This window comes from Aplidium turbinatum, chromosome 15, assembly GCF_918807975.1.
Source record: "Aplidium turbinatum chromosome 15, kaAplTurb1.1, whole genome shotgun sequence".
Taxonomy (NCBI): domain Eukaryota; kingdom Metazoa; phylum Chordata; class Ascidiacea; order Aplousobranchia; family Polyclinidae; genus Aplidium; species Aplidium turbinatum.
Window position 1 is genome coordinate 16,043,370 of NC_137486.1, and position 72,089 is coordinate 16,115,458.

At 37.7% G+C, this 72,089-nt stretch overlaps 3 protein-coding genes and 1 non-coding gene across 5 annotated transcripts; 1 reads left to right on the forward strand and 3 right to left on the reverse strand.

Annotated features, from left to right (window-relative positions):
• The first annotated feature begins 7,573 nt into the window (after positions 1 to 7,573).
• Positions 7,574 to 13,231, forward strand: LOC145784447 (uncharacterized). Its single transcript, XM_082596263.1, has 8 exons — positions 7,574 to 7,783; positions 8,588 to 8,752; positions 9,063 to 9,227; positions 9,773 to 9,853; positions 10,309 to 10,478; positions 10,907 to 11,103; positions 11,377 to 11,414; positions 11,510 to 13,231. Exons 1-8 carry the CDS (start codon positions 7,723 to 7,725, stop codon positions 11,815 to 11,817), a joined length of 1,185 nt encoding a protein of 394 aa, XP_082452389.1. The 5' UTR covers positions 7,574 to 7,722; the 3' UTR covers positions 11,818 to 13,231.
• Positions 13,232 to 17,341: 4,110 nt separating this feature from the next.
• On the reverse strand, positions 17,342 to 44,993 carry LOC145784522 (WD repeat-containing protein 64-like). 2 transcript variants are annotated; one of them, XM_082596357.1, is made up of 27 exons: positions 44,881 to 44,993; positions 44,077 to 44,183; positions 43,773 to 43,802; positions 43,244 to 43,297; positions 42,212 to 42,374; positions 41,619 to 41,727; positions 40,770 to 40,910; positions 39,959 to 40,035; positions 39,163 to 39,347; positions 38,429 to 38,513; positions 37,491 to 37,639; positions 37,043 to 37,166; positions 36,558 to 36,670; positions 35,983 to 36,138; positions 35,555 to 35,641; positions 34,913 to 34,978; positions 34,181 to 34,317; positions 33,333 to 33,540; positions 32,841 to 32,927; positions 32,562 to 32,713; positions 31,856 to 31,974; positions 30,988 to 31,177; positions 30,059 to 30,265; positions 29,179 to 29,305; positions 28,996 to 29,067; positions 28,406 to 28,558; positions 17,342 to 17,787 (listed from the first exon to the last, which is right to left on the reverse strand). In XM_082596357.1, exons 4-27 carry the CDS (start codon positions 43,283 to 43,285, stop codon positions 17,710 to 17,712), a joined length of 3,027 nt encoding a protein of 1,008 aa, XP_082452483.1. In that variant the 5' UTR covers positions 43,286 to 43,297; positions 43,773 to 43,802; positions 44,077 to 44,183; positions 44,881 to 44,993; the 3' UTR covers positions 17,342 to 17,709. The 2 variants fall into 2 exon arrangements, with proteins under 2 accessions (XP_082452483.1, XP_082452484.1); XM_082596358.1 differs by having other exon boundaries at positions 33,306 to 33,540; positions 35,983 to 36,105; positions 36,552 to 36,670.
• Positions 42,682 to 42,792, reverse strand: LOC145784906 (U5 spliceosomal RNA). Its single transcript, XR_014291075.1, has one exon. It is a non-coding gene; the product is annotated as a U5 spliceosomal RNA (small nuclear RNA).
• Positions 44,994 to 58,760: 13,767 nt separating the features above from the next.
• On the reverse strand, positions 58,761 to 64,805 carry LOC145784805 (RNA-binding protein 4B-like). The gene is made up of 5 exons (XM_082596649.1): positions 64,643 to 64,805; positions 64,095 to 64,215; positions 60,276 to 60,456; positions 59,312 to 59,465; positions 58,761 to 59,008 (listed from the first exon to the last, which is right to left on the reverse strand). The coding sequence occupies exons 1-5, from the start codon at positions 64,798 to 64,800 to the stop codon at positions 58,948 to 58,950; spliced, it is 675 nt and encodes a 224-aa protein (XP_082452775.1). The 5' UTR covers positions 64,801 to 64,805; the 3' UTR covers positions 58,761 to 58,947.
• Between the last annotated feature and the right edge of the window lie 7,284 nt (positions 64,806 to 72,089).

Here is a 72,089-nt window from a genome sequence, read left to right on the forward strand (position 1 = left end):
CACAAGTAAATAGAATTAAACTTGAAACAATGCAAAAATGATCACTTAGCGTTGTTGAAGTCTGGGCCTGGGTGACGTCCTACAATAGAATCGTTGCACCACGCAATAACTGCTTTATCGGGATTGTAATCCAGTACTGAGGGACCATCTAACGACACTCGCACGAGTGTCTCCAATGTGGCTGATTTTAAAGAAGTTCGCCACTCTCCTAGAATTCTCTTTTGCAACGAAAACGTTCGACATGTGTTGACGGTGATGGCAAGGTAATAAAATAAGTATTTCAATGATGTGAAGGACATTACTAAAAAAGCATAATTTTTGCAAAATGTGATCAAAAAATGTTTTCCCCTCGGATGTCAACTAACCTAGTTTTCCTTCCTAACTAACCTAGTTCTCCTTTTTAATGTCTGACAACATCGAATCGACATAAAAACGACAATATTGCCAGCCGATGTAAATTAGCACTTCGGATTAAGACTTTGTTAAAATAAACGTCGGGAATCACAAACAAGACTTCCAGCGCTGGTGATCGCAGATGGATATATTCCATCAATAACAAATATTCCTGCACAATGCAACAGTGGCGATTATGACGCGCTGACTTAATTCTGCGTCACTCTTTGATACTACCGTACATATTTTCGACAGTTAATCCACGATCATTCTATTGCGAAATTAAATAATTGGCTAGAAGAGACCGGCGGCCAAACTTGGCCGATTGAGGAGGTAGCACCGGCGGTCATTCAAGCACTACTTAGCGGCCATGGCCGCAGGCTGCTTTAAGGCTTGACAGGAAGGTTACACTTTTCACTTTTCATTAGGCTGTCATTCATTACTACATGTGTGCTTCTCTCTGTTTTTGTTTTATTTTTTGCTATTTGTTATTTTTTGGGGTTTTATGGCCGTGCTAACTACTAATATATAGCCTACTACATAATTTTTCATTCAGGCACGTTTTAAACCTTTCAAGGTTTTGCCACCTTTTCCCGTTTGTTAACGTGCTGGTAGGTTTATATCGATTTTTGTAGTTAGTATCTTTTTCGTCCCGGACGCGTTAATGACGAAAAATAAAATGATTGATTGATCATTATACCATAGCATGATGCCCTTCTTTTTTATACCGGACACTTGTACGCTATCATTACTCAATACATAGTGAGCTGATAGATTAGCTTTGTCGCTATATCTTATTTTAAAACTTGAAAAAAAATTTGGCCTTTTAGTAAACAAAAGTGCCCTTTTTTCGTAATCTTGCCCCCCCCAGTCAAAAATCGTTCCGGCGCCCCTGCTCTTTGGTCGCTTTACATTCACCATCTTTCTTCATTGCATCACGAAGGCAGTACGAGACAATGTAGTATGATGCAATATCGCTAAATGCGATAAATGAGTATAAAGCAGAAAGTAAACGGTATGAATAGCGTGCAGCTTGACTAAATAATTGAAACTTTTGTAGATAAAAATCTTTTTCTTATTATGTCAAAAACCGCGGGTATCCTGATTTTTAAACCAGGGTTTCGGGTAGCGAAAAATAGCCAAAAAAACGGACTTTAAGTTCGGGTAAACCCGAGTTGAAAACACTAGTGCACACTACACACAACTTAGCCAAACAATGCAATTCTGCATTTTCTCAGTCAACCACGCACAAATTGCACTTGCCAATCAGAGTGGAGAAATGTGATTTCGGAAATTTCATAGACATTTAATATCAGAATGACGACTTTTCCCATAGTTTTGGATATTGGATGTCAAGGGGGTTTTTAATGGTAAATAACTTTAAAATAAATATAAACAAAAATGTTTCAGTTTGGATACTTCCTGTAACCTAGCAATGGTTATAAGTAGGCAACATTTTACCTTACTCTTCAAATTTAACGTGTCAGTTACATTTGAATCTACAGAGTATTGAAGAAATATTAATAGCTACTAATGCGGGTCACAAAGCTTTCGACCTTGACTACGGGAAGTTGTTTATAATTAACCAATAGTGAAATACAGTAAAACTGAAATAGCATAAAAAAATTTGCGGAAACCAAACTTGTAAAAATTAACAAAGAAGGTTACAAATTTGAACTTAATTTTGTAAATATTCCGTAAACTTGAGTAAAAAAACAATCGAGTTTTCAGACTTGATTCTGTTCAATCATCTCACGGGCTTTTATTTTTAGGTGTCCCTTTCTTATTTTGAATTAAATGTTTCAATCATACGACGCTTTGCAAAAGCACTGCAACATCAGTTAGCGACGAGACGAAATCTATAACCTACTTTGCCAAAATGGTGCTCGATAGGCCTACCACATACAGTTGCGCTAACAAGGGCTGTGTCTGTATGTGGGGTGGGGATGGGGTTATGGGTACTTTTGTAACCCACTCCAGAGTCTTTCTAGTAGCTTGAAAACAAAAAACACCGAGTTTCCTTTGAAAATTTTAGATGTTCTTTATGTTCTTGTTTTGGTGATCTAGATTTTTATATTGGTACGAGACCAAAATTATCCTACCTAACGTCCTGCCTAGATACTTTATAATTGAATAATTTTTGGAAATACAAAGATTCAACAATATATGTTTGAAGCCACAGCTTTCCTGTATTTATGCTAATAAACGGGGTAGTAAAAAATGGGTAGTAAACTATGTAGGAAAAAATGGCGCAAAGCAGGACAGTTTTGCAAATCGTATTATAACAGTCTTTGTACGGAAGCTGTGTTACATATAAAACAATAGGACGTATGAAACACTGCTATATTACGCCCTTAACAAAAAAATATTCTCAATTAATATTCTGATAAATCATTGGGAAAATAAAAGAACTCTCAATGAAGTCTGAATAGTGCTCCGTCTCTCTGGTGTTAACGATTTGTCAGTGTGAGAGAAATTCCAAAATTCCGTTTTTCCGCGTTACCTCATTTGTCCTCGCAGTCGCATTCATTACTAAATAAGTAAGTTTACATCTTTCGCTCGTGTGAAATGATTTACTTGGAAAGAATGTGGTTTTTAAATCAAATTTAAATTAAATTCTAAATCACAAACCAAATGAGGAAAAATTGTAAACTGGTTGGAGATCTAGTTCTAGACAGAGTAGCCTACCATAAATGAATAATTGTAATAACAATTTCAATACTAGTCTGTGTTGACTCTAAACAAATCTAACCTCTATACGGTGTTTTAAGCCAAGGTTTTATATGCTTGTAGTAGACAAAAGCACTTTTCACCAAACCTCTGTTGTAGGACATGTGACGTAGATTTTTCGATACTGTCATTTTTAAACAACATCTCATACTTTATCCAGAGTGTTATCACATGTTTATGCATTCACTTTTAACTAGAATAGGAACGGTAGGAACAGAGGAATGCAACAAAAATATTGCATTATAGTCTAGATAGGCTATATTTGTGGGAGGTTTACTCTTTTGAATGTTCACACAGAATTGAAATGACGACTACAACGTCATAAAGTTAGCTCAATAGGTTAGCGCGTCAGCTCAATTGGTTAGCGCATCACTTCTGGAACGAAGAAACTTCAAGATCAAGCGGCGCTGGTTCGACTCTCGGGGTGTGCGCTTGAGCAACGCACGTTAAGGACTGCTCTCCATTCAGCGGCATCTAATGGATGGAATAGTTCCCCGGCAACAAGACTTCAACAATCGGAAACTTCACTCTGTCAATCTCGGTGACCGGGCCTGCGTCAGTGATCCGAAGCCTCTACAAGTATGCGAAACTGCCAGGATTAAGCTCCGCAAGAAGCTTTCCCAGTCCGAAGATAAAGATTCAAGCAATCAAAACTTCATTTTTGTCATCTATCATCGTACTGTTCGTTTTCCTTTCACTGAGGAAATGGTAATAAATTTCGAAGAAGCACCAATTGCCCGAACGAATGTGGATCTGTTTAATTTAATTGCTACTCGACAAAGTCATATCTGCTCAGTCAACCCAGACGCACAAATCAAAGATTTAAGCAAAAAAAACAGGCTTAAAATATACAGAACGTCATTACGTATTTTAAATTTTACATTGTCGATTTCGCCTGAACGCGCGCGAAATTGAAAGCATTCCCTTTAAGAAAATGATCTCACGCAAAACGTAATAGTAAACGAGCAGAAACAACTTGAGCGCGTTTTAAATAGATCAAAAATGGTGTTAAACCAATTTTTGGTTGTTTGCTCTTGTGTTCATCACCACAGTTTGAAATGACGCAATGCGGTTGTTTACCACATCAGTGCACATTGGAAATGCTAAGCATAACTTGGCAAGAATTACGTTTCGCGCAGCGCCAACAGCGTAAACAATGAAACAAAATCTTCAAAACCAACGCAGAAAAACTTCTATTCAACGTACGGTAGTAGTTAACAGCTAGAAATACACTGGTCGACAAAAATACCCTGACTTGAGTGTGGTAGAGTGATTGAGGCCAATTCTATTTACGGTAGAATATTTTTGAATTTTTAACTTTATTCAAACATTTCAAAATAGGTTGCAACGAAAATAAAATACGTAAGAAAATATTTAATGAAAAGGAATTGAAGAATTTAAAAATACTTGCATTTCTAATTTTGAAAATGATGATATAACTCTAATATAGATCATCCATATGAAACAAGTTTGCAAACTTTTTAAAATGTCGAAACATTGTTGCGCTCTACAGTAGGCTACAATGCTGCGGCAAACCTTTTCTACCGTACTCATTTGGAGTAGCCATCGCATACGAAAAATACATTACATAACCTAGTCTTGAAAAGTTTGTAATGATTGCAATATACAGAAAAAGCATAGTTGGTTGGTTTTGAATTGAATCTTTATCCTCGGACTGACAAAGCATTAATTGGTTATTCCTGGTAGTTTCGCATACTTGTGGAGGCTCTTGACACAGGGCCGGTTACCGAGATTAGCAGAATGAAGTTTCCGATTATTGAAGTGTTGTTGCTGAGGAATTACTCCATTCACTAGGTGCCGCTGAGTGGAAAGCAGTCCTGAAAGTGCGTTGCTCAAGCGTAAGAGTCGAAGGTGCAGTCATTGACTGTTTCTAAACAAAAGCGTTACGGCTGCGAAAGTTTAAGCTTTTTCAAGTGTTAGAGTACGGTATAACTTTTTGAGACATCGAATCATACCAATGTGGTAAGATGAAAGTTTTGTGGTTTCCAAAATTATTTATTTTTTTGTGTGCAAAATCATAAAATGCCTCCAAAGCATTTCTTGTGCTTGCCTGCAAATGCAAAAATTTTCTAGTACATTAGCGCCACCAGGCGATTAGTTGTATCACCTCTCGAAAAATAGAAATGATTCGGCATGATAGTGAATGATTAAAGTTCTTTTCAGTATAACTTTTGCTAATATAATTTAAAGAAAACACTAAAAAAAATAAAATTCAATTTCCGATTCATGATTAGACTTATTGCAAAAGTCCAAAATCATCGCTCTGCTCAAAAAAATTGTTGGTTACATGCAAATAAAAGTGATCAAAAAACCGGATGTAGTGTGACAAAACATTATAAATTTCTTCAACCAGTTACAAATTCTTTGAACTACAGTAAAAACCACGGCATACATCACCGTTTTTCTCGCACTGTCATGCATTCTTGTTGCTGTGCCAAAACGATTAAACAACACAGCAGTGGCTGCATTGCCGAGTGGTGAGAGACCTGGAACGATGTTCGAAAGGGCGCCGGTTGGACACCGCTCAAGAGCATACGGCTGTGTCTTATTGGCTTCCTTGCCTTCCCGTCCACTTAATCTAAATCTTCAATCACCGGGCGTAAACTTGGATTCGACAAACAACAAAACACAGCAGTGGCTGCTGGCAAAAGGCAATGCAAAAACTTGCATCAAAGTTAAGGAATTATTAAATGGATGGAGATTAGGCCTAGGTTAAACTTATATTCGTGTAAACATCGTCTACTCGAGACTAGGTCTACCTAGTTCGCCACAAGGCGTAAGCTGGCTGTAGATAAACACGGCTCACCTCTACCAAGGGCGTAACAAATTAAGTAAGCGTAATTGCTGAGGGAAAAGCAGCAGCGAGAAAGAAACTGGTCACACTACTATCGTTAGAGGGGAAGGCTGAATGTGATGAGAAACTTATTTTCTCATTTCCCGCTCAGTAACTGAGGATGGCAACTGAGAATAGTCCGCCCCGTTAGCTCAGTGGTTACGCGCCCGGCTCAAAATCACGCGGCGCTGGTTCGACTCTCGGGGTGTGCGCTTGAGCAATGCATTTCAGGACTGCTCTCCATCCAGCGGCACCTAGTGAATGAAAAATTCCCCGGCAACAACACTCGGAAAAACTTCACTCTGCCAATCTTGGTAACCGGCCCTATGTCAAGAGCCTCTACAAGTATGCGAAATTACCAGGAATAACTAATTAAGGCTTTGTCAGTCTGAGGATAAAGATTCAAATCAAAACCAAACCATCTTTTCTTACTCTAGCTAGGGCTAGGTTACCAACTATCGCTCTTTTCTTTTGTGAAGTAATGGCTTGAATGCAAGTGTGAATTTGATGTGACCACCTGAAGTTACATTTAGGATCCATTTTAGTCATTGTAGACATCCTTTAAAATTATTTCCCGTCTGTCCTCACAGAAATTTGATGGCCGACTTATCTTGAGAGATTTACTGTCTCATTCGTCTTTGATTTTTGAACCGCGTGGCGGCGGTAAGAAGTCGCTTGATGACAACTTATTGTTCTTGCAGCGTGGTCTATGGGAATTTCCCAATTGTTTTACCCATCCAGTGCTCAACACCAGGGATTAATCCCTGGCTCAACACATCTACGAAATCCCCTAAAATCTACTCAAGGGTTATATTTTAAGCTTAGGGTATATATAAATCGATGATCGATGCGACTGACCATGGGCGGAGATTTTCAGCGACGGAGAAGGTTTTAATGAGGTGTTTGCAGAACGTCGTTCAGCTCTCAGTGTCATGGTGACTTGAGGAGTAGAAGAAAAAATAAGCGAACTATTGAAACGAATTATGTTTTGCTTTAGTTCGTTTGATAATACAGCACATAATCGTTTTCAAAACTCAAGTTACGTCTTAAATGTTAGCAAAAATAATGGTTTTGTGGTTTTTAAAGCTTTTTGGCTTCAAATTAATTTCAATTCCTCAGTTAAAAATGTTCATGCATCAAAATAAAATACCGTAAGCAATTTCAATGCAAAGGAAAGCGATTTAAGAGGTCATAGTGTGGTAGCTTACGTAGGTTGCGATTACGCAAACACGTGTTGCGTCTGGTTCCTCGTTTACATGAAGATTCGACTTGCGTTTTTCCCATGATGGAGATTTTGTGTGATTTTGCGACGTAAGCTTATTCGTTGTTTTATTAGTTTAAAGTTAAGTGTGATATTATGCGGATAGAAATACCTAATAATACAACCCATCAAACTAAAAGGAAAAAAAAGACTTTGCCCGTGAACAGAAACAGTTCCTTTTAAAGTCCATGAGTAACCATTTATGAGTTGTAAAGAGAAAAGACTTCGAGGTACCGCAAATTCGAAACGAAATATCCCTGGGGTTTCCCCCTTTCAAACGGAATAAAAGGAGAAAGCGGTCACGGAGAAAGCATTCAAACAGTTTGCATTCTACAGTAGAATTAACGGAAAGTGGAACAAGATCACTTCTTTTTCAACTCGCATTGTATCGCAGATTACCAAGTAACTCTGTAAACGTGATTGTAGAGAAAGTTTAGCGATACCGTATATTATATTTCAAATCAACATCGTCAACCAAAGGAACATGATAGCATATATATGCCAGATAGCTATCTTCGCCGTCTGCCTGGTTCGCTTTTCCTCAGGTAAGTAAAATTAAAAAAATTCTTCACTTGAAAAATATGTCTCACTTTTTTAATTTACAACCAACAAAGCATACAGTGACATGGATAGTTTTTCGCTGCAGATACGGCCAAAGTGAACAATAGGAAAACAAAACTTAAAATTTAAATCAGAAATTGTACAACAAAAAACTTGTACATTCTTGCTGGATAAATAGAAGATGACAGAGTTTACAATTTCGACCAATTAGCAAGTTACAGAAGCAAATAGGTTCGTGAGCTTAAATACAAAACGATTCGCAGATCAATAGATATACTACAACGTTTCAAACCAAGATGTTTAGATGTAAACTTTTACAGCAACCCTACGGTAGTGAATAGTTTCAACAGCTTAGACCAAGTCTAGTTTGGTATTCTCATCGGTTTAGAACATTTTTACAAAAAAAAAAAATCTAAAAAAAATATATCGCTTTCGGGGCTAAAACAAGACATACGTTTTTTTTCTGCATTTTCGCGCAGTGTGGAAACCCGACTCAATCGCACCACACTGAAATACAAACAAACAAACAGGCAATGGGGATTCACCTTTCGGTGAATCCATTTATTTTTGCAGCGTCACAAGACCTTTCCCTGTTTAATTTGACAACCCACAACAGTGAACTTGAAAGAATCGTTTTGAAAGCTTGTCATTAGCAAATCTACAGTAATAAAATTTAAAATCACAACTAAATGATATAGAAAAGCGACACCACTAACATGAATTTGGCAACACAGACACAATTGTCAATTGCTTTCAATAGCTACAAGCTTTTTATTATGTTATCACAGGAAATCCTGCATTGCAAGGAAAAATTACGTGTGATGGAAGCATGCCTCGTCCAAATGGAGGTGGCCCAAGATTAGATATCATAGATGAAACCATATTTTGCTGCTGGTCGAGTCCTCACGAATACTTCATAGGCAATTATTCAAAAAAAGAACTTTGTTGTCCAGGTATGTTAAATTATTATCGCTTGTTTTGAAAAAGATCAAAATTCTATTTAAAGTGCAGTAGAAACTCGAAATCGTGTTCTTTTCAAATCTGCTTTTTATACGCTGTCTTGGGCATAACCCATTGTAAAGTTACTAGAGCTAATTTCTGCCTCCATGCGGCATTGTATATTTCTGATTGACAAAATCAAATTGATAAAATTTCGTTATGACTATTTTATTTAAACGTTTACATTGGTGCAAGGTTTTGTAAAAGTTGCACAATTCACAAAAGGTGCAGAAGGGGCTTATGAGAAGATCTGTTCTCTTCCAGGGGCAGTCCAACCAATATACGATGAAGTGAAACAACTTTGTAACGGAACCGAAGTCATTAGCAAGACAGATAATTGGGAACAATGTGGTGTTAACCTCACATTCAACAGGCTTACCTCCAGGTGCTACAAGTCACCTACCAGGTCCCTAACGTGGACTGTAGTTGGTGAGCAAACGAGGTTCATTGAACCCTAGTCCACAATTGGCAAGGGCAAAATATTTTTTTTAACAAAATAACTACAAGGTACCGAATTTAATTTCGACTTACTGAAGCGGCTAAAACTAATTTCAAAACAGCCCGAAGCAAAATAGAACAGTCATTTCTTGTGTATTACTGAGATTTTACGATTGTGGTTTTTGACAATCAGCTAATGAAAACTTGCCTTTGACTATCACAAATCAATCATTATAATAAACAAACTTCAAGACAAAATCTCGACTACAGTTGGTTGATGTTTAGCTTGCGAATTAAGGCGTGGTCTATAACACATATTATGTGGTGGGCTAAGTAGGTTATCTGCAGTTTTTGCCTAACGGTATTTACACCACGTCTTGGTATGGACGACCACATTTTGTTATCAAGCCTTTTGCAAAGAAAATAAATCCAGATGGAAAATTACTCTAAACCAGTATAGATACAACGTTAAGCCTATATACTAGTTTCACCCAGCTTTGGGTTGTTGATATTGTACCTTGTATTTACACTAACAGATATTGAAGATTCTCCCATACATCCATCCATTATTCCTACAACAACAGCAACAACAACAAGAACAAGAACAACAACAACAGGTCTATATCTTATTTTATAGCAGTTGAGAAGAAGCCAATTTTTTGAAAGTGGCATGCTTCTAGTTGGCTATGTTGCAAAATAACAGAGTCAATATTAGTTACAAATTACGTTTAGAAACCATCAACATCTTCAAGCTTTTAGTTATCAAATTCAACACTGAAAGCAAAGCTGCCAAAATCAAAATGTGGCCAATAGTTTTTACTGCAGTTTTTAAAAGATAAAAAACTTTCTTTCGGTACTATCAGCAATTTTTAAGAATCTACAGTCTTAATTTTTGAAATAACTATAAGAAAATATTATTCAGTAATTGTTTATCACCTCTTAAAATTTCTTAGCTAAACTTAAAAAAGTTTGATACGGCCCCACCGGACATGCGACAATAAGATCGATTTTTCTGTTATGTTGAAATGTAGACGTTTTTCAAGACTTATTCAATTTCTACGTTAATGATTAGAGAGAGCGACGGATGTGAAATACTGTGACCCTGGTACAGAGGGTTGTTGTGCGGGAATACGGCTCTCTGCGTCCCAACTTTGCAATGACAGAGGAGTGGCAGTGGAGAAACTGCACACTGAAGATAATGACATATGTGATGACCACCAGACGTTCAACAACGAAAAGAAAGTAAGGACTTTGAAAATAAATAGCAGTAGCAAAGAATTCATAAATTATTTGCGCGATTAGGCCGTTGAGAGTATAGTTTGAGCCAGGTGTCAATGAGATTTCGGGCCCCCAAATCCAGACAGATCTAAAAAAAGAACAAACCGCTACTTCAAAATTTACAATCCAAAAAGAAAATTACAAGTAAAATTATCGAAGAAACGTGGTGGTTGTTTTTTCAAGTTTCTCGGCCATGCAGAAACGTTCTGGGCCTCTAAAATCATTTAGACCCCGGTTCAAAAGTACCCCTTGTCAATGTAACTGAGAATAATTGTGACTAGCAGTCACTTGCAAAAGTAAACTGTATTTACTTTCCAACACGGAGCCTAAGAGCAGTTGCCATAAACTGACCCTCAGTATTTTAAATACGATTTTCCTTTGTCATTATTCAGCAATGCTGCGACGACAGAGTCATACCGAAAGGCGACAAATGTGGAAGCGACTCCGATCCCGTGAAAGACATAGATTGCAATGGAAAGATTCACCGGAATGTTCCAGAAACAATGCGATGCTGTGGAACCGAGATTTACAATCCGATGCGCCAAGCGTGTTGCAATTCTAACATTCACAAAATGCGATCGAATCACAGGTGAATTTGTTTTCTTCCTTGCCTAACAGTCTGATACTTGTTGCATCTTAATTATAAAAATACTTTTTGATGCTGTTGATTTATACCCGAAGCGAAAACAAGCCTCTATCAGTTTTTCTATCAACGGGCAGTAATGCATTAGGCTTGGATTTTTATTTGCTGAACCAAATAAGCCTCTTTTAGGAACGAATTTTTATGAGCACCATAATTTTTCAAAATCTAAAACATATTTTTCTTCAACTTCCGTAACTTATGCTCTTTTTCCTTGTTTAGATGTGATGGAAATAGCTACCTCTACGTTTCCAAACACGGTAAGCATACTGTCTTTCATTTATGTGATGATAATTTTCATGTGGTTTGACACCAGGTCAAAGAACGAAGCAATAACAAAAACAACAATGTTTAGACCCCGTGCTGTTCTACTACTTCAAGCCTCAACGGAATACAGGAACTAGGAGATCAAGAAAGTGCAAGTACACCGGTACGCTCTTGTCCACTAACTCGGAATCCAAGGATATTGTGATCTACTACCACTCCAGGAGACCTTGCAAACATCTTAAAAACAAATGGCATGCCATCTTCACAAAAAAAACATGGCAAAAGATCGGCAAGCGACTCAGCTTAAAATCAAGAAGCTACTTGACAAGAATACCAAAGCAAGTAGGCAAAGAGATCAAGAAGTACCAAAGTCTTTCTCCAGATTTACTCCATTAATTTGACTGACCATCACTAAACATTCCATGTAATGTGGTGTGTGATTTAAGCTATTTATGATTGAGTTGTACAGTATTTATTTTTTTACAGTTAAATTAAATTGATTTTGTAGGCGAGTTTGCAATCATTGTATTTATACTGGATTGTTATTTTTTGTTAGAGTAATTTATTAGCTAAATTTCAATTGGAGATTCAGTGATGCTATTGTTATATGAACAGAGCAATATGTTAATGTTTCTTCGAATATCCACATGACAATCCCTCACGGTTCACCATTGCCATAATAATTCAATAACATATTTAATTTTCGTACTGGCAATACTCTATCCTCTACTAATTTTATAATAACGAAACACATTTTTAAAGGTGTATGATGATTTTACTGTATATTGAAAGAAGATGTAAGTGTGTAAGTTGGGCTCAAGGTGTCAAAGCTTTCTTTGCAAAGTTCGTTTGAATAGCTGTGCTTTTGAAATTTTTTGTAACATTGTGTAAAGGAAATAATGTTTAAGTTCACTTTTTAGTGATAGTATCCAACTATCCATGTTGGATAGTTGGATAACTATCTAACTATCCACTATCCAACTATCCACCTTTTTTGTAAATAAACGTTGCTATCATTTCTTAAACGTAGATATTTTGTGCTGCAGTGCAGTAACGTACAAAAAAACGACCTCTGTGGTAAACCAATAGTTTTGCATCAAAACAGAGGTACAATAATCACCCAACCAAAATATCTGGCCAATACAATCTGACCGGCTCCTCAGCCGCAGTTTTCAACAAAGCAAAATCAAATATTTTGTGCTGGAAATATACAATTTAGGTTCTGGATTGAGTAAATGATTTGTTATGTAAACGAAAAATGGATACCGCAAAAAGCATGAAACTTCAAACCGGAAAAGTTTATACGTTATTGTGTTGTTTTGGTGTAATGCTTTGTGGAAGTATTTCGTTATAGAGTCATACCCAATTAACCGTACCCATTTGGTTGGATAATTACCATCGAGACAGCAAGTCAACCTTTTTTAAATTGAATCAACGTCTGCTGATGTTAAATCAATGTAAAGGAGAACTGACTTGCTGGGGATGTAGTCCAATGAAACGAGGCTAACAGTGTATTTTTCTTATTCCCAGACAGCAAATCAGTCGCTTTTTACATTGAAAACGTTAAAGTCAAAAAGAATGTAAAAAACGACTGATTGCTGTCTGGAAGTGCTATTTATTTGTCAGTTTATTTCGTAAAATGAACCTGTGCAAGTGTAGAAGCTGTAGTTTTTGTATTGGTGTATATATCGCTAAATTTGCTTCATCGGTTCAATAAATTTTGAACCAGTGAAAGTGTAGAAGCTGTAGTTTTTATATTGCTATAAATGTCGCTAAATTTGCTTCATCGTATCAATAAATTTTGGACATCGCTGAATCGCGGCTTACATCATTTCTTTTCTGCAGAAGTTAAATCAAAGTAAAAGTCTGATTCGTCGGATGTGAGAACTGGTATGAGAAAATACAATTTAAGCGGCCAGGTGATAAGCTAAAGCTAAACCGTCGTAAAACGACATGGCGTTTGCATAGCAAAATAGTGTAATGAATTTGAACGTACACATACACAACGAAAACTTGACAAGTTTCAAACCATAAAACCAAAAGATGGAAAAACACACTAAGACATCGTCGTGCAATCCTAGCCAGCAGACGTTAGATCACTGTAAAAATGACGGATTTTGCTGTCTGCGATGAAATGAATCTGCACAACAACATAAGTAAAATGTTTCTAATCAAAAACTCACGATCGTCTTGCACACTGTCAGCCAGCAAATCAACCTTTTTTTACATTGGTTTAACGTATGCAGAACGTGAAGGCAAGTAAAAAGAAGTTCAATTTGCTGGCTAGTGTGTATAGTTAGAGATGATTCCAGACACAATTATTAAAACAATGCAATGCATTTGATATTCAAGCATCTCCCCCACTCTGTTTAAAAAAACACTTAAATCTTTTTCGTATGTAAGTGTGCTATGCAAAACTAAGAAATTGTCGAGAAGTCCAATGAGCAGAGGTCTGTAGGTAGCTTTTCTTCCATCGGGAAACAAGCGTAATTGGGTTATCTAATATACAATATACATAGTATCAGGACTGGAAATCGTGTAAATACAGAACACTTCTATCGTGTTGAAAGGCATTACACAACAGTTGTATCTCAATTTCTGATAACATTTGTTTGTCAAGCTTATCAACTAACGGACATCTGACAAAATTTTAGATTTTCTTACGATTAAATGATAAACATTCAGTTAACGTCATAAAACAAAATACCAATCAATGAGCAATGTATGATCACAAACGTTAGTGAAAAGAATAGTAGCCAACTGTACCTGAATGATATATCTTGACCTTATCAGTTTATTGTACAGCCAAATGAATTATAGAATCAAACAGAGAAAAACTACCACAATATCATTTCGAGATCCATGAGTAAGTGCAATTTGGGTAGAGAGGTAACTCTTTTAAACCATAAACAGACATAACTCAGCAACAACACTACATTTAACATTATAAAAACAAAAAACAAAAAGCGAACGTTTTCGGCTAGTCATATAGCCCTGTTGGTTGCTAACTTCTTAAACTCTTGGGTAAGTAAACAAATTAAACAGGTCTTTTCACAAAAAGTAAGTTTAGCCAAAATCTGTCTTTTTAGTTCTTCATATTTTCGCTCTGCGATACGCAGCTCTCTTCGCGTTTCTGTCAACTTCCTTTTTAGTAGAATTTGAAATATTGTATCTGCGTTCTTCCATACGCTAAGATTTGGCGTCTTAAATTTTAAAAATTCTGGGCAAATGTTCAAATCAGTACATGTTTCAAAATATCTGTTGTCAAGCTTTAATTTTACAAGTTTCTTTCCAACTGTTTCCAATTTTCGAAAATCTTTAATCGGTATTCCTTCTCTGTTGCTAACTTTATAATACAATTTGGGTAGAGAGGTAACTCTTTTAAACCATATACTATTCCAGTTGAGGAACCTGATTTCAAAAATTTTCTAACAATCCCGTTTGTTGGCAAGGAATCCAAACGTTTTGCCACAAGTTTGTCCAGATTTATTGCCTTGAAGTTTAACGTTAAGATTTTTCCCGTTTATAAAACATTTAAAGCTGGTTATTATTTTCAGTTGAAGTCTAAAACTCCTTTCCGCTTATGTTCTAACGTCGTGTATAAGTTCACTTGCTCGCATGATGCGAGATCGTCATACATTGGTATGACCACACGACATTTGGTGACGAGAGTGGGAGAGCATTTGAATTTAGCTAATTTTAATAAAAACAGTGCAATTAAAGACCATATTAGAAACTGCCAATCGTGCTCTAACAATAAACCGTCATTGCAGTCTTTCAAAATTGTTCGTAAGTGTTTGTCCGAGTTCGACACCAAGATTCACGAGGCATTGATCATCAAATCTTTAAACCCAGGGCTCAACAGGCAATTATTTGCTTGCGGAGCTTCTTACCTTTTAGCAGTTTTTGATTGAATTATCACGTCTTGTGTTTCTCGCATTTACTTTGTTTTGTGCCACTATCTCTTGTGCTTCTGCCTTTCTTGCGTAATCTGCCTGAGTCCTTGTCTGAACAATCAATTAATTTTACCTCTGAAATACTTGACCCGTTGTGCTGTGTAATTTTCAGTTATCATTTTGTGTGAGCGAGGCAGTTTCTCAAATGTTTAGATTTGACCATATTTTTGCTGTGATACTATATGATTCTTTAGCATTTCTTTTAAAAATGTATTTTCTTATAGGCTTGAAAAGGGCTATATGACTAGCCGAAAACGTTCGCTTTTTGTTTTTTGTTTTTATAATGTTAAATGTAGTGTTGTTGCTGAGTTATGTCTGTTTATGGTTTACATGAGTAAGTGGTAAAACAAAGAAAAGTATCCGTACACAAATCAAGTACTGACACAGACTCAAATGTACTCTCACACGCCATTAATCAAGACCAAAAGCTGTGTCTAAGACAGTAACTGATGAGGTGCAGAGATCTCTTTTGAAATCCCTGCGCCTGAGTTTTAAAAAAAGAGGCACCATGAACGTACGTATATAGAAACGTGATGGCAAGGATTGCTTAAAACAAAAATATTCCAAAAATTTAGGTAACGAAATCCCGTTACGTTTTGACGCAAAATTTCTTTGCTTTAGTTTCACCATGAAATACAATCAATTTCGTTTCGTCATAAACTCGAAACAAAAAAGGAAACATTTGAAAGTTTTAGAAGGTAAAAGTGCAGTAAAATTGAAACAATATTCGAAGATGTAATAAATCAGCTTTAGGGGTGTGCAAAACAAAGCTACTCTGAAAATATGTTCAAACACAACTTCGTTTTTTCGTTTACATAACAGTATAAAAGGCAAGATTTTCTGGCTAAGCAGGTGTTTGCAAATCAAGATAGGACGACATGGAAAATTACGGGAAAGTATCCCTTACAACTTCCGTAAAATCTTGTTTGGGACAAGTCGTCATCGAAGCCAAAATTTTGTAATTTTCCATTACGATTCAAATATGCGTGAGAAATGAGTCGTCATCAAAATAATGAGTCGTGTTGATTCGCCTATGACAAAGTTTAAATATCATTGGCTTATGTTCTTTTACAAATGCAAAACTGTTGGACATGGTTTAGCAAAATAAAATTTTGCAAATTTTCAAAAAAGCAATAAATAAACGTACAATTTGAAATAATTTCTACCAATGCCCCCAAGAAACTCTTGACCAAACGTTGACAGACGTAGAAAAAAAGAAGTCATTTTGCACAGTTTCAACAACCAACGGATGCTTTAACGATGTCGTCATAATGAAAACAGCGCTTAGGTGTAGAGCATACGATTGATCACAAAGGTGATGTCTGTGTACCTTATGCTCAAAGATATTTTTATCGATGATGCAATTGTTCTGGTGAAACACAAAACTTCAAGAACAAAAAAATTACAACCCGGTAGCTGAAAGAGGAAATGTGGTATCTTCTTTCCCCGGAAGGAACAGAAACAAACGCACGCAGCAAAATTTGCCTTTTTGCAACGCTTCAACGTCGCTAGACGTTAGTATGATGTAAAAACAGCAACTCAGCTGGTTGGAATCGGCCACAGACGACAAAAAAATGATTTGACACCTTCTCCTAGCAAAACCTCTCGTAAATTTGTATCATTAAACATGTAGCTGTAAACTTAATCAAGTATAACATTGAACAAATGCAAACAACAAAAGGTGAAACTTTGCACACAAAAGCGCACAAGTTTTAGAAGCCGAACAGCAGTTTCTCCTTAACATTGTCAACAAAGAGGATTTTCAATTGATGTTGTTTAAGCGGCCAAACATCCATTGAACCGTGAAGTCCAAATCTACACCAATGACAAAGCCCATCAAGAGCATTTGAAAAGCTGTCAAAGAAACTCTATTTGAAAGTACCAATGATAACTATCAAAACAAAAAATCGATGAGTTACCCAGCCAGAAAAATCAGTCCTTTTTCAAATAAACGTCTAATGAGGTTGAATCAACATAAAAAAGAATGACTTTCTGGATGGGCAGTCGCGTTTGCTCGTGATGATGGAGCTGTGACTGAAAGGAGAAAATCTCCGAAATAGGTTTTAAAATTTATTAGCAAACAAACTACCGACAATAATGAGATACGATAAATGTAATGTAAATGCAATGTAACAATGCAATGAAAATAAACAAATTCACTTACGTCACATTGACTAAATACTCACAAGCGGAAACAACACCTCACGTTGAAGCACGGAAAAAAACAACTTTTGCAGCCTGGGACAAAAATCCAAAGCAATTGCTCGCAAAGCAGAGCTCCTAATCAGTTACTTTTTACATTGGTTCAACGTCTGCACACCACCAGGGCGTTTTATCGCTTTTTGGCCACGACTTGTCCTGCCGTTGAATTCGTGGGCTTTCGCACCATGGGCCTGGAAGTCCGAAAACTCTGCAAAATGAAAATAAAAGCGGTAAGAAAGTTAGCCAGGAATCCTGATTTCAACTGGATCAAGGAAAACGGATGTATTTAAACCGAATCTGGAACCAGGCGAGCTACTGCACTGCACTGTGAGATACGGAATTTTAATCAAAAACTGTTTTCCTTAATTTACTTTTTATTACCTGCATTTTTACAGAGGGGGCGAGAAATTCTACATACAGGGGGGGAATTCCCCCCTTGGTAACGCCACTGTTTGATATACCGTCTGGGGTATCACGTTTGGTGCAATTGAATGTTCAATTTAAAAAATCAAGGATTTTTGTGGATGCTACATTGCAAGCTGTTCATCTGACATGCAAATCTTGATTTTAGTTCGTTTTAATTTTTGCTAAGTTGAAATTTGTAGGTATAATATGGCTATTGGGGACAGGTCCTGCAATATAAAAAAGCTAATCACTACATGATGAGACTATGTTGGTGTCTGCTTACAGCGGCTCCACTTTGCGTGCTCAAACCAAGGGTCGTCATTGTCTTCCCAGCCATGTAATTATACCTCGAGTGCCAACACTGAAACCATTCTGAGTCAACCAGATCAAAAATCCAGTTTCACCAAACACTTGCGGTGGGGAGAGAATCTAATGTGTTGGCGTGGCCAAGCCCTATAGAAAGTTCTCAATCGCGTCTCATAAGAGGACGTCTTGTTTGGCAATGATTTCTACTTGACGCCATGACAATGTGCATTCTGAGGGTGAACATTACAATTAACACCTAAACTTTTCAGTATTTCTATCAGTAATGTTTATCTCGAAAAAAAGGCAATTGTTTCATTAACAAAACTTTTTCAAATACATCATTTATACCGTTTCAGCCAGCAAATTAGCCCTTTATTACATTGATTCAACATCTGCAGACGACAAATCAATGTAAAAAAGGAATGATTTGCTGGCTGGGGTAGCTCCAAAACTGCAAGTGACAAGGCATTGATGGCATGACAACTTATTGCAAAACCTTCAAAAAAGTTGCGTATTTCACACCTGGACAGGTTTCTCACAACTGAGAACGCAAATCAACATGAAGTATTTTTCGAAGAAAAACAAAACAAAACTGGAGGTTCAGCTTAGACTCCTAGACTGCGCTCTGTTGTATAAAACTTACCAAAATAAACCGAACGTATTCGCTACATTTTTTTTTGTGATTGAAATGATGATAAACCACGATGCTACAACTCGGCTTCAAAACAAAACCAAAGTTGGAGGACTACAAACATGGGCAGGTTTAACTACATATGGCCTTACGAGTTACATCATCCTGTGGAGTGTGTTTGCTTGATACACAGCGATCTATACATACATCCCTTGACAACGTGCGAACTGGACGCCTGACTGAAGGCCGATGTCATTTTGATTTTGAAATCTAAGCTAAATTACTTTATATCTTTTGAAATGATAGTTTTGAGAATCTTAATTGCCAAAGTGTGATCACTGAATCTCAAATCACTGCAAAATTTCTAAGTTTACTTTAAAAAATGACAATTTTTTTAAAATTACCAGTGTTGCCAGACGTTTTTTGGATTTTCATTACAAGTGCCAAAATGTAGTCCTTTATTAGAATACGGTAGTAACAATAGCATGAAAGTAGCTCAAAATCACATAGAATATATGCAATGACTATATTTATTAAGTATTAACTAATACTCACACAATTAACTTACACTAACGATTTAGGTTACTAACACATCAGCCTTCAGTCAAATTTTAAGCTGCACGTTGTCATTGTCTGTGTATAAAGGTCGCCATGGCTTGATATGTCTCGTAAAATAAATAATGATGATGTCAATGCAAGAGAATGCATGTGCGTACGAAGTGGGGTGATCGAAGAAAAGCAAATCTGTTCCTCAATCGAAAAGATTTTAACAAGTTCTCTTTCCGCTTCGCACCCTATTTTAGCCACATAAATATACAATGATGTAAAAGTAATCAAACAAGCATATCTCTTTACAGACTCAAAATAGATTCTTTTTTCTTTTTAATGCAGCACAAACTCACGCAACTGGTGTTCAAAGTGGAATCACTGCAAACAGCAGCACAGGAGTATGCAAAGACATGTTGAGACATGGCCACCTAAAGATACGGCCTGATTTGTCACATTTTGCAGACATTTCCAGGTTTTTCTAACTTTGGGCGAACGTTTAAATAAATTTTTCTAAAAATTAGATTTTTACGCTTTCTTTATTCTTTTCCCCAGATGACACAATAGGTTTTAACATCCACACATGTTGAAAAACAAAGAAAATTTGATTTCGAAGATTTTAGTCAGACTGTTAATTTTCAATGACAGTCTGATTTTGCGTTTTTCAACTTACTTTTTCTCATTTTCTACTGCTTCCCCAAGGCAACAAAAAAGTTTTATGTCATTAGGAAACCGCAAAAAGTAAAAACATCTCAAAAAATGTCAGTCAAGCACTAGCAGTAGCTGTAATCAAAATCTGCAAAATGTGACAAATCAGGCCGTGGTTGAGATTATGTTTTATTTTTAGCAATGATGAAACCATTCATGTTGGGTAGTTGAACGCACATTATCCATAATGAAAACTACAAATCATGAGCTGAAGAGCTTTTCTAATGAATAGCGGAAAACACGCAACATAAATCCACTCAACCCAGCCAAACAATGGACCAAAAAACAAGCGCACTTGAAGCAACCCTGCAAAAAGTCAATTGAAATTTGACCAGACATTTCATTCCTTTGAAATAAGGTTCTGTTGAAAAGTTAGTTTCACTTGGAAAATTTGTCAAAACAAAGAAGCTAGGAATAACCATAACATCACATTTTCTCATGACATCAGCACACAGCAATTTTCGACTTGCTCAAACAATCTCAATATAAAATAAAGAACTTTTGACCATTGTTCTTCGTGAAAATTGCAAGGCTTACAGATTCGTTAAATTTCATTCATAGACAGATATAGTTGATAAGCAACTTGATGGGATTGAATTGTCTTTCTATGGTATGGTATCCAAAAATTATCTCTCTACCAAAGCTATATATTCCAAATTTCATTCAAGGACGAGAATTGCGATATGATCAGCAAAGTCAGGTCAGAAGCAATCCAGCCAGAGAATCAGTCATTTTTCACATTGATTCAACGTTTGCAAACAAACAGTAGGATAACCATTCCTTGTTTAACAAATTAGCAGTTATGCTGATGCTTGTGAAGTTTATTTCTCTGACAATTGTGTGACACGCCCGTAGCCCGGGGCTGTTCTTAAGAGCTCCCCCTGTTTTGAACCAAAAGTCTAACTTTCCACTTACATTTTAAAAAACAAGATTCGATAATATTAAGAACGACGTCGTTCTGCCGACTAGAGCTACGTTTTGATATTTCGTCATGGCTCAAGGCCCTGGGTCATATCGAAACTTCGTGCAAGCTTAAAACATTAGTTTGCCCATGGCATGTCGTAATCTGGAAGTGGAGCAAATTTGCAGCGCAAATGTTTGGTTTTTTCGCGTAAGTCTCAACCAACGACTCCACAGACAACAAAAGCCATCATTCTTACATTGATTCAATGTCAGCAGACGGATTTTTACTGTTTGGGATCGTATCATAGCGCATCTACTTAGCAATACTCATACGACTCCTTGTCAGGACAAATTCTCCATTGTTTGTTTCAGAAGCAAAAGAAAAATATACAGAACGATTGTACTGGCTGCCTCATTAATAAAATCTGCTCTTTTCGCACTAATTCAGCGTCTACAGACGTTCAATCAATGTAAAAAAGACACATTTTGTCATATAGGCACAAGCAAATTTATGTAACGCAATGCCAACAAGTATTGTGTCAGTGTTGCAGACTATGAAAGTTACCCCACAAATATGAAACAATGTTTCAAAGCAAGACAGATAGATCGGTTGTTAAAGGAAGTGTTCCCGTTCCGCTTGCCGAAAATTTCAAAAAGAATGAACGCACAATGTGAACAGCGTTATTTCCACGGTTGCGCAAAATAAATTAAAAAAATTCCCTGGACTTTTTGTTTAAAGAAACGGCCGTTTATTTATAACGGGTTTATGAAAAAGAAGAACCTAAAAGACAAACCTAGAAGAAAAGTTAAATCATGAAGTTGTTCACTTTCAATTCTGTTTTCTTTAGCAAAACGGAACTTTTTCAAAAACAAAAGGGATTGAAGTGATTTTTGGAGAATACAGAAGTCCAATCACATTATCTCTTTTTCATTACATAGGTTCTGGAACGTCATAAAAACAAAAACAAGCACTTTCTTGACTTTACCTACCGCTACCGACAAAAAATCAGTCTTTTTTACATTGATTCAAAGTCTTCAGAAGACGTCTTCAGCAGACGTTGAATCAAAGTAAAAAGGGAATAATTTCGTTTCTAGCACTAGTTGCTACGTTCATCTGATGAAATTGAAAGTAAAGCAATAAACCATCTTGTTTGTTGTTAATTTTACTTTCAATTTCATTAGATGAACGTAGCAACTAGCAACTAGTGCTAGAAACGATAATTGTCCTGATGAACACCCAAACTTTTAAGTATTCAAGGAAATGATTTGTTGTGTGGAATAAATAGTGGTTTAAAATTCTAATTTTAGCATCAAAACATTTCAAATAGCCTGCAACCATTACGCAATACTGAAAAGTTTGGGTGTTCATCAAGACAATTATCGTTTCTAGCACTAGTTGCTTTTACTTTCAATTTCATCACATGAACGTTGCAACTAGTGCTAGAAACATTACGCAATAATTAATCGAGGAACAAAAATGCCAAAAGTATTTGTTCAAGTCAGTTGGAACGTAAGCAGGTAGTGCCTTTTGTTTAAACCGATGTAAATAACTAAACAAATTTTCTACACACCCGACAGGTGAATGCCCGAGATTAGCCATCAAGAATGTCACCTTTTCAATTGACAAAAGCCGTTCGGGTTACGTTGAAACAACGTCTGAGAGGTAGGTATTGTTACCCGGAGTTCAATTGTCAGTATTGGTCATTCAAACAACGCAAACAGAAAATTAGTCCTCTTTTACATTGATTTAACGGCGACAGACGTTAAGTCTGTACGAGAAAAATGATTTGCTCGCTTAAAAGCCTATTATCTTGTAATATGAGCACATTGGGCCTGCTCCAAACCCAGCCAGCAAAGACTCCTTTTTACATTTATACAAAGTCTGTAAACGTTGAATCAACATAAAAGGGCCTGATTTGCTGGCTAGGTATTATTTATAAGTGTGCACATAAACCGAACTCGGCAAACTTGTGTTGTTTTATTGCACCCCTACTTTGAGATTACGGTAGCGCACCGGTATATCCGAATGTATTCAATCGCCATCTCCGCTTGAAGCAGATTGCGCATCAGCATGGGTTATCTGTTTCCATGAATCACGGTTTTTAGCAAACTTGCCCAGTGTCGTCAAACTGAGTTCGGTCCATGCCTGGATGTTGTCACGTCATCGCCTTGGTGGTCTGCCTATTTTTCTCTTTCCGTTAACTTTACCTTCCATGCAGATTTTGCTGACTCCAGATTTGATCTTTTAGTATGGCCGAACAATATTTGTTTAATTTATTTTTGCTGCAATTGGATACAGCTTCGTTATGGTCAATAGGTCTTCTATTTTCATGTGGTCAAGTAGCCTTTTGTTGGTCGTGCTCCTCATAATGACGTGACACATCCAGTTTAATCAATTAAGATTAATTAAAGTTTTGCCGCAATTCTGCAACGTTGTTTATACAAAAAGCAAGCTTTCGTCGTCTGACATTAGCAAGAAACGTGAGGATAAAAAGTGACAATACTTTGAAAAAATAAAGTGGAAGAAATCAAACTCGTAGTTCATTGCTGTATCCGCGTAGACCAGACATGGGAACACTACGGTCCGCGGGGCAAATCCGGCCTGTTGGGTTATTTAATCTGGCCCGCCTGATATTGGCAGAAACGAATGCTTTAACCTAATTGATTACTATTTCTTCTCATGCACACACAATCATTCTATCTTACTGAAATTTTGTTATGTAGGGTCTATGGTTTATTGTTACGTCACAACTAAGCATTGTTATTTTGGTTTATTGTTCCGTTGCAGTTAAACAACTGTTGAAACTTTGTATCAATTCTGTTAAATAATGTAAGACTAAGTAATGTTGTTAATGAACTGTAGCTTAACACTCTTGTTCATTTCATATACTCACATGGCCCGCTTGTCAAAAATTAAAAAGTTTTAGGCCCGTGGTTCACAAAACTTGCCCACCCCTGGCGTTAACGTTTTCAATTCAGCAAATTAGTCGTTTTGAACATTGCTTCAACGTCCACAAACGTTAAATCAATGTGAAAAGGGGCAGATTTGCTGGCTGGTTCTTTTTTTGTTCTTCAATGGCTCGTGTGTGAATGCAACGTCTCAGACAGCAAAATCCGGCATTATTACATTGATTCAATGTCTGCAGAAACAAAAAAGGATTTTGCTGTCTGGGGTCCGTGTGAATTCTATAGCTCAAGGTGGTCACCTAGAAAGCGTTTTTCTTGACCAACCAACCATACGTCAAGACCAGGAACTACTACGATGTTTAAACAATGCAAACGATAAAAATAAACGACGTCATGTCTGCATCAACAAAAGACAATAAGAAACAACGCAAACAATGCCCAAGTCATGTCGTCATGATTTGTGATGGAAAGTTACAAATAAATCTAAACGCGTCAAGACGTCGGAAAATCTGTTGTAAAAATCCGTCGCTCAATCACGGTTTGATGTATTGATATATAAGCCGGGCCAATTTGACAACGATAGTCAAAGAAGATCTGTGTTGAAATTAGATGACGTAAAAAAAGGAACTATGAGCACTTGACAAGAAAATAAACCGATGCTGCACTTTGTCATCATCATTTTTTTAAACATTTAAATTCTCTTACTCGGGAAAGCAGCACAAATGTCCATTGCTCGATTGCCATTCAAATAGTAAATATACAACAAAGCTATTGCTTATTTAATGACGATCGATGTGATGCGACAATGAGTGTTGGATAAGCTTTTCTCTAAATTGAGTTTACAAAGTAACTTATACAAAGCTCTTTTCTTATGTCGAAATTAGTAGCCATGTGAGATTTGATATATTGGAGACAGCGATTTATCATGTTTGCAAGGACCCAAGCAGAAAACTACCCAGACAGCAATTCCACCGTATAGTAGATTTAAACAGTAGATTTGCTGTCTGGGTAGTTGTTTCTACTGGCTGGGATTTCAATAGAATTCCATAGCTTTGAAGAAGGCAAAATTCTTTTATTTTGGTCACGTGACTGAAGCGATGATGACGTGACTGCGCGATGAGTCATAGTCACGAGTTACAAGGGAAATCCCCTACTCTGAAAGTTTTGCGGTGAGCCGTGTCAATGGTGATTTTCAATTAGCCCGGTATTTTAGAACGTAGGTAAAGTACCGCCATAATAACCTACTTCTGTAAACAAATTTTTAGAGCCGTTTGAATCAATATTAATTACGACAAAGGTGTTGTAATCTTCAAAATTAAAACAGAAAAACAAGAAGCGATATACATTCCTTCCAAAACAATAAGAAAATGTCAAAGTGGTGACCAAGAAACTAGCAAAAGAAACTAACTAACAGAGCACCAGGTACAATCCCCATCGGTGTACCGTACAAAAGCTGCCCTGGCAAAATACCGGTGAACCTCATTGACTAATAAAGTAAGTCAAAACTTGAACGATGCGGTGTTCCTACTGAGGACATACCAGGTCATTTGCACAAAATAAAACTGATAATTATAAAGTAAAGCGATTTTTAAGCTTGATCATGACCTTGCGGTAGAAGTCATAGGCACTGTTGGGACTTAGTTCGTAAGATTTTGTAGTCTGCACCGACCGTAAACAAAATACGAAAGTTGGGGTCATAGCTTTACACTTTCGTCTTGGAGCTTTGAAAAGTTTTAAATTAGTATTTGCCTCCTTGGAAATGTTCTTTTTTCAAGCATTCAGTGCCGATTGTAATTTTTTTTCCCTTTAAGACGTCATAAAGACAAAGCATAGGTACAGGCTGGAGTGAAACCGCTTGTGCCGGTAGGCCTACAATTGATCACAAGCCCTTCAAAATGATAAATAATGCTATTTTTGCATGTAAAATAAACGCATTCAGTTACCAAAGTTTGTCAATACAAACGACTTGTTTTAGCTTGATGCTGCGGGTTCGCTGTGGTAGTAGCGTTTGTCACGAGCTTTTGGAACATAGCTCCCTAGCCACGTGTAATGGCGATAAATGTTATGGTTTTATTTATTGTCGCTTTACAACAGCTGAGGTTTTTTTTAGCGACAGGGCTCATTTTTAATTCTATGTCTGGTTTACGATGTCATCACATTGTTACCCGACTTATTCTTACTGCGTTATGCAAGAAAGAACACAATCGGTACCGTTTCCAAAGTCTTCGGTTTGACCTGGAATCGATCTCACATCTACCAGCACCAGAGCTAAAGCCGAAACCACTTGGTCATTGAGCTGGTTGCAATGACGAGTGGTGTTAAAGTCAGAGTGTCCTTGTTTTATAAGGTTCTTTTCCTTTGACGAAATTACTTCTAACAATTTGGTAAGTTTGAAATTCCTTGGCAACTGAACTCTGCAAGCGCAGTCATGAAATATTAATGATCATTGAAACAATCATTTCCTCACTGGAAAGTCTCTCATAAGAAAACACTGACATGCATATACAGCTTGCTTTGATCTAGTTCAGTTGGGTCAAAAAAGCTTAGTTTGTTTGAGAGAAGACAAGCAAGCAAATGGCTTTTCGAAAGCAGTAGTGCCCATGTAGCACGGAGCCGTTAACTGAACGCTCTTACAGAAATAATGAAAAAACATGCAAGTAAGAAGTTAGGTAGTGCACAGTTTTACGTCCTTTGTTCCCGTATTGCGAGGGTTGGACGTCAGTAAATTTCGATCCGGCTTGATGGCGGCTTTCCACGTACTCCTACTTTCAACATTGACCACCACAAGGTTCCACATTCGGAGTCCGCACGTTATCGCACCACTTCTTGTTTGGTCGTCCACGTAGATTACGCCCTTCTACTTCCATCGACTGAACCTTCTTAGGCCAGGAGTCGTCCATTCGTTGTACGTGGCTGAACCAGCGGAGCCTCCTCCGTACGACCTCTTCTACTTGGTGGATGTCAAGCCTTCTTCTCAATTCTTATCTTGATACTTTGTCCGCCAATCGCTTTGAGCATATCTACCTCACCATAGCGTTGTCATTGTGGCTCAAACGCTTGATGTCCTCCGCAATGACTGGCCACGTTTCACTGGTATAAAGCATTACGCTTCTGAAGAACATGTTGTACAGTGACGCCCTCTAATCAGAAAAGGGATACTGCTGTTTGCCAAAATTGGAAAAAGCTCTCGGAAATTGTTCCATGACCTGACCTGATTCTAGCTGTGACAGCGTTCCTACATCCACCTGACTGACTAATCATATCGCCAAGATAGCAGAAGGCATTACGGCAATCATACTATTCGCCGAAATTCGCCCAATTTCAAGTGCGTTATGGGATTTTCTAAAGGAGGATTTTTACAACACCTCTTGCACCAATAGTTGGGATCCTCTTTAAGCTTGCCGTTAACACCAGAGCACATGATGAACCAAACTTTTGCAGATGGTGCAGAATATCGAATTACTCCCAACACCTCGTCCACACACACACCGCATCGAAATTTTCCGATATCCTTCTTCACACAGTTAAGAAGCTCTGTACATTCGCCTCAAATATTAATGTAGCCCCATGTAGTTAATAATAAGTTGTACCTTTGTGTCAAAAAGTTCAAACCTATTAAATCTCTAGAATATTATGCCACTCTGGAGTTGCATGCAATTGCAGCAGCCGTACCAGGACAGCAAATCAGTTCTTGTTTGCATTGATTCAACGTGTGCAGGCGTTGAACTAGTAATGTACAATTTAATAATTTTCTGGAGGAATGTTCATTACGTAATGCCTACAAATATTAAATTAGAATTACAGTCAAGCAGTTTGTGTAAGTAAATGTTGACAATACATAACAAATATTTATCAACTTAAATTAATTACTTGTGACAAAGCATGAAGGCCATGAAAAGGTTTCTGTGATAATTCCTCAAATTTTTGTCCTATCGATGAAGGACATTGCTTTCGTCTGAATAAAAAACTCTCATGCGGACAAGGCTACTTCTGACTTCACACCACACAGAGAATCAGGTAGGTATTGTACAGTTATACATTTTGGATTAAATTTCATATTTCACCTTAATTTGCCGGTTCAGTTCTACCACGATTACAATACATCGCTAGCCAATATTTGATAAAGCAATTGAATTACAATGCTTTGATATTTCAAACAAAAAAGTGTGCGATTCATGTAAAGTGGATAATATCACCGTCCATAACACAAAGGTTGGTCAGTTTCTATAGCTGCCGTCAACAAACCACTAGCAGCACTTCAATGCCATCTAGCGACAAGATATGACAACGCCAAAAAGTAGAGTAATGTAACACTTTGTACTGAAACATCATAGCTGGAGATGTTTGCAACGCTCTGCATGTAACAACAGATTCAAGCACCTGAAACTCTGGAAGACTTAGAAAGATCTGAACCACTTACTTTCTGCCCCTGTGATGAGGATGCTGGGAGCTTGGATGCACCTCCTTTGCTTACAGGATTTCCTACTTTGGGAGCATCACTGTGTTCCTCTCCCCATTCACTGATGTAGCTAGTGGGCTTCGGCTGCACAGGAGGAGTCTTCAGTCTGTACACCTGTGGACAGAAAAGAGCTGCTGACAAGGCGACAAGGTTATCGATTAGAATTAGGTGAGATCTCAATTCTTGTGATTATAGAATTTGTTTAATCGCATCTAGGCTTATGTCTAGTGGTGAAAATGTGGATCAAGTGAGCGGAAGGCATTAATCTTCGTTCCCACCTGAGCACGTCAAGCTTCTGTGGCAAAGCCTGCTTTACCCGCTTTTGGAGGGTGTCAAACCGGCGTGCATTCGAACACCGGACAGAGGCTCTCAAGACTAAACGTAGGAATTTAAATTTACGAGCATTCATGGCTGATCCGTAATGTTTTCAACTGTCGTAGAAATAACAGCCGCGGTGGTTATTTGTGGCTGGTAGTCTTCAGATGGATGCCGCTGTGCTTAACTGTCGTGAACATAAAACTTAAGATGATGGTAAATAAAATCTAAATTACCGGCAAATGATGGAATATAGCCCCAGTGTCCGAATCGACTGGCTTGTCGCTTTCCAATCCACTTTTATCCGCCTGAGAAAGTAAAGACTTACAATGTTATGTTGAACAAAAATGACAAGCGCAGAAATACTTCCCCTTTATCCAATTGAAATGTGTTTTGGAATGTCATATCGCTGTACCTACCTTCGGCTTAACAAGCGCACTGAAGAATTTCTTGTTTCTAATTTCGATGATGTTCAAATTTGTTTGAGGTTGGTTATTGCGCTGCAGCGCTTCACGTGTGTAAGCTGACCGCCTGAAAGGTTTCCAGCTGTAAGACATAAATCCGAGTTGAAATTTGACTCTTTTCCCGTCCAATTAATGTGACCGCTTTACGTGTTACTTGGTTTTACAATTACATGCATGTGGCGTAACATAACATCTGCATGAAAGCCTTAAAAATGAACTCATAGTATATTTCCTTCTCAAAAAATAACACGATTACTTTAGTTACACGTTGGGAGCGCAGTGTGGCAGAGATTTAACCACGCGACAGATAATCACGTGCGGCCATGAAAACTATTTTCAATTTTTTAAGTCACCAAACAAGTGCCATCCAACTTTAACCGCATGCAAATGAATTTTTTTTTTGACATATATGCTAGTAATAGTATGCCGAAACTATGGCCGTGATTAAGTCTCCAAACCAGAAATACAGTGGTCATTGTTTTGGTTGTATATTCATAGCGTCGGGTGCCCCACATTAGTCCACAGACCACCTCATACTGGAGTGCCCAGTAACGAAGCTTCAAGGGGGATATCTCACAGCCCACTGATGCAACAACGTCCTCATGGATTGGCAAAATAAAAACAGCTTGGACTTGTAATAGAATAGCGTCATACCAAATAAAAGTAGCAATTGCACAATGTGTAGAGTAATCTATGAAAAACAGAGCTCGCAATTATATTAACAAGTTTGTGGGTATCTGTTGCGGGACCGCATATTTTTAACAAAAAAAAAACACGTTTCAAAATTGCGTTGTTCTTTTTCAAAGCAACATTTTGAGGTTTTTATCCCACTCACCGATCCGCATCAAACACCAGAGGATATTCGTATTTCTTCGTCTGTGGTTTGCGTCGACCGCTGCGTACATTGACAGGGTTCACGGGCCCTTCGTTGATGTCGTAAGGCAGGACCGGGCTGGACGGTAATGAAGGATTAGGGTCCACGTGCCACATCCGATGCTGGCCAAAGTAACCCACGTAGTGGCCACGCTGGGGGTACCACACCCTGCACACAAACCTCATTCAATTGACTGACACTTAGGTCTCGGTGAACAACAGCTGGGACTTTCGGTTAACTCGGCTAAGATACTGATCTCTAGTCAGTTTGCAAGTGAAAAGGAAGATTGCAATGAGGAATGTTTTTACAAGCCGTTTTAAACAACTACTCAAAAGCCTATTGGTTTTCCCTAAACAGGGGGGGGGGGGAGATTTGAGGAATCATGCTCTTCACAAGAGATCAGCCATCAAGTGTTTCATTCAAATCGTTTTGTCTACAACTCTGTAAGTTGCTTATTTCGTTAAACTGAATGATGATGAGTCATAACGTACAGATGACGTAAACGTGCGTGAACCAACGTGCTGACTCGTCAAATAATGAATTAAAAATCCACAGTTTCGTGGAAAGCCGCCATCAAGTCTGATCGAAATTTGCTGACGTCCTACTCTCGCAATACGGGGAACAAAGGACGGAAAACAGTGTATTGATTAATTAACGAAAAGATCAAAAGAATTATAGAAGCACTTTCCAGCCCCTTTGAATCAGACATGGGACATGGTGATGATGAAAATAAATAACGAAACAGGTTCATTGTCTTTTTCCTTTCTGGTAGATTGCTACAGTGATTCATTTCCTACCTTCAGATTCCTATCCTACGAAACTCAATAGTCGTTGGAAATACTAAGAAGGGTTGACAGAACATTAAAGAGTTTACAAACTAACGCAGTCACCTCACAGATCCATCTGTTGAAGCAGACACCAGCACACGAGACGAATTGACGTACACGAGCGAAGTGACCTTCATCAAATGAGCGCGCCAGCAGACCAGCTGTTTGATCAACTCTTGGCGGGATTGCAAAGCCATCGATGCGGTCGATTTCTCAAGAAACTCCGATACCTCCCACACGGTTATGTAGCCCTCTGCAAAATGATAAAATGTTGTTAACACTCTTCACAAAAGCAGGGAGCAATTGTTGCTCGATGGCTGTGTGGTTTTCCTATAAAATTTAGGTTGATATCTTACGATTAATGAGTTTAGAAATGACTGGAATGCAAGGAATTAAATCTAGGTGTCAGGCTGAGTCAGGCAGACTAATACCAGTTGACAAACGATTGAAAGTATGTGAGTGAAACTCAGCTTAATAGAAACAGAGGTCTGTGATAGAAACTCAATAGAATCCATTTAAATAAGAACTTTCTAATGATCCCCAGTAACAGGCTGTAGAGGTTTTAGAAAGGAATAACTATATTTGATGTAAGTGACATTCAATAATCGCCCCGATAGCTCAATTGGTTAGCGCGTCACTTCTGGAACGAAGAAGCTTCAAGATCAAGCGGCGCTGGTTCGACTCTCGGGGTGTGCGCTTGAGCAACGCACGTTAAGGACTGCTCTCCATTCAGCGGCATCTAATGGATGGAATAATTTCCCAGCAACAAGACTTCAATAATCGGAAACTTCACCTGGTGACAGGGCCTGCGTCAGTGATTCAAAGCCTCTACAAGTACGCGAAACTGCCAGGATTAAGCTCTGCAAGAAACTTTCCCAGTCCGAGGATAAATATTCAATCAATCAATATGTTTTGTTGATTTAAAACTTACTGGCGTCGGCTGCGATGAGTTGATGGGCGAACTCATCACAACAGATAGCTGTGAGGGGGGAGACAACTTGAGTCGTCGGGGTAACGGTGGAAAGCAATTCACCTTCATATGACCACAACCTGAGGAAAAAATATGACCATTTAAACTGGGATACTAATATCTAAGATGTGACGTTATCAGAGGTTTGTGCTTTAACGTGGTCTGAAAGTGAAGGCTGCATGAAATAACCAGAGTTGTGCAGCCGAGATGGAGTTTTCATCTATTTCTGAAGGACTCCATTAGACACCACACTCTGTTCTTTGCCTGTTTCCGCTAACGGAAGGTATTGCACTAACACTCTAACAGCCTTAGTTTCCGTGCTTGGTCATATTTTGGCTTCCTTACAAGAATAAGAGACGATCATACTTCTGTACAGCTTTGCTTTGGAATAAAATCTACACCAAGTCAGTTTCCTCTTAGGTCACGCGTGTTACTCGCTGGTGATAGAGACTGGGTTGTATACTGCTAGATTGAGAAACTTAACAGTTATCAATTTTCATTTAATTAAACAAACACAAGAATTAAAATGCAGGCAACAACAGTTAGGATGTCACGACTGAGCGTCACTACTGAATCCAGTCTTTTTTTAAAACTTCCTTTTCGAGCTATACTGTATACTATATAGCATGATTTCTACACCCAGAATGCCTGACCAAGAATTACATGCCTGATGTCAGTGTCTTGGTGGCAAGATGCGATGACAAGAGGATATAAGACTTCAATCATCTTTATGGCTTCCTTATCGATGCTGCTGTAATCAATGCCATGGTGACTTCCATCCTCTTCCTCATCTTCATCAGAAGTGTCTCCTCCTGCTGACTGCAATACATCCACAAACCGCTTTTGTTTGTAAGTGATGATGATTGAAAAACAAACAATTTCCTTGGATTTTGGAAAGAAATTTATGATCTTATTCAGCAAAGCAGAAACATAGCGCTTGCATTACCTGGATGTCCAAATCGACTTCTTTGGACGGATCATCATCGTCATTTGCCGTTGCATCGACATCATTATTTTCAGCCTTTTCACTTTTCTGCAATTTCAGGTAAACGTTAATGGCGGCGACACATAGGTCGAAACATTTTTGCTACATTAAAAAAAATAACACTCAACTTAAAGGCTTCAAAATACCTTTTTTGCTTGTGTTTTTGCTGTGTTACAGTGAGCATATACTGAGCTGTATTTCATGAGTGAAAGCAAGAGAGTCTGTAGATATGAACATAGCTTCTATACTGATGAACTATAGAAATTCTGTGGGAAGGTGTAAAGTTCTACGTCTAACATTTTAATTTTTATCCTTTGAACGCGCTTTTGTTTTAGCAGCTAATAGAGTGCAGTGAAGTTAAGACCTAGCTTGATAAGGTTAAAGATACAATTGCAATTAGTTTTCCGAATTTTTCAGGAAAATGACATGGAAAGGATCAAAACAAAAACTTACATCTTGTTCCGAATCGTCATCTAATCCCTCTTCTTCCAACATCTTCTTCCTCTTGAGTCGTATCCTTCGTTTCACTTCTTCAGGATCCGGTTTAAAAATCTTATGGCAAAGCATCACGATTCCATTGATCCGATGCGGATATTTCTCCTTGGATCGATGATGTTGGCTATCGTAACTGCTGGCAAGCTCAGCCTTCGCCAGGTCGAAGCTAAATGTGGGTAATTGCGATAAAGAAACTTTGAAAAGTTTTTTTTTTTATATACAAATTACACTCTTAATAGCTCAAATTCGTGGTTTTAGATAATTTTGTTACAAGTTTTTGATTTTTCCATCTGCAAGTACTATTCATAAATTGACTTCCACATTACAATCAAGCGTAAAAATTCGATCATAAGCTTATCAGGCAGTTTAACTGTCAACAGTTTAACAGTTTAACTTTAACTGTCGGTGGCGCACCAATGCAGCATGGTGCGCCACCGACACCAAACTACATGGTTTTATGCCCCACCCGGTGGCGCGCCCCCCTGGTATGGACCTTCCTCGGCCGACTTGGGTCAAGCTCAACAGAATCCGAACCGGAGTCGGTCGCTTCCATTCCAACATGCACAAGTGGGGTCTGGCTCCCTCATCGGCCTGCGAATGCGGCGCGGAGGAACAAACTGCTGACCATGTCGTTCTCGAATGTCCCATCTACAAGGCACCAAATGGAACGCATGGTATAGCAACGCTGGACGAAGCTACACTCACCTGGCTCTCCACCACCTGCCCTGAAATTTGATCTAGTCTCAAACGAAAGAAGAAGAAGAACTGTCAACAGTTGTGCAAGTTAAAAACGCAGTGAATCTTACACGGCAGTCACGCTGGCTTTATTGTAATCCCAAAGCAGAAGATTTCCGTTTGCACATCCAGTCACCAAGGTGGGTGTGACGTCACGATGACGTAGGAGGGCGAAGACAGACATTTCGTTCCGTTCCAAAACGTTTTCCTGCAAACAGCTGCCCGGTTAAACATAAAAAACTCAAGACATGGTGGCTCAGTTGATTGGGCCCTCACTCTGAATCGGTAAACGTGGGTTCGACACACCGTTAGGTCATGTCAAAGACCTTTATAAAAATAGCGCTAAATCTTACTTCTGCTGAGCAGCTAGCATTGAAGAAACGGATTTAGAGCGATAATACACTCAGCTGCGCCTCTCTACAAAAAATGGAACTGTTTGTATTGTAAATAGCTATATCCGTGATGGGTGTAACGCTACATGAAAAGATACATGAGAAAAGATCTCGCCGTTGTTGAAAATTGATATAAAAAGCAAAACTTATGCACAGTAGTAGTAGGAGTCCTGTTTTAATCCGGTGATGTCCCCGTTATCGAAGGTGGCCGGATCACCGGATTAAAACTGGACTACTACTACTGTGCAAGTTGCATAAGCACAACATACATTAACTATTTGAGGAAAAAACTGATGGTTAAATTTAAAGTTGCGATAGTTCATTACAGATCTATGAAGTATTCTATTTTGAAGAGACGACTGGGATAACGCTTGGAATCGTAAAGCAACGTTAATTAAACGCAAATATAACCTTCCTCGGTTCCACGTCAACGTTGTTGAGTCTGTTCCCATCCTCCGCATCGATGACACTGAAAGTCTGTTGAGTAAACATTGAATTTACGTTACGTGATGTTGTTTATCATGCACATGGGCGTCGTCGGAAAGCGCACTACGAAAAGCAGGCTTTTGCTTAGATTGGGTTCGCTGAACTTTTGAAATGTTGAGTTTAACGTCGTATTACAACAGATAAGAAGTTTTTTGTGTTTTTGAATTTCTCAGTTTGCGTTGTACAAACAGGAAAAACATATGATTATTGATACAATTTTCATCTTTTTCGTCCCGGACGCGTTAATGACGAAAAATAAAATGAATGAATGAATGATCCAAAAATATCAGTGCTATCACACAATAATGGCTAAAAAACATCAAAATCTACAACCCGCGAAGTTGGTGAATCAGCTCTCTCATTTTCGTCGATCCTCTTTGAGTTGCCAATTTATATAACAAAATGAACTTAGAAACTAAATTGGAATAAAGACTGATAATATGAACACTTCTCCTTGTTGACGGGACAACGCAAATAAAATGCAGTGAAACCATGTCTTGACATCAACTTTTGACGTTAAAACAACGCTTTCAAACTCAACCGGATCACCTTGTGATAAAAACGTACCGGGCTGCTAGGGGGAGGTGGAAGAGGCCATTCGTACATCCCATTAAACTCACAAACTTTTAAGATATCAGTGGAGTCTTCATCGTCCTTAAAAAACAGTTTTATAGATATCAGGCTTTAAACACAACAAGATGGTGTATTCCTTTCATAAAAAAACAGGTGCAGTTAAATTTTTGAAGTTGGTACAATTCAATTTCAATTTCCAACTACAAGTAATGCCCGTTGGATATTCGTTGTTGTACGGGGTCAAAAAAGGTAGTCAAATCACTACAATATCACACACACATGCTATGGTGCACCATGTGTAAGTCACTATGTTTGAAAATACAAACAAGGCTATGAAGATGGATAACGCCGGGTTGGTTACAACCAGTGGCCATAAGATAGGGAATTCATAAAAAGAGGGTTAGTGGAAGGTGGCGACTAACCATGAACACTTTAAGTTTATTATTCCATCCCACAGCTAAGATCTTCTGCGGCTTCTTTTCGACAATTGATTCTTCCTGAGTGGTTAATAGCACAGCACTAGCAGGGTTCTCTGCTGTGTCTTCCTTTGCACTGCCTTCTTCGCCTGCAGGGTTGTCCTAAAGAAGTAAAAAGTTGACAACAATCAACGCAGTGTCTGGGGTAAAACTAGCAAGCTCAGCGGCTGAGTGGCTAGTTTCTTTCCTTCTTCTTCTTGTAAGTTCGACTTCAGGTACGTGAAAAGTAGAACCGATTGCGTTCTTCTTTGCGTAAAACATGGAAAATTTAATAATTCATAATAACAAAAATATAGCGGTTCTAAAGCGATAGAATATAAAGCATAAAAATATCCTTAGCCAGGGTCATCACACTTTAGAACATAGCAAGTATAAGGTAGCATAATGTAAGGTTTCAATCAGTTGCATGAGTGCATGCAAGCAGATTCACGATTTTGCAACGTATTTTGCTATCGAATTAATGTCAATGAATGAAAAAGCAGCATAAAAGTGTCATAGTCGCCTAGCAGGCAAGCACAAACCTCCACATTGATATATGACAGAGCTAACACGGACTGGTCGTCTTCTTTTGCCTCTTCAGGGAAGAGGGACTTAATTTCCTGTCCACTGCTAAACTCCCAAATTTTCAGTGAACCTGGAAAGTGGATATTTTTTTCTGATTATTATTTTTCTGTATCGTATACCGATTTATTTCAGCAACCCTGTTTTGCCAACCCAAGCGTTGAAGTCGAAGTAATAGAAAAGAGCGATAGAGACAAGAGGGAGCATTTATCTCCATGATATCTAGTCTACGACCTAAAAACTAGTTATTAAAATGTAAAAAATCAATTTTGACACACTTGGCAGTGCTTTTCTTTTGAAAATTGTTTGATTCAAGAAAAGCGAAGCTTGCGGTGGAATTGTGATAATTTCCTTTGTATTCGCTAATTGTTCAATTCAAACATCGAAACTGAACAAAACTATGTACAGTCTCAAAGGCGTAGCAGCACAACTGGAGCTAACTCACCGTCGTAGCCACCAGTGGCCATCCTTGTCCCAGTCGTGTCCACTGCGGCTGAAGTCACCTCGATGTTCGGTCCATGGGCGTCCATTATTTGGTACATTTGTCTGCCAGTTTCCACTTCCCAAACCTGGCAAACGAGCATGTTCTGAAATGCTACATACTACAATTCTGCCCAATCTGCACCGGTTTGGTGCTTTTGGGCGGGAACATTTATTTTATGACGAAAAGAAAAAAAAATCAGCTTTTCATCTCGCACCAACTTTATGCAACTTGTTATCCATGATATTGACTCATCTGCAATGTTGTTAAACGTCAAATTTCAATGTCTTATGATGTCAACCTGAGAGTAAAAATCTCTTGAAAACAATACAATTACACCGCAAACCTTGTTAAAAAAATTGTCGCTGGAATCGGCCATATCAAATAACGCAACATTTATGCACCAAAATACCTTGATGATGGATTCTGTGCAAATAGTGATGATCTGTGAGGCTGATCCATTGAGCACAATCAAAGACAGAGCATGGTCGTGCGTGTGTGGGACTGACATGGTATCTTGGACTGTTCGTGTCATCGGCCACAAATCCACCGTGTTGGAACCTAAGCAATTGATGCGTTTTTTTTTCAATAAACATTTTAAAATACCATATTAAATCGTCTTGCGAAGTTAAAACAATGTAAAAAGATGCTAGCTGGGTACAGGAAAAATAAAATCTAAGCACAGGAAAAAAGGTAGTTTGGTTTGGTACTGGTGTTTGGTTTGGTACTGGTATTTGGTTTGGTACTGGTGTTTGGTTTGGTACTGGTGTTTGGTTTGGTACTGGTGTTTGGTTTGGTACTGGTGTTTGGTTTGGTACTGGTGTTTGGTTTGGTACTGGTGTTTGGTTTGGTACTGGTGTTTGGTTTGGTACTGGTATTTGGTTTGGTACTGGTGTTTGGTTTGGTACTGGTGTTTGGTTTGGTACTGGTGTTTGGTTTGGTACTGGTGTTTGGTTTGGTACTGGTATTTGGTTTGGTACTGGTGTTTGGTTTGGTACTGGTGTTTGGTTTGGTACTGGTGTTTGGTTTGGTACTGGTGTTTGGTTTGGTACTGGTGTTTGGTTTGGTACTGGTGTTTGGTTTGGTACTGGTGTTTGGTTTGGTACTGGTGTATGGTTTGGTACTGGTGTTTGGTTTGGTACTGGTATTTGGTTTGGTGTTTGGTTTGGTAATGGTGTTTGGTTTGGTACTGATATTTGGTTTGGTACTGGTATTTGGTTTGGTACTGGTGTTTGGTTTGGTACTGGTGTTTCACAGATAAAAAGAGTCATTGATGAGACGAGTTTGAAGAAAAATTGAGCGACAGCAAGTTTTTATATAATTAACTATGGCGTAAGACTCGGTGGTAACCTGTAATCAAACGGTCGTGTCTCCCGTCAAACAACATCGTGGAGATCCTACGGTCGCCCGAACGCTCGTCGCTGTCAGTGAAAACCTGAGACAACAACTCAACCAGTAAATCAGCCAGACTGGAAAGCGTGACAAACCCAGATGGTAGAATTGCCGCTTCTTTTATTGTGACGTTGTCTGGAAACGTCAAAACGATGCAAAAAGAAATGATCATTTTTTGAGGAATGCATTTAGCACACCGTCACATCCCTAAGCCACATCTCTAAGCCATCCCTACATGAAATATACAAATCACACAAGATTTTTTTCATTTGAAGTTTCACCGACAGTGAAAAAACATAAGAACCGTTGAGCACTTCCCTTGGTTTCTTGCCAAACATTTTCTATTGCAATAAGTTGGTGCCCGATGATCGCTTCCACAAGAAATCCACGGTGCTACCAACTTTTATCACCAAATTTATTACTGTTATCACACTGGCTTTGTTGTGAAGCATAACTGCAGGAATCTATTTTCAGATGAAACAAAGTAGGCTACCTATTTTATTTTAGTGTCGGTTTCCATTGACTTATTTAGATTTATATACAAATATTATAACTTTAAATTAATAGCGCAAAAATTACTCTCGAAAATAAACTTGGGTGTTAAGTCAGTTGCTATAACGAATGACAAACAAGCCAAATAATAACAGTAATAACAAACTAGTTAGCAGTGGTGAGGATTTGTTGTGGTTCACCTGCAAGCACGCCAATGTGTGGATGTCCCATACTCTGAACACTCTTGCCGTCGACAAGCTGATGATATGCTGGTCTTTATCGTTCATGACAATGTCGACAATGGTAAACAGATGGCCTACCATCTTCCCGGTAGGACGGGAAAGGATGTTTGGGTGCCACAATCTGATGGTTTTGTCCACGCCACCTTCAAAGACATGCAAGCTTCATTTTCTTTCCAATTCTTCGGATTTAAACAGGAAAATAAAGTTTTACGTTTGATTTAATAGATTGTGAAAGAATTTATCTTTGGAGTGAAAAAGCTTTTTTGAGAGCTTCTTCCCGGCAGTTTCGCATACTTGCAGAGGCTTTGAATCACTGACGCAGGCCCGGTCACCGAGATTGACAGAGTGAAGTTTCCGATTGTTGTTAAAGTGCCGTGTTCTGGGAATTATTTCATCCACTAGCTGCTACTGAATGTCAACTATATAAGTAGCCGAAACAGCACCGAAGTAAAATATTCTTCGAATGTTGACTCAATTAATGCAGCATTTGCGATATGTGCATGTCATTAATGCTTTTTTTGGGGGGGTGATATACGAACAACAAGAATAGTAAAATCATGTAACGTTTGCAGGCGAGATTAGGTGAACATTTTGTTTCTTCAGAATATTTTATGAAAGATCAGCATCAAACGATGAAATTTAGCTTAGCATCAGCTTTAAACCCGGTCACATTGGACGCAGCAATTGAAACCATTTACAGCCTTTGGGAATACCACTACTAACGAACTCGGTCAAAACATACAAGTTATCGAACCTGTGGCAAAGATATTCGATTTTTCCGAGTAGCAAAACGCGTTCACTCCACGGGGGATGGGAAGCGCGCTGACAGGTCTAAAAAAACAAACTTTTCATTTTTATCGCTTTTTGTTTTGAGTAGTTTCAGTTTATGCAACAAATTTTCAATCACTCATAAACAAATCGTCAATGGCACTTCCATATACAACTTGTAGAAAAGCAACAAGTCATTCGTGTATGTAATTTTCATCGAGGTGCCAAAAACAAAATATAGCTCATGGGCACTTTTGTTTTATCCACGTGACCTTTGCTTATTGCTGTCACGTGATTTGCTGAGCTTTGGTTGGTTTGCAGCCCTAAGCCACGTTTTGTGCAATTTCTAGTTTCCATCTGTTGACAGCCAGTGACGAGTGCACAGGGTTTAATAAAGGTAAAGCACTAAAGTAATAAAGTAAGCACTAAAGTAAAGTAATAAAGGTTGCTTTAGGACGTAACTGCTATACCTTCACTTGCAGGTTGTTAATTGGGAGGTAGAAGCGCTTTGTTAAAGTTTTGTAGAAACGGATATTTACACGAAGTAAAATTGGTTTTGAAACAGAAATTCGTATCTGAAGAAAGTTAACTATGCAGCAAAACAGTGAAACCAAAAGTAAAATTTTCAGAGCAAGTCTTAACTCTGGATAGAAAAAAAAAGACTGCCACGATGCTTTACCATAAGAAATGTCAAAAATTGCACATTTGTTGGATAAATAACCCTTAAAATAATTACAATAAGCATAAAAATTAAAAGTCAAGATGGTTTAGCCAGAGATGATGTTTTGGTCACTCACTGAGTGTCATGAAGACGCTTCATATTACCGATGACCAATGATTGCCGTTCCCCAGGTGAGCAAGAAGCAAAGCATTTTAGATCAGGAAGGTATTGCACTTGCAAGACCCAGTCATGGTGAAACTTCCGACGAACGACGGGTCTGCGCACGCAAACATACAATTTTGATTTAGTTGCTTCAGCAAAGTTTGCATAATTTTCGCCATGAAATCGTGTGACAAAAGTAAGTTCCGACAACTAATACAAGCTGTAGTAGGTTAATCAATAAAAAATCAACCAGGTTTGGTAACTACAAAAATTTATTGGTAGAGCTTTCGCCGCCGTAAAGGCGGCTTCATCAGTACTCTTATTCAAATAGAATGATTATTATATTGATTATTTTTATTGATTATTATACGTTTGGTTGAATCCTCTCACATGGATCCTACAATTATTGATGATTAGCAATTCCCATAACACCGAGAAGCCAGAACTGAGGTTAAGAGTCTGCAGAAACCTTTTATTACTGTAGTAGGTTATACTGTGTACTGCTTTCAGCTGTAAAAACTACAGTATGATACAACCGGCGCACAGGATAAAATGGGGATCGACAGTTGTTTGAACAGAATCTAACAGAAAAGTGGCTGACATGGCTCAAAAATTTAAAAAACAACAACAATAAAACAAAAACTATACATGAAAAAAGACAGTGAAACACTTGTTACTGCTTTCAAGCTGCATATTCATTGTTACTGTGTCTTCTTTAAATTTATAGAGAGAGATTTAAAACAAATACAAAGTACATAGCTGTTAAGTGTAATAAAATAATTATATCCATTATCAGTTGTTAGACATTAATAATAGTAGGTACATTGTTAAGGTCGATGGATCTATCACGTGATACTTCATAACTCTTTTTTGGTCTTTGTTGGCTTTGACAACGAAGTCGTTGTGTGTTAACCGTACTAAGTTGATGTAGCCTGCAAAAGATGTTAAATTATTACACTAAGAAATTTATATATAGTTCAATAGCAAGTTAACAACGCCAATTGAAACAAGAATTGCAAAATCAGATGAAAAACTCTGCATCATTTCAAGCACCGACTCTGTCTCCGGACTCGTTTTGACTCCACACTTCATTAGTTGGAACAGTATTACAATGAATAATCTTTACAGGAATACAATAATGATTAATTATGGGAATTTTTATACTCAGGCTGGGAAAATGTCTTTTGAGAGCTTTATCCTGACAGTTTCGCATACTTGCAGAGGATTTGAACCATTGACGCAGTCCCGATCACCGAGGTTAAAAAAGTGAAATTACCGCTTGTTGTCAGCAAAATATTCCATCCACCAGGTGCTGCTGAATGGAGAGCTCTCCTGACAACGCGTTGCACATCTCGAGAGTCGAACCAAAAATACTTTGGTTAATAATTCTTTTTAAAGAATTTTCCAGGCACTAACCCGCGTCATCACCGATCAGCAGAGCGTCACAATGTTCATCTTCCATGGGAACGAGACACATGCATTGCGGTGAATGCTCCAATGGTTTGATCACATGGATGTTAAGCTGATTTTTTCCTTTCGCTCTGTGATCCCAGACGACTATACTCCTCTCAGTGGTTGCCTGAGAAAGCACGAAACTTATATTTCAACATGGTAGTATTGTGAAACATAAATTTTGCTCATTTTTTCAGCACATTGCAAACAAATTTGTTGACATCTTCACTTATACCAGGTCAATAAAAACCTGACACAAGTGACACATAGAACTAGAAGTATAAGTAATAAAGTGGTTCTAACATTTCTAAACGTCCGTTCTGGCTTCTCAATGTTATGAGAATTGCAGGTCGTAAATTTTGCTAGGAACCAAACCAAAAAATACAAATAATATTTAATGATTTCAAAATTTACTTTGTTTTAAATGCAAAATAACCTCACCAAGTGAGGTCGAAAAATAAGTTAAGACTCATTGTAGTGCTCCTTCCCACGGAAATCTTTAGTAAAAGGCGAAAGATTTATGCTGTGTGGAGAAGCCAGAGTAACGTTCACAACTTGCGCGTTTTAATTGTTCTATCGCGACGCGCTTTCATTTGTGGTACGTCATAAGTGAAAATATTAGTAGAAAAAAGCTGCTTCCAGGCGAGAGCTGCGCGGGCTGGTGCTGGTTGGCCGCGTGGCTGGTATTGTTTGTTGGTGTGAATGGCTATCAAACCTGATGGTTTTTTACTGATATTGAAGTATATAAGAATAAAGTCAGCAAACTAGTTCTTTTTTACATTGAATATAATGCCTGCAGACCTTGATTTAATGTAAAAAAGAAGTGATTAGCTATCTGGGTGTTTGTCTCAAGACTGCTGTGGGTGGAATATAAAAGACATTAGCCTACTGTTGAATCAGAAAGCTAGCGCTGTTCAGTGCTTCTAGATAATTTCTAAACGAAATTCGAGAGATATAAAACTAAAATGCCAGAAAACATGAACTAGCAAAACTTACAATAACTTTTCTCAGTTTTGGTAAGTATTGCACACTTGTCATCCAGGCTGATTCCTAAAACACAAGCATAGTATATAACATGTTGCTACATGGTTTCACAACACTTCAAAAGTGGTTTCACACACTTCAAAGGAAGATAATGAGCTTTATTATTTTGCAATAAACAGATACTTCTACTATCAAGAGCATAAAACATAGGCTATTCAGGCAATTATTACAATTTAGACAAACGTAGGCTAATCTAAAAAATATATGCAATTATTTTTTTACATCATAACGTTATTTGTTTTTACTTAACATACGTCATAAAAAACCTGCTGCACATATTTTTTTTCTATGAGTTATAATTTAAATTATACACCCTATTGAATGTATATAGGCTACAAGGTTTCCATGCTGATTATAATGTTACTGCCATTTGATCCGAATTACAACAATATTTTTATTGAAATGATACTTGCGATACTGATAAATAAGAGTAATAGTTTAAGTTAGATAACCATTCAGTAGTCTACTCACAAAAACTTACATCAATGTCAATGCAGTTTTGTAGCCGTAGCTGAAATGCAAAAATAAAAGGCTTAATCTTTAACTTCAAAATAAAACAATGCTTTCAAATTTGATATGAAAAACATAGATACACAAAGACAGTTCAACACTCAGCAGGTGCAATTGAGCTTTTTTTTTTTTTTGCAATTGAGCTGCATACTTTAAAAACCACTTTTAGTTTTCATCCGGAGTTTAGCAATGTCTACATAAAATTAACACATTCAAATTGTGGTAATAACAGAAATTCAAATATGTCATTTTTTTTTTATTCACATTTAGCCTACCTTTCCATTATACAGGGAAATTGCTCCTTTTTGTGATGCTGTCAAATAACAATCAAAATCCAAAGAATAAACGACAGCTTGGATGGTGTCTCTTCTTTTCTTATCACCTAAAGTACAAGAATTATATATAGGCTATAGGCCTACTGTAGTACAATTACAGAAAAACTGGATGCTAATGTCCATGTTTATTTTTTGTAATTGTTTCAAATCCTGCTATCCCAAGTCCTTCGAAAAACCTTCAACAAATTCCCACTATTGATGGAAGAGAGTGATGTTGAATAGACTCTGCCGCGGAGTCAGGAAAAATAAAAGCAATCTTATTTGAAGGATGATGACTCCCGACTCAATACATGCGTGATTGTAGCTTAGACAATAAGACGATGAAGCACATTTTCACCAAGTGCCCCCTTAGCCCTTCATGTGATGACAACAACCTCAAACACATTACACACAAACCTCTTATCTCGCTTCGACACTGGCGTGACAAGCTATAAATGAACTAGTTTATATTTCAGATGGATATCTACGTTGATTTACATACAATACAAATCTTTTAAAGTGTACTTGCATTTGCATGTAAAATCAAGCTTGTGTAACGGTTTAATCCCATGTTTTATCTTAGTTGTTCTTTTATGTCATGAAGAATGAACAGAAAAAGCTCAAAGCCCCTGCTTTATTCACAGAGACATATACAGAAACAAATGATTGATCACCTTAGGTTTCTATCCACAGGCATAACTTAGCAAAGCAAACTTGGTAAAAAATAAATTGAATTGGTAGGCCCATACACAGTAGTTTAATTACCAGCAGCTTCGCCTATTATCTTCCTTTGTGACGCAGTGAAAACGCTGACTTCATCACCTTCGGTAGATTCATTTTCAACTTGGAAGTAACCAAAAACCTATCAAGCAAACACATCATCTAGATTTCAAAAGACAGCCTTGTTTTGTGTGTTCTCAGTGCAGTGTGAGAATGTGAGTCTGCCGCTCAATTCTGCAAAGTGCAGACTGCAGACTTTCAATTTTGTGAAAACAGTTGTCATGGTGAATGAAATGAACAAAATCCTTTAGCTGGAATTAGTGTTGCCAAATACTTTTTTCTAGATTTAGGAAAAATGAAACATAATGGAGAAATACTAAAACAATGAAAACTATTAATACTACAAAAAGTGCTCAATGCCAAGCAAAAAGGCAAAGCAGAGCGAATTAAATCAAATGTAGTTATTACTATCTGAAGCCTTTACAAATTGTTTCACCTAACGGATCATCAGAAGGTCTTATTCAAATAGAATCTATTTGAATAGAATTCTATTTGAATAAGACCTTCTGATGATCCGTTAGGTGAAACAATTTGTAAAGGCTTCAGATAGTAATAACTACATTTGATTTAATGGAGAAATACTGTATTTGATAGTTTGTGAAAAAATAGAACGCAAAAACAGTGGCAGAGCTGATGATTTTCACTCAACAAAAGCACGCATTGAAAGGAATCTTTTTTTTATCATAATGGAAGTTAGAAAATCAAAATTTTTTACGAATTTGGGGACATTTTGAAGTCGGAAAGTTCACTGGTGGGCATCTGGCAACAAAGCTGACTGGGTAAACCATGTTTATGACCAAACCTAATTTCTTGCTTAAGCCAAGCTTTCGATGACGTTTTTTTATGTTTGATGACACTTTATAATTATAAATATATATATGCTACAGCCTACACTATTGATTATGTCACTGACGGCTGGATTAATCACTATAATGACGTCATGCACTACACACATTGTATAATAAAATACTTTTTTTTTTATTCTAACCAAAAGCAACGTTTGAAGATGGAACTGCGGCAGGCTATCCAATGATAAATGCCTTGTGACATCTACAATAAATTCGTAATGAAACAAGAAAGCCATGACACTTCATGATTGAAAGCCTATTGAATAGTTCAAAAATATTTAAAATTTAACGTACCGGTACCAAATTTGTTTGAGATATTTAATGTTTCAGTATCTGAGCAACACCCACAATTAGATATTTGTTTCAGCTTAAGATGTTGTAACTTTTTTTTACAAAAATTTAGATAATCTATTTTGATTACCTCACTCCAATCAATTTTCACATCAGGATTAGTGCTTAACTTTCGATGAATAGCTTTGAGATCTTGTGACTTTAGTTCAGTTCCAAACAAGTTTCGAACGTGATCGCAAAACGTTTCATAGCGAAGGTTATCTGCATGATACGTTAAAGACGTAGTTTAAACTAAATTAGGTCTATGGATTCAATCATGCTAAAGTGATGATTATTATGTATTGTTTATTTATTAGCCTATAAAATATAAAGGGTGCTTTCTATTCACCAGGTTACCATAAAACAAACTTGCATAAATTAGTGCAATGTGAACGTCATCTCATTTGGATAGGATAGCCTATGTGAATATGAAAAGCATGATGGCAGACCTAAACGGATAAGTAAAAACGGCAATAGCTCGATTAACAGGCAATGTTTTCATAATGAAGCACCGCTTGTTAGCTCAGTTGTTACGCGCCTGGCTCAAGACCATGCGGCGCTGGTTCGACTCTCGGAGTGTGCGCTTGAGGCAACGCATTTCAGGACTACTCTCCATTCAGCGGCAACTAGTGAATGGAAATAATTCCCCGGCAACAACACTTTAACAATCGGAACACTTCACTTATCTCTTAATAGCCTATAGGCTACTTATAGTTTATGCTAATTGCTATTCATTTCAGTGCAATGTAAAAAAAATCATTTGTAGCAATCGTAGGCTACCCAGAATCAGAAGCTTACCATTTATGGCTTGACGCTTTTCTTCTGTACTTGCTTCAGTCTCTTGCAGAGTGACATGAGCAATGTATCTTTCAAATTTGTCCAACTTTCCTTGAAAACTGGTAATTGATAATGGCCTTTCTTGAGGTGAAGCTGCAAGATCAACTTCTGTCATTTTTTGTTGTCTGCAATTGTTGTTAATTTTGTTGTATTGTGTAGCCTGCTCCTTTTCAGGCGGATCTTTAGGCTATCACACTTTGCAAATTAGAAAGACCAGTATTCAAAATAGTGTAGACAAGACGATTAATGACGAGACCTGGCTGGTGAAATTGAAAAATTAACCTGCAACCAGTGCAACTGTTGAAGCAACACAAAAACACTCTTAGGCCTACAAAGCTATACCAAAAAGGCAATGATCAGAGTGAAGCCAGCTAGGCTACAAACAGGCTATCATATGAAGACACTCTCGAGTAGCCAATCAGAAAACTCATTTGGCTTAGGCCGAAAACAAAGGTCATATTTAGAGTCATGAAAGAGGTATAATAAACAAGAAAATAGTTGCAGCGAGTTCATGGACGTACCTTGCTCTCATCTTTAGCCTAAACCTAGCCCACTCAGCGCTACGATTTTGTTAGAGTAGTGGCTGCAATAGCAGTAGCAAAGAGGCGCTACATTTACTTCAGTCGTAGCCTACTTCCGCTACTTTTCAATTGAAAGTGGGAAAAAATAAATTGCTTTAGAGATTTTTGATGGAAAAACTGGAGCATAAAAATAAAATTTCGCTTAAAACTCGGTTTTCCATAACGACGTTAAAGTGGTAGCCTAATGTAAACGAATCTGGTGTTGAAAGTTCATATCATTTGTTTTTAAGATCATTTTGACTTCAACATGAACTGAATAGAGTTTTTCAGTGTCAGATTAAGACGAAAAAAAGGTCTAGCAGTAGCGCGCGCTACTTTTGGTCCGAGTAGCGATAGCGCGTTAGTGCTTATCGACTGGTAGCGAGTAGCGGTAGCGCCGCTCTTTTGGCATATTGTAACCTAGCAGTAGCGATAGAAAGCTACTTTTAAAGTATCGGATGCCCACCTCTGAATTTAGAATACATTGTCTTCCTACAATCTACAACTCTATTCTCAATAAATGTGTCTCCAAATTTAAGTTTTTTGATAGGGGTCGGGTTCTCCATCTCGTTTTGCCACTACAGGTTGAATAGCAGGCTAAAAAAATAGGCTACGGTAGCCTACTTGAAATGAAATGCGCAGTGCCATTCTTAGAAAACCTTTTGCATCCTTCGTTGTTGTCGCACTGGGCATTCAACCGTCACCACCGAAATAACATGTTATCTCGGTGGTGACGATCCAACTCACGCCAGAGGTAAGCACTTTGATTGACGCTTGTTGTGATCAGCATGCAATCCCGTTTTAATGCGAGTATGTAAACAATTTTGGAATTGCTGGTTTGAGAGGAAGGAAACAAAGCTATGTTATATTTTTTACAAGTCTTTATTTTTGTAAAAGCCATTTTTACTAAAAAAAACTTAATTAAAACGTTGTAAATAAAACTCGCGCCCCAACGACAAGGTAACGCCTAGAACATCACACAACTAAGGCGAAAGAGCCATGTCTATTGAGTCCTGTCTTTGTCATGAGTTACCAAGGGGGGTGGGGGGACTTATATAGGCTACCAGTCCTAGGTATACAAGTTCTCTCATTTTCGCAAACCATCATTTTTTCCCGATTAGTTTTCTTTTTTCAATTTCTCTTTTGCCTTAGTTGTGTGATGTTCTAGGTTTTTCCCAACGACAAAGCCTCCAGCTCTCGGCTGGAATCTAAAAGTTGCACGGGTCAATTGAAGAATCCGGATGATCAATACTAGGCTAGGCGTAACACAAGGAAAACAACGTAATTTAAACGCAATAAATCCTATAAAATCAGTGTCGTCGCATTGCGTATTCTCAGAAATAACTGAAATTGTGATAATTTTTCATACACTGCAGTTGTCTTTTTATGAAAATTGTCTCGGCTTTTTAACTCAATGCAATATTGAGCTGAACTTTCCAATGTGCTGACTCAAGCCGAAGCTACAACTGGTCTAACTGAAAAGCATCATAATTGCTTTGACAATAAATAACGTTTTGCATAACAGTTGATCCCTACTCTGTCACATAACTTCAGTTACAAATATGTCTAAACTTTTGGTCAACGTTGTTATTGGCCCTGTTAGCTTGGCTAGGAATGCCAAGTAATCGATGATGATCTTGTCCGCGATCAGTGAAAGATTCTATCAACATAAAATTTTATCGCTGTATTTCTATCTGGTCTTGTTGTTGCTCCGTTTCTGATAAAGTGTCAGAAAAGTTTTGATAGTGAGATAATCTTATCTACTTTTCTTTAAAATAAAATAACAATTGAAGAGACAACACGTCCTTGAATGAACAAAAGCCCCGAAAAACAACGCACTTAGTCTACTTTCACATCCACAATATGAAGTGTAAAAATGCATAACCTGTGATCCAAATGCTACACCTCGAGCTAAAACCAACCAGGACAAAGGTAATAAAGAAGACACATTGAAATGAGAAAGTCTTTTAAAGCAAATTTAGCCTAAGTAGGACAGATTGATTCGATGACGGTGTTGCAGTTATTCTTCTCATCTAAGCATTGAAACACACGCACAGGCTGAAGGCTTTTACGAAAATCTGAATGAAAACGTTGGACCACTGTAATTCTTTGAAAATACTTCGTTTTCAGCACAAAGTTTCTTTTCAAGAGCTCCGCTTAAAACTGTAGCCTGTGCAAGATATGGATTAGGTTACGCTGGTTATGCATTATTTCGTGGCTCCACTATAATTTAGCTAGTTAGCCCATACAACGTTTTAGTTATTTACTGTCTGTGCGTTACTTGCACTAAGCTCTGAAAGCAAATACAATACACAAATACTGAGAACTCTTCCACCTACAGTATTCTTCTCTGAAAGCAATGCGACAGTAATAGGGGTATCAAGTTTCATTATTTCCACAACAACCCATTGTGCCAAATACCTTTGTTTAAACTGAAAAGCTCACATAAAATCAACTTGATAGTAATGCCTGGCAACGTTTTACACGCTTAATGATTTATTAAAGCCGGAATAGAGGCGTGCAACGGCCGGCACATAGGCCGACGGTCCATGGCCAGAGCATGGCTCGCGGTACCGATTGATGTTTCCCACCTTGTATTACAAAAAAAAAACACAATGAATGGATTGGCCTGTCTGTTGTTAAAGTTAGAGTGGCCTACTAGATCATGACAACCAGAAGCGTTGAAAGGGAATCTCGGGGGTACTTTTTAGACCCGAGACCTTTCCAGAGGACAAGGAAAACGTCGCAATATAGGTTTGTTATAGTGCATTGTTTAGAGGTGTCTTGTTTCAGAAGCCCAGGTATGTTATTGGGAGGCAGAGATGGGCACCCGCTACTAATTCGAAATAGCGCGCCATCGCATCAAAACAAGTCATCCTCGGAAACATGACCAGTGTTGGTGGCACACTCATGTGGGTATCAATGTGGCTTCGTGTTTCCCGCAATAGTCGAATGATTTCTGCCTTGAGTTTTTACGCATTGTTTCCATAAAAAATCTTCAAATTTTTTTTACTTTAAATTAGTAGTGGGAGTGCGACTAAAAGAAATGTAGCGCTTCTCCGATACATTGAAAAAAGTAGCACCGCTACTCCAACAAAAATGTAGCGCTGCTACCAAAAAAGTAGCGCGCTTGTAGCGGCGCTAATGGTAATGCTTCCTTCAGTTGGAAGGCTACCTGGCCAAATTAACATCGGGCTTTATAGCCTTATACAAACTCGTAGCCTTCACAACGTTGAATTCTGATTAAGAAATACGCAAAGGAATGGTAGTTCAGGATATCAAAGCTGACATTGGCGAGATATGATAAAAAATCATACTTATTACATATCGATTTGTTAGTAAATTGATTGCAAATGCTTTTCTATAGGTTATGAGAGTTATACATATTTTTTTAGAATGACTAAACTTCAGCGTAGGCTACATTTATTAGCAGGTAAATAAAGCAATATCCAAGTAACTTCGTGCCAAATTACTGGTAGACAACTTAAAGTCAGAAAAATAGTAAATAAAGTGGGGTTTCACACACAGAAAACTTTGCCTTCTTTTTGAATATTTTTTAACTTATAAACGCATTTTGTTAACGACAGACACTTTATAGGCCATTTAACGACGATTTTTAAATCAAACCTGGATGTTTGTGGACGTTTAATTTAAAAGAGTTGGTTTAAAATTAAAGTCCAAACCTAACTCTTTAATAAAAACCGAAGTAGGGGAGATCTGTCGCCGTGGCAGGGCCTCTGAGAGAAATTTTCACTTGGAGTACGAAGAGTTATACTCCAGGCCCCTTTGTCTTGGGAAAAACGATTGACTTTTGCTTAGGCGTACTACACACCATATAACATTTTACTGTTGATATCTGTGCACAATAATAGTATCAGGTGACAAAAACTATTATTTAGTGTTGTGCATATCATGTGATCTGTCCATCGCCAATTTGTGTAGGCCTATCCTGCATTGAATTCGTGTGTCAGTTGTTGATGGTGCTGTTGCTTGTATATACAGCTTTAATGTAAAATTTTCAAATTCATTTATTTATTACTCTTAGATGTAGCCTATAATTATTTCTGATGAGGACACTATGTGGTGTCGAAAACGTTGGATTTAAGCTTAGTAGCTTTTTTTCTTGTTTTTTTTTGTGTGTGATCACGTGTGTGTGATTGATCAAAAATGTTAAATCCGTTAACGTAACTGAGTGTTACAAGTATCTGGTATATACAAGTCAAGCTCTCTACCAATGCTCAAACATAACATCTTGTTAAAACATAAACAAATTAATCATCTGACCAACAATTTTTCTTCATTAACTTTTGCATTCACCACATGCCTAGCGAAGGTGAACGAAGTCAGTTTTTTTACTTCGGCTCCGCTTTTGCTCCGAAAGTATTGACTCCGGTATTTGTTTCAACTCCGAAGTTTATTTAAAGTGAAATAAGCGTGAAATTACCTTTTTCAAACAGTTTTTAAAAAACGCAAAACACCGGGCTTTTCTCAAAACTGCTTTTGCTGCACTATACCCCCGCCCCAGACAGGAAAATAACCAACTTTTATGATTTCATTTAGGGTGCTTTTAACAGGACATTGACATGGCTTTCGACTTGGAAAGTCAACAACAGGTCAATTGCTGTGTCTGACGCAACATATTGACGATTCCAAGTTATCCTGAATTCCAAAACAAGCCGATGGCATCATCAACGGAATGGACATCACCAAGAAAGTGTTCTAGCACCGTTACTGTATAACATATACACAAATGATCAGCCTATAGATCTACACACTAAACGATTTATATACGGCGATGATCTTTGCATAACATCACAAGAAAAGACCTTTGTTGCTATAGAACAGGGGTCACCAAACTTTTTTCTCTGAGGGCCGGATTGTTGCGAGATTAACAGCTGCGGGCAGGGTGCAAATTACGAAAAGATATACAACTATTTAGAATCTCCATTGACTTGAACTGAGCACAATAAATAACAAACTCAGCGGTGGAAAAGCAAAGTTGTGATGAAAATCGAAAGGTTGCTGGAAAAGTTATCCCCTACTGTGATCAGTGCCGGCCTTTGGGGTGTGCAAACCGTGCGATCGCACAGGGCCTGCAATTTACTCAGAAAATGCAGTAATTTTTGTCATTTCCAATGGAAAAAATTCAATTCGATTCACAAGCAAGTACCGGTATCCTTGAAGTCAGTTTCGGCTTCAGCTGTATTTCCGAAAAATGCCAAAGAAAACATGATCTTATCGTTTTGCTATGCCACCGAACAGGGACAGCATCATTTTACAGTAATATTCATACTCAAATTTTTGTTGAGTATGCTCTCAGAATGCAACAAATTCAAAGTAATTTTTCAAAATTTTCGCCCGCCGGCTGTCAACCCCCCCCCCCTTCCTTTCAAAATACCTAGCTACGCTACTGAATTGGATCATTGTCATTGGGGCCCGCAAATGATATTCCGCACAGGGCCCGAAATACCCTAAGACCGGCACTGCTGTGATACAATGCAGGGCATCGTGCTCTTGAAAAACATTACACTGATAAAACATTGGTGTTTTGAACAACAAAGGTTGAGATGTCATAAGAAGAAACAATATCGAAAAATCATTAGCAGGTTGCGTGTAGCTCAACAGCAACGTCCGTCTTTTACAAAAAGTTTGGTAACTTTTTTCCTTATCAGTTGTAGTGCAGCTGTTACTTCCGCAGCACGTGGCGGCCGGATGAAATCAGTTCGCATTCCGGTTCTGGCCCGTAGTTTGGTGACTCCTGCTATAGAACAAAACCTCACAAAGTCGCTCGAGGAGTTAACACAATACCACACCAACAATCACCTCAAAGCTAACCCTTCAAAGACACGTTCTTTCCACCTAAAAAACAGATAAGCTACAAAAGACCCTTCAAATCTCCTGGTCGGGAAAAAAGCTGGAGCATTGCCCTAACCCCGTCTACCTTAGAGACTAGAGTGACGCTAGACCAGGGGTGGGCAAAGTTGTTCAAAGAAAGAGCCGCTTGCAGGTAAACCATAAACACCAGCGAGCAGCAAAATCAGTTGACACAAAATAACATAACAGCAATAAAAACGCAATGATTGTTTATCCATATCAGTTTTGTACTTGACTCGCTAATCTCTGAAAATTTGCCGATAAGTTGTTAATGCTGTGCGAATTAATTCTTCCAAGTGTTCATTTGTCAAGGTTGCACGATGTTTTCATTTTACAAAGTTATAAATTTGTAGAAAAATAAATAAGTAAGTTCTGGTGCTACTTCTAGGCTTCAACTAATCGCTGCTTAGCGACTTTACTAAACTTCCAATTGTTGCCGAGTGAACGCAAAATCAGCCAGGAGAAGCACAATGTTGCTTTTGCAACGTCACAATTCCATTGTTTAACAATGGCTACAGTAAAAGAGAGACTCCTTTTTGATCTTTGTGTTGTATTGGGCGCAAATTAGATTTTGAAGATTTTAATTTATACCAACCGATTTGCACCCCATATCAATGTGGTGCCCATGGCTCGAGCCAGGCCTGCCATACCCTAAGTACGCCAATGCTTGGTTGACAGCGCGAGATAACATTTATAAAGTATAATCCTAATTTTTTTGTAATATTACGATTCAATGCAAGAGCCACAAAATTTATGTTGAAGAGCCGCATGCGGCTCGCGAGCCGAAGTTTGCCCATCGTTGCACTAAACCGTACTCTTAGCTACAAAAAGCACATTGAAAACACAAAGGCTAAGGTTAACACCAGAGACAATATCCTGAGGAAGCTTACCAACTCTGGGTGGGGCACTAATCCACAAACCCTCAGAATGATTGCATTGGCTTTGTGCTACTCTACAGCAGAATATGCATGCCCTGTTTGGAACAGGTCCCGTCACTCATCGAAGCTTAACTCGGTACTCAACCATTCTTGTCGTCTTATTACTGGGTGTATGAAGCCCACATAAAGGCCTACCAACAAACTTTATCTGCTTGCTGGTATTGCACCACCACACATAAGAAGAGACGTTAACAGTCAAGCTGAAAGGCTAAAACAAACATGTGATGAAAAACATCCTCTACATGGAAAAAATGCTGCACAAACCCGGTTGAAATCAAGAAAAAGCTTCCTAACACACGTCCAGCCACTAACCTCAACAAAAGAAGAAGCAATGGAAACAACAATTGCATGTATCTGTGGCACCGAGTCCTAAACAGCGGACCACCTTCTTGTTTGCCCTCGGCATACCACCCGGTGCAGTAGGTGGGACCTGTCAGTGTATAACTCCGTTGCGGAAGAATGTGTCAATCTGTTGTGTATCAACGAACTTTAGAAGACTCGATAGAAGAAGAACAGGACATTTTTGCACGTAAAGCATTAAATCACCACTCTGGGTTCCTAATTTGCTTGCAATGCACTCAATTACCTTTCCGGGCCCTTTTGCTGCATTATGCCCCCCCCCTGGAGTAAAGAATAACAACTTTTATGCTTGAATTTAGTCGTTTAGGATGGTTTCAACCAAACATTCTTGCGCGTAAACTATAAAATCACAATTTCGGGCCCCCCAGCAAACACAGGCCAGGGCTCTCAAGCGTACGCCGTACCCCCCTCTCATAGGCCTTGGCCGGTGGAACACTACTATTTTCTGAAACTGTGGTGAACCACAATGCCGGAAATTTTGCGTGTGGAATCGAGATACTGGTCGATGTCGTTTAGCGCAGTTTGATGGCAAATTTTTTTGTAGTTTAAGCATGACAAATTAGTTTTTACTGGTTGCGGTAGATTTTTTGTGTTTTTGATTTAACAGTGATTTTGTAGTTTTAAGATTAATTAATTTAATTCTTATAACTTGTAAGGGTACCCTTCCCTAATAAGGCCCGCCTTTTTGATTTTGTCGCAAATTCATCATGAAATGGAAAAAGCGGGTACCAATGTGTGTTTTAGCATCTTTAAAGCACCTTTTTAGAATAATTTTAATAACATATTGACCACGGTTTTAAAATTATAGTTGATTTGCTAATTACTTCTGAGTGGGCCTTAAAAGGGCACCATTGCCTTAATAAGGCCAGCCATCTAAACTCAATTTTTTGAACCATAAAGTGCGGAAAAAAAACAATACACAACATCAAAACCGCAAAAAATCCCAAAAACAATTTCGTTACCATAGTTTATTACAAAAAGAAATGTTAAACTTCACGTAATGAGTTCAAGTAAGTTCTTTTCCAATCAATCGTAAGTTCGTGCAAACAAGGTTTTTTCAATCACAAGTTCAAATAAACTTCTTCAAAGAAATTCTTTTTCAACAATAAAACATTTACATATCACAATCAGGGCATGCAAATTCATCATCATCTTTTGTTAAACCAACGCAGTCTTCATGGTTGCCTACCACATTTTGCAACTTTCACGTTGCCTCATGTCGGAGGCTGTATTTTCTAAACATACTGGGCAACACCAATTTCCTACACTTGGACGTCTTTTTATAATTACTGTTTTCCCCTTTCGTTTTGCCTTTTCTCTCCCTTTTCCATACGTGTCAAACAGAGACTTCGATACAGTTGTAGCGCGATAATTAATGCTCCTTTTTCTTTGCCCCCGCTTCTTGCTTAGAGTATTTTCTGACGGTGTAGCCATAAAGCTATGACATGGTGTTGATATGGGGGGCTGTGTTGAGATCCCATGACTTGTTGATGGTTGAGGAGAGATCCCATGACTTGTTTATATTTGTGGAGACATCTCATGACTTGTTAATGGTTGTTGAGACATCTTATTACTTGTTGATATTTGTGAAGACATCTCAAGAGAGCCGCAACAAGATTGGCGAAGTGTTTTGTTTGTGGGAAATGCAGTAAAGGAAGGAATGAAGTGGAAGGCCATGATGATGAGTTCTGCCATGGCATCGAAACAGTGACAGACTTCTGTTATCTGGGTGATCGGATAAATGGAAGTGGTGGATGTGAAGCAGCGGTGACAACAAGGGCAAGATTGGGCTGGGCAAAGTTCAGGGAATGTGGGGAAATGTTGTATGGCAAAAAAATTTCACTAAGGATGAAAGGAAAAGTATATCGGAGCTGTGTGCGGCCTGCAATGCTATATGGTAGCGAGACATGGGTACTGAGAGAGAGTGAACTGGCAATCCTGAGAAGAACGGAAAGGTCAATGGTGAGAGCAATGTGTGGGGTGAAAACGAGAAGGGAAAAAAGGACTGAAGAATTGTTAGATATGCTAGAGATGAGAGAGACCATAGACCAACTGGCAAGGGCAAATGGAGTAAGATGGTATGGACATGTGATAAGGAGGGAGGAAGGAAGTTTTCTTAGAAAGGCACTAGATCTAAAGGTGGATGGGAAGAGAAAACGCGGTCGTCCAAGAAGAACGTGGAAACAACAAGTGAAGGATGAGTTTAAAAAAGTCGGACTGAAGGAGGAAGATGCAAGGGACAGGGTGAAATGGAGAAAAGGGATTAAGACAATTGCTGCGCGGAAACAATCGGCCACCCCCACTAGTGGGGAACAAACCGACGATGGATTATGATCTCATGACTTGTTAACGATTGTGGAGACATCCCATACCTTGTTGATATTTGTGGAGACAACTCATGACTTGTTGACGGTTGGAGAGACATCCCACAACTTGTTGGTGGCTATGAAAACATTTCATGATTCGGTGATGGCAGCTGAGATTGGTCACCGACTGTATGGTCAATGTTGGTGACATCACTTGGAGCAAAGACATGGTCAGCAGTAGCCTTGTTAGCAAATGGAAAAATTCCAAATCCTAATAAAAGCGAAACCCAATTTTCGCAAAACTGGAAACAGGTTAGTTATTTTGTGCCCTAACCACATGGTGGTGGTGTTTTGATCTGAGGTTGTACTTGTTAGCTGCCAGTAAGGGAGTATCAACTGCACTGTCTTTCTCCTAACAGCCCTTACAAGCCCACAATTGAATGCCAGGGGTACCTACCCTAATAAGGCCCATGGCTGATTTTGATGGGCCTTGTTAGGGCAAGTCTTCACAATCAGTTTAACATGAACTACCTAAATACACTATCCAAGAAGGGTCAATATGTCAATACATGTTGAAACTTTAGACCCTTTAGAGTATCCTGAAACTCTAACAAAGGTAGAAAACAAACACCACTTACGAAAAACGCCGATAGATTAAGAACTGAACAAAATTTTACTCCTGCAAGATAGCTTTCAGAAATTTACAACTAACTCTGCTGGCATGTGGTTTCTTCTAGGAAACCAAATTACTTTTCTGTTCATTCACATGATTATCGCAGCCAATTAGATTACAACAGATGTTCCGTGCTTGCTTTGGTTTTCCAGATATGAAAGGGTGGGCCTTATTTAGGCACGGGCCTTATTTGGGCAGGGTACCTTACTTTCATTAAGCAAAAACTGCTAAGTTATTTTTTTTCAGATTTTGGACTGTGAGGCAAAAATGTTTCAAAATGGCGTTCAAGCTAATTAAACAACTCCATTGTGTATATAACTATATATACCGGTACTGATTTTTTTCTCTCAGTAGAGTTTGTTTTGTAAGTTTAAGAGTTTTATTGAGTCAATCCATTAAAACTATTTATTTGAACATTTTTTTGATGTAAATAATTGTAAAGTGTGGAAACAATGCCTTGTAACAATAAAATACATGTATGAAAGCAATGTAAAATCATTGTTTTTTATTGGCAACTGGTTTCTTTTTGCACTGAATGCATTTCTGAAGTGTCTCACTGCTTCCTTACGTTAGGCACCAGTGGGACACTTTAGTGGGGCATTTAAACTCCAAAAATAAAGATCAACATTTTTTATTGAAATGTTTTGATGTGAGAAAACGGTGAAACATTTAAAATATGTGGTTTGGTACACATTGTTCGTAAACTGTTTACTAAAAAAGCTAATTTTGTCCAATTGGTCCCTGATCTCTCCTTCCGTACAATTATTTCGATAAATTTTTGACGTTTCAAGCAACTTTCGTAAAGTCAGAAGAAGTGGTGACAGTTTGGAGGGAGGAAGATTTTAGAAATAATTTCCTGTTTGCTAATATGATGCAGGAGAATTTTTTTACCTGTGATCAAACATTTTTTATCGTCTTAAATTCGTTGCTCACTACACGTGGTCATGCCGTTGATTGGGTTAATGAAATGAGATTAAAAGCGAGAAATTTTTGCAAAATGAAAAAAATGTATGCTGTTTTCATTTTTTGGGAGGGGGAGATTTGACTAAGTGCCTCAACTTGATACGATACTGGATTTTACTACAGTCCCGTCTTTACGATTTTAGAGTAAAAGGTAATGCAAACAACGTTCTGAAAAATTACACTATCAAAGCGACGTCATTTATTTGAAAATGCTAAAAATTACAAGAATTTTGGAGACAGATAAACTGCATACAATCACTTCGTCCTCTCAGTGAACAACCGGCCTTGGCGAAAATCATTTCACTGTTCGTTAAAACTCTTTTCGCTTTGCGTCCAAGAACAAAGCGAGCAAAACCTTAAAAGTCAATAATCCCATGACCCTTGATAAGGATGGGGAAATCTTCTCATTCTAGGCACGTGAAAGCTGTAAAAAAAATACAAATTTTGGTGGTCACGTTCAGTTACGTTCGTGGTCACTAACTATAAAACGGTGAAGTTAGGTCAGCATGTGTATTGTGAGTAATTTAGTCGAATATACCAAACAGAGCAAATACAGTTTAAAAAAAAAACGTGAGAAAGGTACGTTCAATCAAACTAATAATCATACTGCAATGCCTTTGTCAGCATGTGAGAAGTTGCTTTTTTAATTTTACTTTAAGCATTTTATTCACAACATTTATCCAAAACTATTGCAATCCACAACATATGCACAATGACTTGCACTCACCTTCTGGGAAAGGGATTACCCATAAAAGGATCGTGCATAAAAGGCCGACCTCGAAATCTTGGAAAACCACGCATTGGGCCCATAAATCCTCTTCCGCGGTCCCAACCACGCCCCCGAAAACCACCAGGAAACATATAACCAGGCATTGGTGGTCCTAAAACAACGTTATTTCATTTAAATCTACAAAAACAACTGGAGAATAGTAAAAACCCAAATCAGGTCAGTTTGTTTTTATTAGTGACCAACTGACCATCACAACGAAAAACAATATAATATCATGCCAAACTTAGCAGTGGTTTGGCAAAACAAGATAGAAAAGAAGCGACGAAACGTGAATTTTATAACGGACTTGATGTCGAAACAGGCAGAGATGTACGTATACGCCGCAAATTCTACGCCGCATACTTGCGCGTAGACTTTTTGTTTACGCTAACGCTTGCGGCCACATTTTTTTGGATAGTTTGCGCTTGAGGCTACGCCGTAAAGTTTTCGTGTTTTTTTTAGCGCATAGCGTCAACGCATACTTTTTAATGTCGTTTTTTCGCTACAACACGCCAATACCTTCCAGCGCTGCAGTTGAAAGAATGTTTTCAATGGGCAAAGACATATTGGAATCAAAACACAGCAAAATGTCAGATGAACACTTTCAGATGCTTGTGTTTCTTCGTGGAAATTCAAAATAAAACTTGTTTGTTTCGAGTGGTTTATAATGTGTGAATGTTTGGCACCTAGCAAACAAAATTAGTTTACGCTAGTGTATGCGTTGACGCTGACGCCGCCAACTTTTTTTACAAGTTGCGTTGACGCATACGGCGTATGGTTTTTCGAACGTTTGCGTTTACGCTGACGGCGTCAATAATTTTTGTATGCGCGTACATCACTGGAAACAGGATAACCAGTTTAACATACGGCACAGTCGGCATGCATTAGAAAATCGTTCTAACATCTTGATAGCACTGGTTACCTTCATCCATATTCTTTACTCGGGCCATCTGCACTGTAAGTTTATTTCCATTAAAAGTAGTTCCATTGAGTGCTTCTATCGCTTCCCATGCCATAGTTTCTCTTGCCATATGCACAAATGCAAAGTTCTTTACAACATCGCATTCAATTACAGAACCGTGTTGTTTGAACAGCTTGTGAATCTGTTAAATAATAATTTGAAACAAAAATGAGCACTGAGTGGAAGTGTAACCGTCAATAAAAGTATGGTATCTGAAGTTCTGAACTAACCATAACTAATGTTACAAAAAATATCCTTATTTTTTAAGAGAGGGGATATTTTCTGAGTAGGTAGTTTTCTGTCAGGATTATTTCTGTGTGGTTATTTTCCAGTTGGAATGTTTTCAGTATACAATAAATACATATTTTCCAGTTGGGATATTTTCAGTATACAATAAATACATATTTTCCAGTTGGGATATTTTCTGAACCATATGGATTTTTACTGATTACCTTTCACAACATATTTAAGTCCCCTGTACAGCAGATTTTTCAAAAAATTGTCTAAATACGTCAATACAAACAATATGGCTTTGATTGATTGAATCTTTATCCTCGGACTGGGAAAGGTTCTTTCAAAGGTTGATCCTGGCAGTTTCGCAAACTTGTAGAGGCTTTGAATCACTGACGCAGATCCAGTCACCAAGATTGACAGAGTGACATTTCCGCTAGTTAAAGTTTTGTTACCGGGGAATTATTCCATCCATAAGATGCCGCTGAATGGAGATTGGAGAGCAGTCCTTAACATGTGCTGCTCAAGTGCACACCCGACAGTCAAACCAGCGTCGCTTGATCTTGACTAGAGATGTAAAAAAACGACCTCGTTTTTTTGTTTTTTAATCGTTTTTTTTTTTTTTTTTATTCGTTTTTTTTACCTATTTTGACATTAAATGTCACAATGTGGAGCAATTAGGGTAAACTCATTGCAATAGCGTCTCTTTCAACAAACAAACAGTCTCATAACTCGTACAACTTATTTAAAATCAGACTATATGTCTGGTATATTGTTTCATTGCAATTTTGTAGATCTCAAGTCTCAACACACAAGCCATAAAGATTTCTCATCGTCTCAAATAGTAGTAACAGTGTCCTATGGTTGGCACATCTCAAGTATTGTCCGTAATTTGGTTCAGCCAGTTGTTAAATGCAGTACCACACTCGTGTACAGTTTCGAAGCCACCTTGGATTTTGGTTAATGGGCATGTTAGGACCAGGTCGTCAGTGTCCTGTTTCTTTGCTTCACAAAGGCACTTTTGACCAGCACACCACACCTTTTCCAGTACAACGTCAAGAGGTTGTTCCAGTTGATGTGCATTTGGTGCAAACTTGATGAAAACCACACAAGCGGTTCTCGAGTTATAAGTGAAATAACCTTAGCCGCTAGGTGGCTTCATAGATAAGGAGCAATAGAAAACGGCAATATCTCAAGAACCGCTCATCATATTTGGATAATTTTTAGCTCTACTCCATGTTTTCTGGGTGGGCTATCTGTTTATGAACATTAAAACAAGTTTTGGCTACTACTTTTTGAGATAAAAAGAAATTAACCTCTTGTCGTTACGCACCGATAAAACCATGATGCGTAACTTTAAAAAAATAATTTTTTTGAACTGGGTAGAGGAAAGATGGATGAAAAGTTTGGCAAAAGCAGTGTAGTGCTAAAGTCCCAACTTTTAGCCCAAATCACATTTAAATGTATTGAAAGATGGAACATTTTGATGCTTTTTTATTTTCCCTGAAGAGGTTCAATACTCCTTTGTGATGTCATAGTCATGTTTGTTTTATCTTAATCACACCATTGTGCTGTCATACACATGTTTAAAAGAAATATGGTTGCACTTAATCCATCCAATTTGAACTAGTTTGCAGGACTTTGAGACTTAATTTTCTGTTTTTGCCAAACTTTTCGTCAATCTTTCATCTACCCAATAATTTTTTTTTTTTAAGTTACGCATCATGATTTTATCGGTGCGTAGCGACAAGAGGTTAATTTCTTTTTATCTCAAAAAGTAGTAGGCCTAGTTCCCAAATAAAATAAGTTTTAGGAGCAAAATGGTTGGAACGCCTGGTTAATCTAATCAAAAAATAAAGAGCCCAAAATGTAGATACCAAACTCATGTTCAGCAAACAAACGTTTCGAAAACTATACTGTCTTCATCTTCAGTGTTATAAAACATTTATACATTTATAACACTGAAGATGAAGACAATATAGTTTTCGAAACGTTTGTTTGCTGAACATGAGTTTGGTATCTACATTTTGGGCTCTTTATTTTTTGATTAAAATAAGATTTCTTTGAGTTTTCTTTGAAAATTAAATTAAGTCATCTTTGATGTTTGTTTTGTATTTTTATCCTGCATTGCGGGAATATGGGTATAACTTTATACTTGTCAGGAAAAGTACTATGAAGCATTTATTCCCTATGTGAACACTGAGCAGTGCTGAAAAACTCCACTTTAAAGGGAAAATTTCTTCATTCAGGATTGGTAGTTACTAGCAATACAGTAGTCAACATGGGTGGTGGGCATTTGAAAGGAACATTAACCAAAACCTTTTCCGAGAAATGCACGTACTTTTGATAGCTAAAAATATCAGTGATAAGATCTCTTGCATTATGTCACAAATGATCTGAAAGAAGCATCAATGACAAAGTGTCTAAGACCTTACAAGTTAGGCCTACAACACACGAAAAGAATACTTCTGTTTCAACATTTATAAAGCATATACATACATCGTTGTTAAGCTATCAGTTAAACATGTTTAAACAAGCTATTGGCAATAGCTTGCATTAGTAAATTACCACAAACAAGGTAATGTGTGTTCTGAATAACTGCCATCTTGTTTTTGCCAAAATTTTGTCAACCCATTGTGTGTGTCCAAGAATAACCAGTCCCGGTATACTACAGTAACATCGTAGGCTAACTTCCATAAAAGGAAAAAGAAATTAACTCATCTACATTATGTCATGTATCAAATTGCATTAATTCAATGTTTGTCAGGTCTACTGCCACAAACATGCCTGAGAATGAAGAAGAAAGCGAAACAACGTAGGACTATGCAAAAAAACATATGCTGCTGCCAAGCACAAACACTCTTGTGCAATTTTCAGCACAACCATAAAATCATTTTTACTAGTTTAATGTTTTTCAAGAGCACTATAATGAAACTAAGCTGCAAATTGTAAAAAAATTGCAACTTTTTCAGGAAAACATGAAAAAAAACAAAAAAACCCAAAAAAACGCGTGTTTTTTTTTGGCCTAAGTTTTTTTTGAAAAAAAACACGTTTTTTTAAAAAAAAAAACAGTTCGTTTTTTTTTTGCATTTACATCTCTAATCTTGACGCTTGAACTTCATTCCAGAAGTCAAGCGCTAACCGACTGAGCTATCGGGGCACGACAGCCATGATGATATACCTACTGTCATGCATTTTCAAAGTAAAAAAAGCCAAAACTAAGAACATTAAAATTCCCACACTTAAAGACTTCCAAGACTGATGTGGAAAATTTTACCTTATACATAGTATACTGTACTACTTTTTGGAATTAGAACTGAAAAACTTGAGTGAGCAAATGTAGACTATACTTTATGAGCTTCAACTAGAGTTTTGAAACCCTGCTATGATAACATATCCTTAGCAACAAACAGTTCATGAACAAAAGACTGACTGATCAAAAAAGTGTCATTTCTTCGTCCATTTAAATTTTTTTTTTATTATATATAATATATTATACTGTTAAAGAACTCACATACTTTTAAGGTTTCTTTCATTACTTATCCATACCTCGGCAGATTTAGTGTCCACTGGCAAATTTCCAACAAAAATCTTACAGGCCTTGACAACTTTTGTTGTAGATAATTCTACATTGATTTCTCCTCCTTCCAGGTTGTGTTTGTCCAAACCTCTAAAACATATTAACCACATCCATTGTTGATCCACCAATACAATAATCATACTGTGTGTCATGTAACACAGAAAAACAAATGTTTGCCATCATACAGTAGCCTAGCCTACTGCTTCATTGCAGATGTTTTGTTCTCAGCACTTTGCAAGGAACAAGTTTTATAGTTGCACAGAAAAGTTCAAATCAACATACAAACTGATTAAAATCTATGTATATATATATATGTATACTTTTAAAGTATACGGTAATTGGCTTCTAGTCAAATGCAAGCAGTGAACAAAAAAATTACTTTCTGTAACACAAAAATCTTTCTTCCAAAAATTGTTTGCAAACTTAGTGGAGTAACATGAAATTAGCAACCGCTCAGATACAAAATATTTGAAGTTTCAATATGAAAAAAAATACAGGTAGCATACTCATTACTCACGCAATTGCAGCTTTAGCTTGATCCATATCTTCCATATGAACAAACCCATAATTCTTTAAAACAGTACAATCAGTTACTTCCCCATATGCTTTAAAAAGTTCTTCCAAATCAGACTTTTTGACACCTTCATTAAGACGACCAACAAATATTTTTACCATTTTAACTGTCTAAAGTACATAAAACAGATGATAGTGAACATGTATTTTTCACCCATTATAAAATACAATACAGTGTAAATCACATATGGAGTAGTTGGGGTGCAACCTAGTTCGTACCCTGAACAGTTCGTACCCTCAGTTCGTACCCTGAAAAGGTCGAGGGAAAAAATTAAAAAAAGCCGAAGTCGCTGATCGCAGTTTAATAGCACAAAGCCGAACTCGCTGATCGGAGTTTCCGCAAACAAACTCGAGGGTTAGGGTTAGCGGAAACTGCGGAAAAATATTTGCAGAAATTGCGATCAGCGAGGGTTAGAAGAGCATAGATTACTCTATGGTTAGGGTAAAGGTTAGCGGAAACTGCGGAAAAATGTTTGCAGAAACTGCGATCAGAGAGAGTTAGGGTTAGAACATAGATTACTCTATGGTTAGGGTAAAGGTTAGCGGAAACTGCGGAAAAATGTTTGCGGAAACTGCGATCAGCGAGGGTTAGAGGGCATAGATTACTAGATTACTTGTTGGAGTTAGGGTAAGCGGAAACTGCAAAAAAATGTTTGCGGAAACTGCGATCAGCAAGGGTTAGAGCATAGATTACTCTATGGTTAGGGTAAAGGTTAGTGGAAACTGCGCAAAAATGTTTGCGGAAACTGCGATCAGAGAGGGTTAGGGTTAGATCATAGATTACTCTATGGTTAGGGTAAAGGTTAGCGGAAACTGCGGAAAAATGTTTGCGGAAACTGCGATCAGCGAGGGCATAAATTACTAGATTACTTGTTCGAGTTAGGGTAAGCGGAAACTGCGAAAAAATGTTTGCGGAAACTGCGATCAGCGAGGGTTAGAGCAGGGGTGTGCAACGTGCGGCCTGCGGGCCAAATGTGGCCCGCGAAGATGTGCCAATTTTGAATTGTGTGCGGCCCGCGAAACGTGTTTATAATTTAGTTTTGTCTGGTGCATGTGAACAATTCATTGTGGAGGGGATTATTGTAATTTCGCACCTTCTGTTAACCATTTTAGAAATTTCCAACCGGTCACCGCTAATCCATTGTGTTTAATTATTTGGAACGTCAGCAAATCAGAGGCGGAGCCCTGCTCCCGTCTCTGGCTTTATCGCCTTTTTGTATGATTTCTTAAGACCTTTTGTAGAGCCGGCTTGCGTCAAATTTAGCAGTTGCCTAATGTAGGCCTAGCCTACAAGCAGTTGGATTAGAACAACTTCAGCCTAGCGGCCCATTCCTTACTAAATTTGTTGAACCAGTTGAAATAGCAAACTTGTTAAAATTAGAAGTAAAGAAGTAAAAAACTGAAAAAGGGCAAAAAAAAAACAATTGAATGAACTCAATACAAGACTGCAGCAAAAAAACAGCATGCGAATGAAATGTATGGTCACATAAAAGACTTTATGAACAAATTACGACTTTGGAAAGCCACATAGCCTACAAACAGAAAATCGTTTCCACTTTCCAACTTTGAGAGACTATGGAATGCATCCTGAGAAGAAAACTGAATTTGCAGACCAACTTGAAAAATTGTTGTATGAATTTTTGGCTCGTTTCAAGGACTTTAAATTTCATGAACATTTGTTTGGTATATTCTCTTCGCCATTCAACACAGACATTGACAAAGCACCAGGTGATATCCAACTTGAATTGATTGATCTTCAAGAGAAAACAGATTTGAAAGCATTATTTTAGATTTAGAAATGAATCTTGGCGATTTTTACCGAAAACATCTCAACCAAGATGACTTTCCACATTTGAAAAAATTCATGGCTTCAAAAATGGCTCTTTTTGGCTCAACGTATAATTTTTTTCTAAAATAGCATCATATAATCTCCCTATCGATCGGTTCTGACAGACAAACACTTGGAAAATGGACTTCGAATTGCGAGCCCTTCCATCAAAGTAAATTTGGAAAAAGCCGTGGGGAAAAGAAGCCAGCTGCAAACTTCTCACTGAACTCTTTTAAAGACTGTGTGACAATAGAATTGAATAGGTCCTACCAGTTTTCTTCAGAAATTTATACGTCTTAACTTATTATTTCTGCAAGGAGATCCCCTAATAATACCATGTGAAAAACAAAAAACTACATTTTTGTGCCTGCAACTACTAGAAATCATATGTTAAATAAACATGCGGCCCGCGGTTTCACCCAGTTATTTATATCTGGCCCTCCTGTAGAAAAGGTTGCACACCCCTGGGTTAGAGCATAGATTACCGGTACTCTATGGTTAGAGTTACGAGTAAAGGCGGCAACTGCGGAAAAATTTAAATTTTAAAATGTTTGCGGAAACTGCGATTAGCGACTTCCGCTTTTTTTTAATTTTTTCTATGGTTAGAGTTAGGGTAAAGGCGGAAACTGCGGAAAAATAAAAATTTTAAAATGTTTGCGGAAACTGCGATCAGCGACTTCCGCTTTTTTTAAATTTTTTCTCTTGATTTTTTCAGGGTACGAACTGTTCATGGTACGAACTAGGTTGCATCCCAGTAGTTGTAGTTTTTTTTGTGGTGTGCACTTGAGCAACACATTCTATAGACTGCTCTCTATTTAGCCGCTCCTGGAGGATGGAATAACTCACTGACAAAAACACACTTCAATACCAAGTGATAACCTCACTTTGACAATCTCGGTGACCATTCTGCATCAATGCTTCATTCAAAGCCTTTACAAGTATGTATACAAAACGGCAGCCGTGGCCGAGTGGTTAGCGCGTTGGGCTCGCAGTCGAGAGCCTGCATGTTCGACTCCAGCCACCCGCACTTGCTGATGTTTCTCTGGGCAAGAAACTTAACGATAATTGCCTCTACCTAGTGATCGATTTCGAGTAATGGGTAGTACCAAATTTAAGTCATAAGTAAAGTAGACAACCGGAAACAGACATTGCCGTCGGCTGCAGCGTGGGTCAGGTGTATGTCGGAAGGCGTACACCGATGCATAGCGCTCAAGTCCGCTTTCCCGCAATGCAGGATAAAGATAAACAAACAAACTGCTAGAATTAAGCTTTCTCAATCCGAGGAGGAAGATTCAATCAATCAAATTCAGTTTATCATGTCCTCAAGGACTCATTTGCTCTTGGCTACAGTAATAATGTATATCATGTCTAATGTTTAGCTTTGATCTTGACTATTTGAAATGATGTAGGTTTTCAACGAGTTTCAGCAGATACATCATACATGACTCATATGAAGTTCATAAACTCATATATGCTTTATCAAACAATAGACAGTGCACAGTTGGTGTAGTATACAGGCATCCCAAAAATAAGTTAATTGAGTTTCAAACCAAATTCTGTGAGTGCATTGATTCGTTAAATAATTTCAAAAAACAATATTACATTTGTGGTGATTTTAATATTGATATGTTAGCAAAGACAAAAAATTCTGCTGTAAAAAATTACTGTGATGCGTTTCTCTCTTTAGGCTGCAATCAATTAGTACAATCCCCAACCCGTGTAACTTCCACAAGTTCAACTTTAATCGATCATGTATACAGCAACGACCAATCAAATAAAATTCAATGCCATGTTCTTATTCACGATGTTTCTGACCACTTTCCTATTGTAGTTGTGATAAACTCTGTAAAACCAAAACAAGAAAAATATACACAAAAAATAAGGAACATGAAAAACTTTGTTGCTGATGAATTCGTTTGTGATCTGGAAAATAGCTTGACCAACCAATACACAGAAAGGAATGATTCAGTTCATAGCAAATTTAATCATTTCATCGACACTTTTAATGACACTTTAAACAAGCATGCACCTTTACGATTGTTGTCTCGAAGAGAAAGAAAACTCAAGACCAAACCATGGCTAACAAAAGGAATTTTGAACTCCATCAAAACTAAAAACAGACTATATCACTTAAAAATAAAAGACCCAACAAACACTTCTGCACAAGCAACATACAAAAAGTACAGAAATGTACTTACTCATACCAAAGAGCAAGCAAAACAAATGCATTACAGTTTTCTTATTACGCAAAGCAAGCACAACACTGGAAAAATATGGAAAACCATAAATGACATCATCAAGTACAAACATAAGCACACAGCTCACATACCAGAAGAAATAATTAGCACTGACAATGAAAAAATATCTGACCCTGCACAAATAAGTAACTGTTTTAATGATTATTTCATAGAAATTGGTCCTTCTATGGCATCTAAAATCCCTCTACCGTCTCCTGGCTCATTATTGAAATTGCAAAGTGTCCCATTCTCCTTTTTCCTAAAACCTGTCAATCAAGAAGAAGTATTAAAACATCTTAATAATCTTTCTGTCTCTAAAAGTACAGGACATGATGGAATACCTATGAGATTTGTCAAACTATCCTCACCAATAATCGCCCCTTTCCTCACCAACTTATTCAATGAGTGTATCGATAAAGGTGTATATCCTGATGTACTAAAGGTCGCTCAAGTTACCCCAATCTTCAAAAGTGGCTCCAGGAAAAATTGTTCCAACTATAGGCCCATATCACTATTGTCCCCCTTCACCAAAATATTCGAAAAATGCCTGTATGAACAAATGTACAATTATCTAACAAAAAAAGACCTGATCACACCACATCAGTATGGATTTAGACCACAATATTCCACTTCGTTAGCTGTGTCAAACGTTTGTGATAACATCTTAACTAACCTAGATAATAAAGATACAACTTGCTCTGTATTTCTTGATTTAGCTAAAGCCTTCGACACAGTTGATCACACTATTCTCATACAGAAACTGCAAACATACGGTTTTCGGGGCCTTCCATTACAATTGTTAAAAAGCTATATCAGCAATCGTCTACAGCACACGGTCGTCAATAGAATCTCTTCAAACTCAAGACAGGTTACCTGCGGTGTGCCCCAAGGATCGACATTGGGACCCCTTCTTTTCTTACTCTATATAAATGACTTACCAAATTCAACAAACATGAATGTTAAACTATTTGCTGACGACACCAATCTTACGATGAGCGACAAATGTGAAATAAATTTGCAGAACAATGTGAATGCCGAAATGCAAAAAGTTTACAACTGGTTGAAGCTTAATAGATTATCATTAAATTTCTCAAAAACTGAATACATGCTAATAACAAATAAAAAACACATAAAAAATTTTAACATTAACATTGGTAACACAAGCATTCAACAAAAAGATCAAATAAAATACCTTGGCGTTTACATAGATAACAAATTAACATGGAAATATCACATAGATAAAATTTGCGGAAAAGTAGCAAAAGGTTCATGGGCGTTGCTTAAACTCAGAAATTATGTCAACACAGACACTTTAAAAGATGTGTATCACGCTTTGATTTACTGTCATTTGCAATATTGTATTTCAAGCTGGGGAAAGGCCTGTGACAGTGCACTGGATCCATTAATAAAATTACAAAAAAAGGTTATAAGAATAATTACGAAACAAAATTACTATGCTCACACTAATTTTTTATTTTTCAAAATGAACATCTTGAAACTAAAAGACATACATAACATTGAAATAAAAAAACATATGTACAAAGTTCATATGAATGAGTATCCGTCTACGTATTGTGATTTATTTACAAATGCTTCATCTATTCATCAGCATAACACAAGATATCAAACAGGCAACAATTATTTTATAAACAGATCAAACACAGAATTTGGCAAGAAGTCCATGCAGGTATTGGGACCAATGCTCTGGTCAGAGGTTCCAAGTAGGCTAAAAAACTTATCATTTCATTGTTTCAAAAAAGAGATCAAAACGTTAATTTTACAAAGCTACAGTGCATCGTAAGTGATATGTTATGGAAACCAACTTGTCAGTTGCTTCGGAAACTTTATTATTCTCTGCTTGCTTCATGGAATTTTGTGTTTTGGCCTACGTTATCATCAATATGTTTTTTTTTTGTGCGTATGCTGTTGTTGAAGCGCGGGAACGTTTCAATTATTATTTTTCTCTTGTAAGCTTATTTTAAATGGCAAAATCGTAATTTCCGTAGGGTGGCAATTGACTAGTAGACCGTATGGTCGTCTCGTTGTCTCCCTGTCGGTATGGGAACTTGTGTAACTTTTGTACTGTGTATATTGCATATTTCAAACATGTACCTATGTTCCTGTTACTGACAAATAAAACATTGATTGATTGATTGATTGAAGTTATGAACTCAAGCCAGTTTCCAAAAATGTAGTGCTGCACTGCAAGGACCACCGTCATTCTGGCAGAATAGTTTTTCCGCTTTCCGCCTAAAAAAGTCATCCGTGAATAAGTGCGAGGCATAAAGTGCGACCTGACATACCTTCGAAAAACCTTAAATAAAACAATAACTCGCAACACGTGCCACTTAAATTTTACATGCATCGGATTCAGTATTAAATTACCTTTGCAGGGATGTGCACCAATAGGTGGGCATTTGGAAGGAACTATCAGCAGAACGCTCCAAAGATGAAGGATATATTTACGATAAACATTAAAATAATATGATTTTTGCATAATAGACACCTCTTCAAACATCTTCGAATAGAACTATAATCCGCAACACGTGCCACTTAAATTTTGCATGCATCGGATTCAGTATTAAATTACCTTTCCAGGGATGTGCACCAATAGGTGGGCATTTGGAAGGAACTCCCAGCAGAACGCTCCAAAGATGGAGGATATATTTACGATAAACATTAAAATGATATGATTTTTGCATAATAGACACCACTTCAAACATCTTGAAATAAAACTTTAATCCGCAACACGTGCCACTTAAATTTTGCATGCATCGGATTTAGTAATAAATTACCTTTCCAGGGATGTGCACCAATAGGTGGGCATTTGGAAGGAACTCCCAGCAGAACGCTTCAAAGATGGAGGATATATTTACGATAAACATTAAAATAATATGATTTTTGCATAATTGACACCTCTTCAAACATCTTGAAATAAAACTTTAATCCGCAACACGTGCCACTTAAATTTTGCATTCATCGGATTTAGTATTAAATTACCTTTCCAGGGATGTACATCAATAGGTGGGCATTTGGAAGGAACTCCCAGCAGAACGCTCCAAAGATGGAGGATATATTTACGATAAACATTAAAATAATACGATTTTTGCATAATAGACACCACTTCAAACATCTTCGAATAGAACTATAATCCGCAACACGTGCCACTTAAATTTTGCATGCATCGGATTCAGTATTAAATTACCTTTCCAGGGATGTGCACCAATAGGTGGGCATTTGGAAGGAACTCCCAGCAGAACGCTTCAAAGATGGAGGATATATTTACGATAAACATTAAAATAATATGATTTTTGCATAATTGACAC

Bases quoted from the DNA above. Each gene is read 5' to 3' on its own strand.
- LOC145784447 (XM_082596263.1), top strand. From the start codon at position 7,723: ATGATAGCATATATATGCCAGATAGCTATCTTCGCCGTCTGCCTGGTT. The intron at 8,753-9,062 runs GTATGTTAAATT...GTTCTCTTCCAG, and splicing joins AAAAGAACTTTGTTGTCCAG to GGGCAGTCCAACCAATATAC. The intron at 11,415-11,509 runs GTAAGCATACTG...AACAATGTTTAG, and splicing joins CCTCTACGTTTCCAAACACG to ACCCCGTGCTGTTCTACTAC.
- LOC145784522 (XM_082596357.1), bottom strand. From the start codon at position 43,285: ATGACAAGTGTGCAATACTTACCAAAACTGAGAAAAGTTATT. The intron at 38,514-39,162 runs GTGAACCACAAC...TTGTTGTCTCAG, and splicing joins ACACATTGGCGTGCTTGCAG to GTTTTCACTGACAGCGACGA. The intron at 35,642-35,982 runs GTTAGTCGCCAC...CTGTTTTTTAAG, and splicing joins ATAAACTTAAAGTGTTCATG to GACGATGAAGACTCCACTGA.
- LOC145784805 (XM_082596649.1), bottom strand. From the start codon at position 64,800: ATGGTAAAAATATTTGTTGGTCGTCTTAATGAAGGTGTCAAAAAGTCT. The intron at 59,466-60,275 runs GTAACCAGTGCT...ACGTTGTTTTAG, and splicing joins AGTAAAGAATATGGATGAAG to GACCACCAATGCCTGGTTAT. The intron at 59,009-59,311 runs GTGAGTGCAAGT...TTTTTTTTACAG, and splicing joins GGTAATCCCTTTCCCAGAAG to CTTTCACGTGCCTAGAATGA.